Source organism: Mytilus trossulus, chromosome 2, assembly GCF_036588685.1.
Source record: "Mytilus trossulus isolate FHL-02 chromosome 2, PNRI_Mtr1.1.1.hap1, whole genome shotgun sequence".
Classification (NCBI taxonomy): domain Eukaryota; kingdom Metazoa; phylum Mollusca; class Bivalvia; order Mytilida; family Mytilidae; genus Mytilus; species Mytilus trossulus.
This window is the reverse complement of record NC_086374.1, coordinates 28,694,173-28,766,261: the sequence shown is the minus strand read 5'-3', so window position 1 is coordinate 28,766,261 and position 72,089 is coordinate 28,694,173. Positions and strand designations below refer to the sequence as shown.

Sequence of the window (72,089 nt, the reverse complement as noted above, 5' to 3'; positions counted from 1 at the left end):
GTGGAATCAATCTGAACGAGAACAGTATGATTCATCTTTGTCACAAGTTAGTTTCATTGTTATCAATAAAGAAAGTCTTACATGCGTGCATTGCGAGCATATCAGATATATATAATTCGGTGAGTTCATTATAAAATTGCTAAAAATTAATGTTATATAGTATGTGAACAATAGTTAGATACTCAGCTATTTTATAACGACATTGTTTATTAAACCCCATCGGTACTGGCATTTTTATATTTGAAAATGGTGGATTGAACCTGTTTGTATAGCGCTAAACCTCTCACGTGTATGACAGTCTCATCAAATTCTGTCATATTTACAACGTTACGTTAACAAAACTGACATAATGGGTAAAATTGTAAAAATATGGGTACAGCAGTCAAATATTAATACTAATAAATACTAATATTTATATAACAAAAACATCGCTATGATATTTTAAAAGTATCGCATTGATATTTTACTCTTCAACTTTGTATTTATTTGGCTTTTTAACTATTTTGATCTGAGCGTCACTGATGAGTCTTATGTAGACGAAACGCGCGTCTGGCGTATAAAATTATAATCCTGGTACTTTTGATAACTATTAAAAGTATCGCATGGCGTATTTATGTATATAAGGAAAACACAGCACTTCAAATTTTACACGGACATAAACTTTAGCTCCTAGCTAACTTCTTACTGTATATTTTGACTTAATTGTTGTTTATATTTGAACAATAATTCTAAAAGTTAGTATTTTCTTAATTTTTCGTTGCCAAAAACAACATTTTCCGCATGAAATGTCTGCATGTTTACAAATGATATTAGACAATATCGCTCATTGATATACGAAAAGTTTTTATCGTATCGCACCTTCCATAGACTGTGTATGATAGATACATGATAATATATGATAATCAACCAAAACATCAATACTATTTATTGTATACATATGTTAAAACCATCTATATTACTATTGCTAAAAGTGTTTGAGTATCGAGATTACCCACATTAATATTCCATAAATAAAATGTTTTAATTCATGTTTTAATAGTTTAAAAACAGTAAATCATTGCACATTTAAAACTCATTCATACAGTAACACCAGGTTTTAATCCGTCCACAAGTGATTTCAGGATGTCTGATGTTTTAAGTCAAATTATCTAAAATTTAAATTTGAAGAAGTTCACTTGTATCTGATCTTTATACGTGTACATAAGTAAACGAAATAAATGTTTTGTAAATTTCGTGCTTTCAAACAGCTTTTCTGGATACAACTTTCACATGGGAAAATAACAGGACAACGTTAATTCGTGGGACCAGACTAGAACTCAAAATCAATACATGTTGATGGCATTGATAACACAAGTGACAGATTTTCGAATTAGCTAGCTGTCTCATAGTAGATTGATTGTATTATTCTATCATCAAATATTGAAGTTTCATCCGTTTAGAATAGCGTTGCATATCTATCATGATGATGTTATATAAAAACATCTGTTTTAGATTTACAAATTTCTTTTCTTTAGGTGTGGTGGATGGAACGGCCGAACACGGGAAGGGATTATTTCGATATCTATTAATCACATATGTTCATACCTTTGCCCTTTCTCGTGTTTATAAACGTGAGATGCCAATAAGTACATGCGTGTTATTTATCGGTCAGTTGTCATTTATTTACTTATTCTTTTACCTTTTTTGCATACATTCTAAGACTCTTCCATCAGGCAATAGTATTAAAACATTTGATTTTCTACACTGTACACAAGTATTCCTTAATTCAAACTATAGACAAATTGAAAGATATTGATTATGCTTTGTTTAATCAAAAGAATGACCAACGTACATATAGGTATCTTGTCTTAAGGAGAGATAAATCCTACTTTGTAAACATTCAATTTGATTTAAACAAACGTTATTGAAGATAAAACTGACATTATCAAGATGCTTGATTACTTGTTTGACAACAAATTTGTTACGTTTCGAGAAAGTGTTTTTCAGAAAACTATCTGCATTCACATGAGAACCGACTATGTCCCTCTTCTTTCTGACTTGTTCCTTTTTTCTTATGAGGTTGAAACTACACAGACACTTTGTGAGAAGAGAAAACAAGTTACCAGTTATCCTCAACTTTACTTTTAGTTTTAAAGATAATGTTTTCTCACCAAATAATTTAAAAAATTGGTGACCATGTTAAACTCGTCTATCCCATTGAACGCGAGATACAAGGATACAACAGACCCTATTAAGTTTGCCTCATTTTTTGACTTTCATCTAGAAATTGACGATGAGGGTCGGTTAATAACAAAACAGTACGACAAAAGAAATGATTTCATCGTCCAAATGCAAGTTTTACATATCTTTGTAGCTAAACTAAAGCACCGCATGCATACAGAGTATATATCTCCCAATTACAACGCTATTAGCGGGTGTGTATTTTCTATCAAGATTTCCTTTATGGAGGATTGCTGCTCACAAGGACGTTTATAAATCAAGTATTTCAATTGATGCAACTGAAATCATCCCTGCGTAAATTTTACGCACGCCATCATGGTTGTTTGGCTGTTTTGGAATAGCCATTCAGCATATGATAACAGATATGTTCCTTATGTCGTAGAAACTTCAGTCCTATTTATTTTTCATGAATCCGACCTACCAAATACGACTTAGTATCGGGTTCGTAATAACATGAGCCACAGGACGGGTGCCACATGAAGAGCAGGTTCTGTATTATCTTCCGGAGCCCCTGATATCATCCCTAAATGTTTTAGGGATTCGTGTTGTGTTTTGTGTACTATTATATGTCGGTTTGCCTTTTTTTATGATTTATAAGTTGAAATGTCAGGTTTATTTTGTCCATAATTCCATAACCAATGAAATCAAATCAGCATTATATCAAAATCATGGTAAAAGTACTATGTTTTGAGTTTCACTGCTAATAGTACTGCTCTTCATTTTTTTCTCTCAAAACGGTCCAATAAAGAATTAAAGCTTTTTTTAATGTGTTGAAGGGATGAAACAAAAGAAGAGACAAGGATATGTTAAACAATAAATACATGAGTATGCCATACGTATATAGCTGTCAAATTTAGGGACATTTGGAAAAGAGAAGACACTAGTTTCAAACATGAGTTTGTCAGGAGTAAAGAAACGTGATAGGTTTCCAGTAAAGGTATGTTCATTATGTCGTAACTGCAATACCCTTTCCCTTTTCACGAATGTGACCTACCGAATTAAACCTATTTACCGGATTTTTAATAACATAAGCAACATGACGAGTGCCACATGTGCAGCTGCATACCTTCCGAAGCACCTGAAATCACCTCAAGTTTTTGGTGGGGTTTGTGTTGCTTAGTCTTTAGTTTTCTATGTTGTGTTTTACAACGACTTAAGCAATTATAGGTCACCTGATTGCTTTAACATTTACCAAAACCCATACTGTTATTGTGAGGTATAAAAGGCCCGACATGACAATATGTGACACAATTCGAACAAACATCCAACAGCGAGATTCATGATGAAACAATGAACAAAATAAAACAGTTTAACATACAGTTACCATCAACAACTTCCAAATTACAGGCCCCTGATATTGTAGATTATTTAAACTTATCCAAGTGATTCTGTTCCTGGATCGTATTCTGTGTGTTTTAACGTATTGTGTATCACATGCCATGCTTATATCTCGGTATCATGTTTATTCCATTGTATATACATGTATGTTCCAGACCATATGAGTATTTGGACCGTACGCGTACGGTCTGGACCGTATACGTATACTCGTACGGTCCGACCATACGCGTACGGTCGGACCGTATGGGTATACGCGTACGGTCCAGCTGTTTGTGATAACAGTTATCAAAATCTTTATTTTTAGTTATACAAATTATTATTATTTCAAAATAGATGGATAAATTGAATAAGCGAACAATTGAAATTACATATTTGTTTAATTGTATATCCGTGAATTTTATGTTGTTATTCTGGCCGAAGCTGTATTTTTTACATTTCTTTTGTAGAGTTCATAAATATTCTACAACAATTGTCCTCCCACATTATGTTTACTTCCAATAACTTCAATTTCAATGAGCATACTGAGCTGCAATTATTGAAATACTGGCCTGCAAAATACAGGAGATTAACAAATTAAATAAGCGTGATCTTTTTAAATAGTTAAAATATTTAGTTTTTATGTCAAATGCTGTTGAACTTTTTATATTAATTGGAGATATAAGTTATGTTGATCTGTTAAATACATATGTATCTAACTTGATAAACTTTACCAACTTCTTAATATCAGTCAGACCGTCCGCGTACGGTCCAAATACTCATACGGTTTGGAACATCTACATTGTTTGGTTTAAAAACATGTTGAAGCGTTGTCAAGAATATATGTATCTAAAAACAATACTCTTCATGGTACCAGATAAATTGTACGTTAGACGCACGTCTTCTAAAGGATCAAGTGCCAATCAAAAAAATAATGATAAATAAAGTACAAAGTTGATCGAAGAGCATTTAAGAAAAAAATTGTCCTAAATGTTTTGCAAATTATAGCTATTATAATATATTCCTTGGGTAGAAATCCTCAATATTTAGAACAATTCAAATTTTGAAAAAAACTAATTTATTATAACGACCATAAAAATGATAATTCATGTCAACACAGAAGTGCTGACTTCTAAGATTGTGATACTCTCTGGATGACAAACTCCACCAGTAGTTGCATGTAATCCAGTGGTAGTAAATACATTTATCATAGATACAAGGATTTAAATTTGGTACACTAAACGCGAATATTGTCCTCAAGAGACCCAGCAGTGACGGTCGAATAACAAAATGTTAAAAAGGACAAATAAAGCAATTAAAATTCCTTAAAAATTTGTTAAATGTAGCTTACATATGGTAATTGGGTATAAATCCTCAGTATTTCGAACAATTAATTTATGATTATGACCATATCACTGATGATGCATGTTAACACAGTCGTGTTGACTACTTGGTTAATGGTACTATCGGGGTGAAAACCATATGAGTCGCATCGATCTAGTGATTGTAAAAAAACTCATCATATATACCAGGATTGAAATGGTGTACGAGTTCTGTCTACAAAAGTGTTATCAGTGACATTCCAATCAAAGAAGTAAAAAAATCAAAAATAGTCCGAATGTAAAGATCATTCAGAACATAAAATTTCTGAATGTTTTGACAAAAACAGATAAGGATATCTATTCAGGGTGAAGAACATCCTTAGTATTAAAACAAAATCCAAATACACATACAAATAAAAATGAAGGAGAGAGATTTCAGCGATTTGATCACATGTCATTGTATTATAAATGAAGGCTTTCCAATTCCATTAAATGCCAATTAAATCATATAATGTGAATACCACATATTCTGTGTGATTATCTTTATTATCATGTAAATTTTATGTTTATATAACATATCAGATAATGTGATACGGTCCCTTCAAGACGGTGATAAAGATTTCAATTAAAAAAAGTGAAATTCTGTTGCATTAAAAACATTTCTTCTTTTTTATTATTAACCATGTATTTTTCTTCTATTACAAGAGAGGGACGAAAGATACAAAAAGAGTAGTGGCATTATTGTTACCCTGTTCTGTATTAACCTCTTACATTTACTATTATTTTGGTTCAGAGGTGACAAGTTTCAAGGAATGAAACATGTTCCATCTATAAGTTAAAATCAACTATTGTATGTGCACCAAAGGAATGTTGCAGTAATCACGTTGTTAGTATTATATGTAGCAGGGTCATATTTGGGTTTTTTATACTGCCTTGTATGTTAAATCCTATTCAACTGATGCTTATAGTTGGTTCTTATGTTGTACTGTTACATCACTATCAAATTATAGGGATTGGATGGGGCTTGGCAACAGCAAACATATTCAACACCGTCTTATCATGTATGTTCCTATTCCAAATTATATTAGAAGCCTGTAATTCAGTGGTTCTCGTTTTCTGCTGTAAATCAGATTTGTTTTCATATTTATGTTCATGTAGACAGCTTAATGTCAGGTCATTAAAAATCGCATATTTTGGAGTTTATATTGATTTACTTATCGGGTCTTTGCATCGGAACTAAACACATTTATCTAAAAACCAGGCTCAGCTAGAAATATGTTAGGTTTATTTTGGATACGCTGAGCACTAATGATATTTACATAATACATAAATATTATCTTAACATAAACTTATACTTATATATAAATGACAGCTTCCTTTCAAATAATAAACGTAAGACTTAACAGTAATTTTCACGAAAGACGTCATTACTCTTATCTTATTCAAGAAATTAATCCGATTTCGTGTCAAAATTTTAAGTAAAAGTATAAGAAAGATATGAGAAAACAAGCGCGCTGAGAATTTTACCTTTGCATGTCTGTTTGTATGCAATATAGTCTTACTAGACAGTTTGCGTTCGTTGTTCCCTTCACACGGGAATTACATATTTTACAAACGTTTCTAATTATTTGCGTGTATGCACTACACGGTAGGAAGTGCAGCATCATTTTTTAGGTAATGTTTTCATTAAAAATTTATAACCTACCTTCAACAGTACATTCACAGTTTGGCATTTTATGATGTTAAATCGAAGTCATTACATAATGTAATATATTTTCGTTCTATTTATGCATTGAAGTAGAGAAAAAAAGTAGGTATTTTTTAAGGGTACTTTTTTTTCTCAAAATCATCCTGCAAATAGAAAGAGAGCAATCGTTGGATATGCTAATAGAAAAAAAAACAATTTTAAAACTGAGACCAAATTAAGCACTGTTTAATGACTAGAGATCACCATGCAAACTTCAACAAAATACCCCATACTAGTAGTAAGCTTTTAAAGGCCCCGAAATGACGAATGTAGATCATTTGAAATGAAAAAGAGGTAGTGGCCTACAACACCATCAACGGAAAAAATAACACATGCGATAAATAGTCTTATTCGGTAGGTCACATTTAAGGAAGGGAATGGAATTGTAGTTACTAGGTAAGGAACATATCCGATATCATTTTTGAAACGGTTATTTCATAACGGTCAACCAACTCATGATGGCGTCCGTAATATTTACGAAGAGATGATTTCAACTACACCATTTGGAACTCTTGATTTAATAGTTTCCTTGTGAGCAACACCCTCTATCAAGAAAATCATGATAGGAAATGCAACCACTGAAATATCACATCAATTGGGAGATATATACACCGTATGAAGGTGCTGATTGAATGTTGCTACTTAGAAATGGAAAGTTCACAATTGTAAAGATTAAATCATCTCTTTTGTCGTAAAGTTTTGTTTTCAATCGACCCTAATTGTCAAATTCTAGATGTAAGTCAAGATATGAGGCAGACTTAACTGTATCTGTGGTATCCTTTATCTCTGGTTTAATGGGATAGAAATACTATAAATGTGCATGACAGGCATACTGTTTCAACAAACGCAAGAGTGTAAAGCACAGAGAAATAAAAGCAACTTTAGAATACCGCTGTTCAAACTCAAAAATCCATGGACAAAAAACAAAATCGGGGTAACAAACTAAAACCAGAAACGTATAAACAATAAATAATAGTACAATAATATCATGTAAATTGAAGAATTACATCTAACAGCTTCCATTATCGACAGCTCTAATTCAACAAACATATGACATGGGACGAAAATATAATGTCTGGCTCTTCATTTTGAGAACTTTCAATGCTTTGATTGCATCACATTGAGAAGTAGCACTATCAGTACTTTGATCAAATATTTGATCCGATTTTGGTAAATAAGTCGACTGAGTGATTTGTTGATTAACTTTATCAACCTGGTTCAACTGATCAGAAATCGATATTAGAGTATGCTTTGATTCACAATCAGTCAGTTTATTCAAAGGTTCTGATCTTTTCAATACGCTATTCTCTTTCGTTGGTAACGTTGTATCGTGTGTCGTGGTTTACGTGTCTTTGCTACATGTATAAACTGCTGATCAATGTCTTCAGTTTCGGCATCATATGCATTTTGTGCTTGTAACATTATATTTTTGGGTGGACCAATATTATCGACGGTGTTCATCCGAACTGGCGCCGGCAGACAGATATTGTTCAATTGTAAATTTTTACTGTCACTGGTATCAGAGTCATGCAATTAAGTGGTCAATTGTATACCTTCTGGAACAATAATTTGGCCTGTATTTTCCGATTCATATGGGAAGTACGTATCTTTCTCGTCTGGACTTTCAAAAGCATTACTAGTCTGTTGCGTGCATCGTGACAAAGCATCCGGAACTTGCATGTCCCTCGCAGGTTTGTATTGAATTTCAAAATTATATTGCTGCAAAATAGAAAATCATCCTGAACATTAATCTTCCTGTTTTTCAATATAAATATATTACTCTTCGATCACTTCTAAGATTTGTTAATTGGCTCCGGTGAGAAAATCTTTCCATTCAAGCGTCTTTTTATTTTGCTGCCGTACCCACTCCTCATACACATGATCACTCTTGAAATCTTGTAAGAAAGCCATCATGTTGTTACGGATACCCTTTGTATTGTATTAAAGTAAAAAAAATCGATGATAGCCTTCTATCTTTTGAAAGAATCTGTGATTTCGATTTAATTTTTTGTCCTTTAACTTTCACGGTCATTTTACTTTCCTTACTACATAATTGGGTGTTTACAATTTTCATAATAGTTATCAAAGGTACAAGGATTATAATTAAGTACGCCAGAAGCGCGTTTCGTCTACATAAGACTCATCAGTGACGCTCATATCAAAATATTTATAAAGCAAAACAAGTACAAAGTTGGAGAGCAACTTTGTTTTCATAAAACATTCCATGTTATTTTGAGGTTTAACATATATCAACCATTATATTTAAGGCGATGATAGATGGTTGTGCACTTTGCTATTACAGAAAGGATGGAAAATTGAGTATTGTGCAGAATCGGATTCATAGACATTTGCACCTTGAAGGGTTTTACGAATTTTTCAATAAGCATCGTAAATGAACTTCTTCTACAATGGCTAATATTCTAGATCTAATCTTAGATTATGCTACAAAAACCAGCCAAAATATATCGTGCTTGTACAAAGTGTTTCATGTCTTCCTGTTTGTATCTACATTACTTACACCGGGTTCTATATTCATGCTGATATTAGGTGCTATTATTTTGGGATTTGAAGCAGTGAGCCAAAGCTCCGTGTTGAAGGCCGTACATTGACCTATAATGGTTTACTTTTTTTAAAATTGTTATTCGGATGGAGAGTTGTCTCATTGGCACTCACACCACATCTTCCTATATCTATGGCTGGCACTCATTATAAACCTCATTTCTGTTGGCATATTTATATTCTTGTGTGTATATGCCTCATCACAGAAACAGGTACACTATTTCATTATACTGAACAAGCAATTCGTTGAATTTTGTTATATAAATTGTGTATTATTATATTATATGTTAATGTTAAAATGTTGAAAAATATTTACGACGTTGATAAAATTAAAGTTAACGACAAACAAACTAGCTTCAACGTGAGAGCAAGCATTACAGTGAATTCGAATGCAGATAGGAAATTTTTTCAGTTTAAACTGTTAATATACCTTTAATTCTGCTGATTTATCAACAATTGGCATGGAATTCAAAACCACCCATATAATTAACAAACACTTTTGTCGGAGTATACATATTTTTCATCGGAAATGTCTACAAAAAATCACTTACATCAATAAAGGAAAAATATAAATTGATAGAAGTATGATCATATAACTTTAAAGACATCATTTTACATCATACTGTCGGGAGATATCTATTTTCTTAACTATTTATTACCTTGTATTATTGGTACAAGTACAATCAACGTACTAGCTTTGACTAACAGTGACATGGGTTTATTTTAAACTACTAGTAAAATGGAACAAGTTTAAAGGTGAGCTTCTGTTACGTGTATGTTGTTTGTACACGTATCCAATATTTAACTTATTATTCGATAAGGTAATGGTGAAAATCCTACGGGAATCATAATAAAGTTACAAAACACATGTTGCAATACTGCAATGAAATTATTGATTTTCAAAATGAAAATTGCATTAGGTTTGAGATATAAGAAAATAAATCTGCTATCATTTTAAATATGGTTTCTAAAACAGTTCATAAAAACCGCTCTTATGGGCAGAGAAAAAATGCAATCAAAGAGTAATAACAATAAAAAAAATTCACATCTAATGTATATTTAAAAGTATACCTCATCTATTAAATAAGCTCTGTTCTTTATCTGTTAATATATTATATCAAATTTTGAGGAATGCAACGCAATTCCATTTTGGAGTCCTGAGTATAGTCCAAATTATAAATGCTTGTTGTTATTCTAAATTGTTTACTAAAATTGATCGCCATGAAGATAATAAAAACATGTTTTCAAAAATAAATATGTCAATAACGGTTCTGATTTTGTAAATATTGCCGTTTTTTCAATTATCATTCTGTAAAAAAACAAATTCCTGGCTATCTTGATAGTACTGACCTCACTCTTATTTGTTATGTTTACAAAATAAATACCTGGAAATATGTGTTTAAATACAGTGGAAAGTGTAAAGATGTTAAGATCAGTGACACTACATCTACCTCATGAGATTGCAGTAATTCTGGCTACATTTATGGTCCAGGTTCCAATGTTATAACTGGAGACATTAACGTCGATTGTGATCGAGAGTTGAAATATCTCTGGAAAGGACCTTAATTTTGTCGCCGTCAATGATTTATTGTGATGATAGTCGTAACATCATCCACGACTCACTCCGTACTTACTGATCTACATTGATAAAACGGGAAAAGCTGACAAGAAATAATTAGATTGTTTCTTTACTTATGAACATAGTGGATATACCTATTCAACATTTTAAAGATAATTTTACTCCTAACAACAACCATAATAACCCAGTTTCACGTATCAAAAATAAGATATGAGAACTCGTCAAAGTGGTCTACAGGAGGAAATCACGAATTCACCAACATTCCAACTAACTTCATTTCGGAAAATGACATATATACCAAACATAAACTTAAAACATAAACTTTTATCTACCTCTTCACCTTTAATTGAACCTGCTTTGATACTTTTTTTGCCATTGAATTTTTAATAGATTACATTATTGTATGCTATGGAGATTCCATATATATATATCTTCAGATTATAAATAGGAATTCCCATGGGGACTAAATGTGCACCAGTTATTTCGGAGCTGTTTCTATGTTGTTATTAGTACAATTTATAACTAAAATCAGCAACGACCCATCGAAATAACATCTGTTTCAAAAGTTTGATAGCACTTTAAGATAATTATTTAGACGATATATTAGCTCTCGTTAATGGCGACTTCAGTATGAACACTTAATAGATTTATTCTGGTTCTTGATATCAAAATCTTAACGGAAAGTTTAATACCAAAAATGTAAGAGATTATTTTTAGTTCATATTGTTTATTACTTAAAATTATCATCGATACAAGGACATCATTCGTAAATGCAACATGCAAGCATCGTATACGTACAGGTATTTTACATTCAATATTTTATGGTAATATTCTTTGCAAAGGACAAAAAAAATGTCGGCATTCACATTAAAAGCTTACCAAACATTTAAACAGGCTTGTTCGAAAAGGATAAAGTTACGATACTGTTGTCTGGTCATTAAGAATTGCATATGTTAGTATTACTACTCGTGTGGTCTTTGCGTCGAAAATAAACACATTTTTTCTAAAACCAGTTGTTTGGTTGATACGGGTTATGTTTTTTGATATATTTTATAATGGTATTATACTAATCCCCTTACTGGAGGGATTGTATTTTATTTTGATATGATGAGACATAATCTTTCAATCAGTTTAAATGAGTTCTGGAGCTGGCATGTCAGTAAACTGCTAGTAGACTTGTTAATTTAAGTATCATTGCCAGTTTGCTTATTTTCTTTTGTTACCTATTCTGACATCGGACTTCGACTTCATTTAAACTGAGTTTTACTGTGCGTTTTGCTAATTGTTTCACAACATTGAAAGACACACTATAACATATCATTTAAAATGGCTTAAAATTTTCTAGTCATACTAAGCGCTTAACAAAGGTGTTATGTAGACAATATATATATCCATAATGCGGGGTTCACAAATTACCGATTATTGCTCCCGTTTGAGATCAGACAGCGATACGACATGAAAAAGTAAAAAGTCGGATTACATCCTCAATTATCTGGAATGTCCTATCATTGTCTGAACGCAGTCGTTTAAGTTTGTAACAAATTCCTACGGGTTGGGAAGGGTCCGAATAGTTCGGCGAAGCACCTTGACAGTTAGGTTCGTCCCGTAACATTCGGGAAATCAAATTACAATCGTGCCTTTGTCGTGACAGATTCTGCTGTATCGAATAAAATTTCTTACAATGTGCTGTGTATTTTTGACATTGTCCTGTAGAACGGGAATAATCTAGAGAAACTTTTCATTGCTGTTTTCTGCCGATTGAGTCCAGATTGCATCCAGATCTTGTCCATTACGAATCGTTTTTGTCGAAACCGTTCCGGAACAGTCCCGTTATTAATACGAAATTCGTCAATGATACAGACGTCAGAGTCCCGACAATTACATAATACAATACGACTGAGACCAGACAAAGCCGTTTGCAAGTGCGATAAAGCGGACAGTGATAGGATTACTTTCCGACAGTACCTGATCATCCCGAGTATGTCGACTGTTTTCGAACAGATAACTTCCGTCAGCGTCGGTTCACTGTCTGCTCACTGTCTGATCTCGGTCGGATTACATTCGGTAGAATCGAGACGCATTCGTGACTGACTCGGTCGAATTTTACCAGGAGAAATATACACATCGGATTAAAAGCAAATTTTAATTAAAGTTTGAATTCCCATCCACGATTCACAGGATCTTGATCAGACTATTATTTTAATCTGGAATGGACCTGTGAATTTGTGACCCTAGCTTACATTAACTTACAAAAAAGCCTCACAAAAAGTATAAACAGTTCATATTAATTAAAGAACATTAGTGAGCGCGCTCACATACCCCACGTCCCAACATTGTCATTGGAGAAATTAAATAAGTGTAAGAAAACAAATTGTATAAGAAAAAATATTAAATAATAATTTCCGGCCAATATGCACATCTACATAGTATGTCCTTATTATCTACAAAATTTCATGAAATTCTGTTGTGTGGTTTCAGAGGAATTGAGATGACAAACTGTTGCAGAAGTACATTGAAGCAAATAAGTTCAAAGGGGCGTAACTCCTAAACCAAAAATTGAATCGTAATTTCCTGTCGATATGCACATCTACGTAGTATGTCCTTATTATCTATAAAGTTCCATGAAACTCTGTCGTGTGGTTTCAGAGGATTTGAGATGAAAAACTGTTACAATAGTTCCTTAAAGCAAATAAGTTCAAAGAGGTTCAACCTCTAGATAAAAAATTGAATCGTTATTTCCTGTCGATATACACATCTACATAGCATGTCCTTATTATCTTGAAAGGTTTCATGAAATTCTGATGTGTAGTTTCAGAGTTGCGATGACAAACTGTTGCAGTAGTACATTAAAGTAAATAAGTTCAAAGGGGCGTAACTCCTAGAAAACAAATTGAATCGTTATTTCCTGTCGATATGCACATCTAGATAGTATGCCCTTATTATCTAAAAAGGTTTTATGAAATTCTGTTGGATAGTTTCAGAGTTGCGATGACAAACTGTTGCAGTAGTACATTAAAGTAAATAAGTTCAAAGGGGCGTAAGTCCTAGAAAAAAATTTAATCCTTATTTCCTGTCGATATGCACATCTTGATAGTATGTCCTTATTATCTAAAAAGGTTTCATGAAATTCGGTTGTGTGGTTTCAGAAGAGTTGCGATGACAAACTGTTGCAGTAGTACATTGAAGCAAAAAAGTTCAAAGCGGCGTAACTCCGAGAAAAAAATTGAATCCTTATTTCCTGTCGATATGCACATCAACATAATATGTCCTTTTTGAAATTCTGTTGTGTGGTTTGGGAGTAGTTGCGATGACAAGAAACAGGACTAACGGACGGACGGACGGACGGACGGTCGAGTCAAAAACATTAATCCCCCGCAACTTGTTGCGTTTGTATAATAAGAATACATACAATGAGAGGCCTTATATGTAAAATAATATCCGATATTATTCCCTATTACCGATTGTGTGTTAGTTTTTTTTATGTTTAAAACGATAAATTAATTTAAATTAATCCACGATTGTATACATTTTGTTAATAACATTTCACACTTATTTCTTTAGCTTCAATATGCCGCCGTTCTGTCTGATTATATTTGATAGGGATGGTTGTTGTCATGATTGTTGTGATACGAGATGCTTTAAATTAGAGATTTTGTTCGCTTACTTCCATTTTACTGTTGTTTGTAGCCGGAGTCTTTGTTATATCAGCATTAGTTCATCCAAAGGCAAGTGTTGCTCAGTCAAAGTATAAAGCGACGTTCACACAGTGGCGATAATAGCTCCCGTTGGAGATCAGACAGCGATAGGACACGAAAAGTGAAAATTCGGATTACTATCTTCATTGATCGGAATGCCCTACCAATTTTTAAACGCAGCCGTAGTTACAGATCCCTGCGGATCTTGAATTGTACGGAGAAGTCATGAAAGCTACCCGACAGTAAGGTTTGTCCAATAACTTTCGGAGAGAATGAGCAGATTTTGTCTAGAAGGATTACAATCGGTACAATTTTCTGGGGTTTTTTTGTTTGTATTGTTCAAAAAGGGCGCTCATATTCTCACGTTATATATCCGTCAAAAGCAAAAGAGAAAACAATATTTGAAAGATAATAGATAACATTTAACTTGTGGACAAACCATTTGTTTATGATAGTTTAATAAAAATAAATGACTGCTTTAATAATATTGACGTAAAATAAATTAAATTCCAGGAGTTTTTATGCATAATGCCAGGACTTCTGTACTTCGTAGCCATACCATCGATGTCTATGCTAATGTTCTTATTTTCCATTGGCAATTTGCATAATGTTTCTAGGGGAACAAGGGAAACTAAGCAAAAAACCGAATCCGACTCCAAAAAGAAGACTCATACACCAGAAAAAAAAAAGAAACTGGATATTTTTGTTCACTTGGTTATTTTGTTAAGTGAGTTTTTTTATTCGTACTTTTGGTCCTTTTTAGCTCACCTGGCCCGAAGGGCCAACTGAGCTTTTCTCATCACTCGTCGTCGTTAACATTTTACATTTTGAACTTCTTCTAGAGAACCACTGAATGGAATGAAACCAAACATGGTAGAATGATCCTTATGAGGTGCTGACCAAGTGTTGTTACTATGTAGCCGATCCATCATCCAAGATGGCTGCCAGCATGGTACTTAGTTTAACATTGGACCCTACAGGAAATGCAAACTAATGACTTCTTGTAGAGAACCAATGAATGGAATGAAACCAAACATGGCATGAATGTTCCTTATGACGTGCTGGCCAAGTGTTGTTACTTTGTAGCTGATCCATCATCCACGATGGCCGCCATCAGAGGACTTAGTTTAACATAGGACCCAATGGGAAATGCATACAAATAACTTCTCTTAGAGAACTGTGGAATAGAATAAAACCAAACATGGCATGAATGTTCCTTATGAGGTGCTGATCAAGTGTTGTAGCTGATCCCTTATCCAATATGGCCGCTATCGAGGGACTTAGTTTAACATAGGACCCTATGGGAAATGCAGACAAATGACTCCTTTTAGAGAACCTTTGAATGGAATGAAACCAAACATGGCATGAATGTAACTTTTGAAATGCTGACCAAATGTTGTTACTTTGTAGCCGATCCATCATCCAATATGGCCGCAAGCGGAGGACTTGGTTTAACAGAGGTCCTAATGGGAAATGCATACAAATTACTTCTTTTAAAGAACCACTAATGGAATGAAACTTAACATGGCAAGCACATTCCTTATGAGGTGCTGACCAAGTGTTGTTACTTTGTAGCCAATCCATCATCCAAGATGGACGCCAGCTGGGGACATAGTTTAACATAGGACCCTATAGGAAATGCATACAAATGTCTTCTTTTAGAGAAACACTGAATGGAATGAAACCAAACATGGCATTAATATTACTAATGAGGTGCTGACCAAGTATTGTTACTTTGTAGCTGATCCATCATCCAATATGGCCCCTATGGGGGGACTTGGTTTAACATAGGACCCTATGGGAAATACATACAAATGTCTTCTTTAAGAGAACCACTGAATGGAATGAAACCAAACATAACATGAATGTTCCTTATGGGGTGCTAACAAAGTGTTGTTATTTTGTAGCCGATCCATTATCCAAGATGGCCGCCAGCAGGGGACTCATTTTAACATTGGACCCTATGGGAAATACATACAAATGACTTCTCTTAGTGAACCACTGAATGGAATGAAACAAAACATAGCATGAATGCTCCTAATGAGATGCTGACCAAGTGTTGTTACTTTGTCGCCGATCAAACATCCAAGATGGCCGCCAGTGGGGGACTTACTTTAACAAAGGACCCTATGGGAAATACATTCAAATTTCTTCTTAAAGAGAACCACTGAATGGAATGAAATCAAACATAACATGGAGCATGAAGTGCTGACCAAGTTGTGTTACTTTGTAGTCATATTTGATCTTTTTTTATATAGTATCAGGTGAGAGCCTCTAGTTTGTTTTAAAAGCTCTTCAATGTTTGAAAAAACTCATCATAGATACCAGGACTAAATTTAGAATATACCCCAGACGCGCGTTTCGTCTACAAAAGTCTCATCAGTGACGCTCGAATCAAAAAAGTTAAAAAGGCCAAATAAAGTACGAAGTTAAAGCGCAGTGAGGAACAAAATTCCTAAAAGTTTTTCAAAATACAGCTAAGTTAATCTATACCTGAGGTAGAAAAGCCTTAGTATGTGTTTTTTTAATTTTCAAATATATTTGCCTTCGACATCTATGAAAAAAAGTAAACTCACAAAAATACTGAACTCAGAGACAAATCAAATCGGAAAGTCCCTAATCACATGTCAAAATCCGGTGACAAAACACATAAAAAACGAATAGACAAGAACTGTCATATTCCTGACTTGGTACAGGCATGTTCAATGGTGGATAAAAACCTGGTTTCGTAGCTAACTGAACCATTTACTTTGTACGGCATTCTCATCAAATTCCGTTATATTTACAATGATGCGTGTACTAAACAAACATATAATAAATTAAATAGTCAAAATACGGGTACTGCAGTCATCATCGTGTTACAGTTCTAAAAGAAAATACATTGCTTCGCGTGAAAATTTTATGCGTCACATAATTTTGTCAGTACAGTCAAATTGGATTGTTGTTTCATGGTCTTGGAGATAAATTTTTTTCAAGTTACATAACAATCCATGAAGGTTTAAAAAAAGTTTTATCTCAGATAGTCTGTAAATGTTAATTGTAAATACGAAATCTGTCTATCGATATACTTTAGTGAAAATGAAAACAAAAAAATATTTTCAAAAGTTAGCTTAATACAATTCTATAAAAGGTGATAAAGAAATTGACGTGTAAAACAATCTAGTTCAGACTGTATTGAGCTAAGATCATCAGGTACATTCGGAAAAATTAAAATAAATATTTCCAAACGTCCCGAACTGTACCTTTTTACAAATATTCTCAAAAAATATTAAAAATCATTTTTGTCGAGCCTGTGACATTTATGTCGCTAAAGCCAGACATAGCGATCCTTGATTCGTCGTCTGCGACATCACGTAAAGGTTCATATTTTGAGGTTGTATGCTAATGTAGAAATATTTTCCGCTGTGATTGCTGCATGTTTATGGTTTTTTTCTGGGGAATGTACGATACTTGCCCACATAAGTACAAAAGGAGAAAATAGGACGAAGCCAGATAAGGATAAATTTTAAAACTAGTCTTCAACGTGCAAAGCACTAAATGAATAACAGCATGAGGAGGGGACAAGCATTTCACAATTTTTATACTTTAGGCGTTTATGTATAGAACATTATTATGGTAGATATAATATTATGGTTTTTTTTTATAAAAAGGTTTGAAATAAAGTTACCAGGTTTTCAAAGCGAGAGTATCTTATTAATTTCATATTTTCTGGACATAAAAAGATAGATAATGAACAACATTTTTGTTCAGAAATAAATTATTTATATAACTAATACTTATAGTACAATGCAAGATGAAGGTAAACATGAAGTTTTAGTCGTCAGATAAACAAACAAACTGTGGACATTTGGGTCAATGTTCACAATTGTTTCTCCATAGGCGATAAAAGTAACGTTTTCTGCTGTTGTTAAGTCACCGTTAACTTAGATATGTGTGATGGCTCGTTTCGATGCTGATACATTTTCGCATATGTTATTAAATTCTAGGGGTACGAATTGAGATAACTTTATCCGTAAATTAGCAAACCCCGAAAATCTTTTCGTAATGCGGCTCCTCGTAATAAAATTCCCTTTGAAACACCATAAGTTCTTTGAACACATTTAATAGCTCCAAAGTTTTACACATTTATTCTATGTTCACCTTCTTTCTAAATCAACACAACTAAGTAACCTCAGTCACTTGTTTATCATAGAAATGTGTCAAATATCACTATACAGAGATGTTTTATTTTCATACACCTTTTGAGTTCCTCGTTTTGAAGCGCATTAGAAATCTTGACCCATTTGTATAATAATTCCATAAAACTCTGCTTTACTAAACACTGGTCGAGTTATGTGCCCTTAGAAAGCTAGTCGGTGATTATATCGGTGAGTGAAAAACTGCAAAAAACTGTGATTTAAAAGCATTTCATCAATTTATTCTTTCATGAATTAGTACAAGTGTCTCTCCGGATTATTAATATCAGCTGAAATATGTAAAATGTGACTCCGAAAAGACTTTTGATGATTGCATATGTTTTCAATACTTAACAATGATAGTGAAGGTTGAAATGTACTCACATTATATACTGTAGTTTTATATGTACAAAGGTGTAAATAATGAGTACTTCGTCAAATACGACAGATATAACGGTCAATCATGAAGATATTCAAGGCAATGATGACTTATTTGCAGATGAAATCGAAAATCAAAATGATATAATTAACATTAATTTAACACAATCAATAACCGATAGTCAATTCAATGATGACGACATGCATAGAATTATCCAGACAAAGTTTGGTCAATTAGATAGATATAATTTTAAAAGCGAATTATTACAAAATACTGACACAGATGATTTAAAACCTATCAGAAGCTCCCTTTTTGAATTAACAAAGAAAAAGGAACATGTACTATTAGAATCTAGTCTCATCGAACGCACTCACCGTGAAAACGGACCGTCAATCGAAGAAAAGCTTTCTGATGACATTTACACCTTATTTAACTTTCTTGAGGGCAATCTCACAAGTAATGAACTAAAACCTTTAATTTCTCGAGGCAGACGGAATACGAATGCACATTTCGATACTGGCGATAACAGTGTACATGAGGTTCTCAACAAAATGACAAACCGTGAAACAAGCACCCAAGGCAATTCATATATACTTGCAACACTTCTCGAAATCAAACAAAGTTTCAATGAAAAACTTAAAACATTAAACGATAAAATCGACACAATAAATGAGAAATTCGAGTGTGAGATCAAGCGGCTTGCTAATGTGGTTCATGAAAAAGATAGACAAATGTATTTATTAAAAACAGAATTGTATGATGAAAAAGAAAAAGTAACTCGCCTAAGGTCAGAAATCAAACTACAATCTCAAGATTTAAAAGACCAAGAAGATAAGATACGCACGAGTGACGAACAAAGACAAAATGTTTTCAATAAAATAGTTAACCGACTAGAATCAATAGATGGTAAATGTAAAACACTTGGAAAAAATTCAATATCTTATAGTGAGGCTTTAAATCGAAGTGCTGATGAAAAAATACATTCACAGACGAAAACCGCTAACTCTGAACTTGATAATCATCAAAGTTTACATTACGAAAACAACAGTATAAATAGCGCAAACAGGGATCATGTATATAATCAGGAAAACACAATGACAAAAAACACTTACGTGCATGCATACGCACGACCAAATACAGTGGAAAGACCAGTTTCTACAGAACAGATTCAACAAATACAAACTCGAGTCACAAACGGAGATACAAGTGTATTTCGTGGTGTTGTAAGGAAACGTTCCAGAAGAATCGTACTTTACAATGTAACTGCTGATAAACCTTTCGAACTAGTTGATACTGCGATTAGAAACTTTGCGTCAAGTAAAGGGGTTAATATAACTTTTGTAAAACTGCTAATAAAACGACAATACAAAGACATTGCAACATATACTCTTCGTGCTAACATCAACGAGAGGGACTTTGCTGCAGTAGAAAACGATGACTTCTTTTGGCCAGAAGGCGTTTACTGGCGAGACTATATCCCACAAAACAAACATCAATAACATTCATGTTCAATCTGTTATATATTGTATATTTTATTTTTCTCATGTTGTTACGAATAACAACATGGAATATGAGAGGCGCTATGTATGGCACCTCATATTTCGAAAACTTGCTTAAAGACTCTGATATATGTATTGTAACAGAGCACTGGTTAAATAGAACTAATATTACATTTTTATATGAGTTAGCAAATGATTTTCGAGTATTTTCATGCTTTAGCTCTAGTTCAGTAAATTCACACAGAGGCTCTGGTGGAGTAGCTATTCTTGTAAGGAAAACATTTGGTTTTAAGACTTCTAATTTAATTTTTGATAATGACAGAATTTGTGCTGTCAAATTATCCAAGCATGGTTATGAAAGTTTATATATCATAGGTACTTTACTACCATCAACAAATCATTCAGCTGAAGAGTATTTACAATATTTTCAAACTGTGTGTAGTATTTATGATAGAATGTCAGTTGATTGTGTAACTGTAATATGTGGTGATTTTAATACTGATATTGCAGTAACAAGTTTAAGTAGTAAATCAAAAAATGTCATAGACTTCATTACAAAAAATAATTTATCTCCTGTTCCATTGATGTCCGGTCGTAAAGGCCCTGATTTTACATTTAGGTCTAAAGATATGACACGTAAAACTATGATTGATTATATTTTCATTCAAGAATTCTTTTGTAATGGCTTTACAAATTTAGAAGTCAGAAATGACTGTCCATTTAATGTTTCAGATCATTATCCTATTTTGATTTTCCTAGATATGAATTTGCTATGTAATACATCAAATAAATTTCATCTTTATCGTAAAGTTCTAATGTGGTCGAGATGTGATGAATGGGAGAAGAAATATTATCAAACAGAACTAGACAAATTACTAAATTTTGAAGTTTTACCTTTGAACTCGTGTGAAATAAACGAAAATTACATAGAACATATAAACTCAAATATTGTAAATGTTGTGCATATCGCTGCAAATTCTTGTATTCCCACTGGAAAATTTAGACACTATCTAAAACCGTACTGGAAAAGTAACAGCTTAGATTATTACCATAATAAGCAACGACAAGCTCGTAAAACGTGGCTGTCAATGGGACAAACACGAAACAACGACAATATTTTTTATAAACAGTATAAAGATCAGAAAAGAGAATTTCGAAAGCATAAACGTAATGCAGAGCGATTGTGGGAATCTGGAAAATTTGCTGATGTGCAAAAAGCAGCCGAAATGGACATAGGACAATTTTATCGTGTAGTGCGAAAGCATAGACAACAAAAATCGCCAGCAACTTGTTTGAACTATGATGGAAATACAGCTACTAATAACGGGGATATTTGCAAGTTGTGGAGTACTTATTTTAGCGATTTGTATACTCCTAATGAACACGAAAATGACAATTTTGATCAATCTTTTTATATGGATGTCACAGAAAAAATTCGTGAATATAGCAGTCAAATTAGCAAACCGTTTAATGCTTTTTTCGATGTGCCCTACACTGAAGATGAAATATATGAGCAAATTAAAACTTTAAAATGTGGTAAGGCTCCAGGACCGGACTATGTATGCAACGAACATATAATATACGGTGGTAATACCTTGTTGAAATGGATTTGTTATATTTTTAATATTATACTTAAATGCGAATACATTCCATTACTATATCGACATGGCATAATTATTCCGTTATATAAAGGAAATAACAAAGACAAGAGTAATCCGAATAGTTACAGAGCTATTGTCCTAACATCCATATTTGGAAAATTACATGACAAAACAGTCCTTCATCGAATAAATAAAATGCTTACTGCACTTGATAAGACTTTTCCTGATCCTTTACAATTTGGATTTGTTCCTGAACATGGTTCTATCCCCGCTTTATACACACTCAAAGAATGTATTAACGTGTTTATGAAAAGTAAATCTAAACTTTATGTTGGTTTTCTAGATAACGAGAAAGCGTTTGATAAGATCTGGCACGACGGACTTTTTCTGAAATTGAAAGAAATCGGTGTAACTGGTAAATTATGGAACATTCTTTTTATGTCTTACAAATCTGCTAGTGCACATGTGCAATATAATGGACTCACTGGTGACAATTTCTCCATTTCGCAAGGTGTAGGGCAAGGGAGAGTACTCTCATCTTGGCTATTCTCCTTATATATAAATGACTTAATATTACAGCTGATTTCGACAAACTGTGGAATACGAATTGGTTATTTGAACATTCCTGCCATTCTTCTTGCGGACGACACAACCCTTCTTAGTGCTTCGCCAAAAGGTCTACAAGGTCTTCTTGACTGTGTACAAACTTATGCTTGTAAATGGAGACTTAAATATAACGGAACAAAAAGTTGTGTCTTGGCTTTTAATAATAATACAGATATTGACATTAAGCTTGGAAATACAAAAATAGCGTGTAAAACTGATACAATTTATGCTGGTACATTGATAACTAACAATAACAAAACGTTTGAAAGGACAAAAAATGCGACTAAGAAGTTAAAGAAAAATCTACACTCATTGTATAGTGCTGGAGTTAACCCGAAAGGCCTTACACCGATTACAAACACGTTAATATGGAAGCGTTTTGTTCTGCCTACAGCATTGTACTCTTGCGAAGTATGGGGACAACTCTCAAATTCTGAAATAGAACTTTTAGAAAGAACACAACGATATGCTGCGCGATATATACAGTGTATGGACAAATATTCACCAACGGACTCAACTTTTAGCAACCTTGGTTTATGGTCATTGGAAGCTGTAATTGACAAATTCAAACTTTTATTCTTTGGGCGATTATGTAGGAGTAAATCTACCACAACTCATAAAAAATTATTCAACATGTGCATTAGTCAATTTATTCTGGATGAAAATGCCGAACACTCTATAACCTATAATCTTATTACAACTCTTGTTAAATACGATCTATTTTCTTTCCTTGAAACCTATGTAAATGAGGATTACATACCAGAAAAAGTGATGTGGTCGAAAATTGTCCGTCAGTCTATTGAAATTTATGAAGAGAACATATGGAAAAGTAATTTAGAAAATAGAAACGAACTCAAACGGTATTCCAAAATTCATCCTACCCTCTGTGAACATAGATTAATTCGGTTGACAGTTTTATATCCCGATGCAAAACTCGAACTGCTAGTACTTGTGGCTTTAGGATCGGCAGCCATTAAGAAAGCTACATGTACTCAATGTAACAAACAATCTTTCGATATCGTTAAACATTTAATAATGGAGTGTCATGTTCTATTTGCAGAGAGAAATGTTATGTTTTATAAAATTGTAGATGAACTTCCCATTCAAAAATCTGTGGACATTTTCAATTTAGACGACGATGACCTTCTTGAAGTACTACTAGGATCTGTTAATGATATAGTATACGATCTCGATCCTATAGATTGGTCTAGAATGATGTATTACATAGCAAAACATGTTTACCCCATGTTTAAGAAATTCAGACATGTATTATTTGAAAACAGATTTAATTTTGAATTTTGAATAGACTTTGATTGAAAAACATTGTGTTTTTGTTGTGTATACAAGAATATGTCATTATATGAATTGTGTGTTTATCTAAATATGGATGTTGTGTTTTTTTTTTCATTGGGTATTTATCTCGAAATGTATGATATTTTGTTTATTGTGTAAATAATTATTAATTTGTGTTTGTATGCAAAATCTTCATATACATGGAGGAAATAAAGATTCATTCATTCATTCATTCATTCATTCATTCATTCCTTATGAGGTGCTGACCAAGTGTTGTTTCTTTGTAGCCAATCCATCATCCAAGATGGACGCAAGCTGGGGACATAGTTTAACATAGGACCCTATAGGAAATGCATACAAATGTCTTCTTTTAGAGAAACACTGAATGGAATGAAACCAAACATGGCATTAATATTACTAATGAGGTGCTGACAAAGTATTGTTACTTTGTAGCTGATCCATCATCCAATATGGCCCCTATGGGGGGACTTGGTTTAACATAGGACCCTATGGGAAATACATACAAATGTCTTCTTTAAAAGAACCACTGAATGGAATGAAACCAAACATAACATGAATGTTCCTTATGGGGTGCTAACAAAGTGTTGTTATTTTGTAGCCGATCCATTATCCAAGATGGCCGCCAGCAGGGGACTCATTTTAACATTGGACCCTATGGGAAATACATACAAATGACTTCTCTTAGTGAACCACTGAATGGAATGAAACAAAACATAGCATGAATGCTCCTAATGAGATGCTGACCAAGTGTTGTTACTTTGTCGCCGATCAAACATCCAAGATGGCCGCCAGTGGGGGACTTACTTTAACAAAGGACCCTATGGGAAATACATTCAAATTTCTTCTTAAAGATAACCACTGAATGGAATGAAATCAAACATAACATGGAACATGAAGTGCTGACCAAGTTGTGTTACTTTGTAGTCAAATTTGATCTTTTTTTATATAGTATCAGGTGAGAGCCTCTAGTTTGTTTTAAAAGCTCTTCAATGTTTGAAAAAACTCATCATAGATACCAGGACTAAATTTAGTATATACCCCAGACGCGCGTTTCGTCTACAAAAGTCTCATCAGTGACGCTCGAATCAAAAAAAGTTAAAAAGGCCAAATAAAGTACGAAGTTAAAGCGCAGTGAGGAACAAAATTCCTAAAAGTTTTTCAAAATACAGCTAAGTTAATCTATACCTGAGGTAGAAAAGCCTTAGTATGTGTTTTTTTTAATTTTCAAATATATTTGCCTTCGACATCTATGAAAAAAAGTAAACTCACAAAAATACTGAACTCAGAGACAAATCAAATCGGAAAGTCCCTAATCACATGTCAAAATCCGGTGACAAAACACATAAAAAACGAATAGACAAGAACTGTCATATTCCTGACTTGGTACAGGCATGTTCAATGGTGGATAAAACCTGGTTTCGTAGCTAACTGAACCATTTACTTTGTACGGCATTCTCATCAAATTCCGTTATATTTACAATGATGCGTGTACTAAACAAACATATAATAAATTAAATAGTCAAAATACGGGTACTGCAGTCATCATCGTGTTACATTTCTAAAAGAAAATACATTGCTTCGCGTGCCTGAGGTCAGAAAATTTTATGCGTCACATAATTTTGTCAGTACAGTCAAATTGGATTGTTGTTTCATGGTCTTGGAGATAATTTTTTTTCAAGTTTCATAACAATCCATGAAGGTTTAAAAAAAAGTTTTATCTCAGATAGTCTGTAAATGTTAATTGTAAATACGAAATCTGTCTATCGATATACTTTAGTGGAAATGAAAACAAAAAAATATTTTCAAAAATTAGCTTAATACAATTCTATAAAAGGTGATAAAGAAATTGACGTGTAAAACAATCTAGTTCAGACTGTATTGAGCTAAGATCATCAGGTACATTCGGAAAAATTAAGATAAATATTTCCAAACGTCCCAAATATTCTCAAAAAATATTAAAAATCATTTTTGTCGAGCCTGTGACATTTATGTTGCTAAAGCCAGACATAGCGATCCTTGATTCGTCGTCTGCGACATCACGTAAAGGTTCATATTTTGAGGTTGTATGCTAATGTAGAAATATTTTCCGCTGTGATTACTGCATGTTTATGTTTTTTTTCTGGGGAATGTACGATACTTGCCCACATAAGTACAAAAGGAGAAAATAGGACGAAGCCAGATAAGGATAAATTTTAAAACTAGTCTTCAACGTGCCAAGCACTAAATGAATAACAGCATGAGGAGGGGACAAGCATTTCACAATTTTTATACTTTAGGCGTTTATGTATAGAACATTATTTTGGTAGGTATAATATTATGGTTTTTTTTTTATAAAAAGGTTTGAAATAAAGTTACCAGGTTTTCAAAGCGAGAGTATCTTATTAATTTCATATTTTCTGGACATAAAAAGATAGATAATGAACAACATTTTTGTTCAGAAATAAATTATTTATATAACTAATACTTATAGTACAATGCAAGATGAAGGTAAACATGAAGTTTTAGTCGTCAGATAAACAAACAAACTGTGGACATTTGGGTCAATGTTCACAATTGTTTCTCCATAGGCGATAAAAGTAACGTTTTCTGCTGTTGTTAAGTCACCGTTAACTTAGATATGTGTGATGGCTCGTTTCGATGCTGATACATTTTCGCATATGTTATTAAATTCTAGGGGTACGAATTGAGATAACTTTATCCGTAAATTAGCAAACCCCGAAAATCTTTTCGTAATGCGGCTCCTCGTAATAAAATTCCCTTTCAAACACCATAAGTTCTTTGAACACATTTAATAGCTCCAAAGTTTTACACATTTATTCTATGTTCACCTTCTTTCTAAATCAACACAACTAAGTAACCTCAGTCACTTGTTTATCATAGAAATGTGTCAAATATCACTATACAGAGATGTTTTATTTTCATACACCTTTTGAGTTCCTCGTTTTGAAGCGCATTAGAAATCTTGACCCATTTGTATAATAATTCCATAAAACTCTGCTTTACTAAACAAAGACGAATATGTCAATGTGGAAGCGTAGATCAGGTTTTATATCTGAATATTAAAAAAACATGAAACTACATGAATATGATCACATCTTTTTATATAATGTGGTGTGCATTACCTTAGCTGTATTTGGCAAAACTTTTAAGAATGTTGGTCCTCAATGCTCTTCAACTTCGTACTTTATTTGGCCTTTTAACATTTTTGGATTCGAGCGTCACTGATGAGTCTTTTGTAGACGAAATGCGCGTCTGGCGTATATACTAAATTTAGTCCTGGTATCTATGATGAGTTTATTTACATAGAAGCCCGGAAAGATAATAATATCTCATTTAAAAAGACAACACTAAATTCAAGTACTACATCCCTGATACCTTTTATAACTATTTGAAACACTGGGGTTTTTTTTAATTTTTTCTTGATATGATAGTGTTATTGTGTTTATTTCGTAATACTTTTAGACAAAGATCGTATGGAAGAAGTAGCTGACGACTCAAATAAGTGTACTGAAACACGTGATGAAATTAAACATTTAGAGGAAGAAGAGGAGGAGGATAAAGAAAAAGATGACAATTAATGTCATTATTATGCCGATCATATGGTTTAAATGATCAGTAAAAAAGAACGAACATTTTGGAACTCAACAATTGAGCGATTTTTAATGCCATTAGAAACAAAAAAAAGAAGAAGAGATCAAATAGAATTGCGTAACAAAGTGTCATTATTCGTTTACTTGTTAAGGGCATACGATACAGTTACAGGGGAGGTAATGACGTTGCTAACGTAAAATGTTATTTTCGCGACGTCAAACTGTGACATGTCGGTAAAAGATGCGTTTTTCGACTGATTTTCGTCATACAAACTGATTTAATTTGAAAACGAGTTCATGGACCCCTATTTTTCAAAACAGCATTTTTTTTCATTTTGCAGGGAGATTATGTGACCCAAATTTTATAAAACTGTAAATAGAGGATTTTTTTAATTTTGATAAACATGCCACAAAAAATGTTCCTCAATTCATGAACATTTGATAAATATAAGTTATTTCTGAATAAAAAAATGCTTAATTATTTAGGATAAACTACAGAAATTACCCATTATTTAACAAAAAACAATTTGTGTTTATCTTTTATAAAAAAAGTTATGTCTTTCTTTCGAAAAAGAAATTACGGCCACAAATCTGAATTTTTAGCATACATTTTATACAAAATTTCGACCTCATTTTACTCAAGAAGTAGCACATGACGGTGTATTTTTTATTACATATTTGATTTAATCAGGTAAAACATAGCCTATATGCAAATTTTCACGAACTTGTAAATACATGATCAAAACTGTATCGTATGCCCTTAAATGCAATCTGGGTAACAGTTATATTTGGATTAACCCAAGTTAACACTTTCAAGGACTCATTGTCGTCTATATCAATACAATGTGATAATAATTCAGTATCGATAGTGCCAATAGCTTTACTTTTTGTTGTTGTCTTTGTTTTGCTTCTTTTGTTTCAATTTCTCGGTATGCTGAACCATAGATTTTCTACTTTTCTACATATATCCGCAAGCACCGACATCAGAGAAAGTTACGACATTAAAATGGCCAAAACGGGGGAAGAGGGTTGTTGAACTTTTGACGTCTCCAGAAGCTTCATCACCACCACATCATGAACCCTCTTGTGATAAAGCAAACATTATTCCAAATGGTAAAAGACAAGTTCTAACAGAAAATATCGAACCAGTAAAAGGCCTTAATGCTGTTGTTGGAGAAAATCTTAAAGGTGCATTATTTCATAAGCACCAAAAACTAGTTAAACAAGTCTTTGATATATGAACAAAAAATGCGAAGTATGTTCATGATGATAAACCTGGTATGTAGAAGCTCGTCCAAGAAGCTACAAAACAGAAATTAATTGGTCATAAGAGTAATAAGCACAGAGAAGAGGATGCGATGACAGAAATATCCGCTTACAAACGCCTAAATGGAAACAAGTTGAAGCCTATAGACAGTCCAGAACAAAAGAGAAAACTTTCATCATCAATTTCAAGTCAAAAAAGGGTAACAATAGAAAGGAAAATGACGGTTATTCTTTAAGTGAAAGTTACAGTGGTCCTGATACAAATTACTCGAATGTTTAACAATAATAAGTAATGCTTAGATTTTTATACAACTATATATAAGGCCAATAGGCCACTTTTATTATATCGTTTATACTCTTTGTAATCATATTTTTTTATAGACTGGTAGTTGGATAGCAAATTAATGCATGTTTTTGTCATTCTACTGGTTCTTTTGGGTTTATAACTTAGAACTTGACTTGGAGTTCTCTATCTTTGTAATATTTTAGTATAACCAGTTGTCAACACACTCATTGTACTTATTAGCGTTATAAAACTCAAAACAAAATGTAGAAACATTATTTTACCTTACAGTAACAAAGATGAAGAATTAAGATCGCATCATCACCTTTTTTTTTACTGGTAATAAATATTTATTTTAGGAATGACTGTAATATTTTTTCTCTCTATGAAGAAATAACATAAAAAAATTGTGCACACTGAATAACGCGCGTAGCGGGTTATTTAACAGTGTGCACCACATTTTTTATGTTATTTAGAACAGACAGAAAAAAATTACAGTCGTTTCTAATAATTTAATTCTAAATTCCATTTTAAACCATAGAAAAGCACGAAAAAAAGTTGATGAAGTCACGGTCACATGACCGAATTATGTATATGGGCTGATAACAAAATAACGTCAGCCAATCAGGAGACGCGTTACTTCCAAAATTAAATTATATACTTTTATAGTAGTTAGCTGTAGGCAGTTCATCAAGTCTAAGTTCTGCCAAATATGCATACAAGGATAAATAATGGCCACAGTAGTACACTAATGTTCAAAGGTCATAATTCGATTGAGAGGGAAAAAAACGGGTTACAAACTAAACCAAAAAGAAACAGGTCAACGAAAAAACAGATTTACAAAAAAGGAACTCTAAAGCGAACAAAAAATAATATTTGATAACAACTGTCATATAGGACTTGGTACAGAAATTTAACGAACAAATAATGGGTTTATCCTGGTGTAATTGTCTGTTACATTTTAATGTTGTGTCTGTTGTGTCGTTCTCCTCTTATATTTAATGCATTTCCCTCAGTTTTAGTTTTTAACCCGAATTTGTGTTTTTCTATCGATTAAAGACTCAAACAGCGGTATACTACTGTTGCCGTTAGTAATGACTTGCCGTACTGGCTGCTTTATGAAAGTGTTTAAAATATCGATGGGATGAAAATACTACGCGACAGAAATACAGCCCAAAAACAGGAAACGCACAGACAAATAATGTAATAGTCGACACCAAACACAAGCTACACAAAAACAACATATTTCATTAACAACAAATACCACAGGATATAGAAACCTGTAATTCGCTTAAGTTACTGACATGCTCGAACTTTAAACAATTATTTTCAGAATGCTCGTCCAAAGAATTGTCATGACAATGATGTTATGAAAAGAAAATTTCATATTTATTTTGACTATAAAAAAAGTTAAAATCGCAAAAATACTGAAGTCCGAGTGAAATTCAAAACGGAAAGTCCATAATCAAATGATAAACGATAAAAAATAACATATTATCCAACTGAAACCATAACAGAAACGACAAAAATGAATTCATGAATGTTGGATGACCAAAATACCGCGACACGCCGTATAGTAATGCAGATTCCAACTAGGTATAACAGTCATATTCGAGAATAGTTCACGTTTGGTACATACGGATTGCATTATTCAGTAAAAATCTTAACTTATACTTTAACATATCACATTATGTCTGTATTCTAATTCTAATATATTATCTGATCTTTTAAATCCAGTCTAAAGTGATTCACGACTCGGTAACAAAAAAATGATTTTAACACGCTTTATTTTCGTATTAATTTTTTTACCAAATCAAGTTTTCTATGTATGGTTATGGCTTATACTGCTACAATATATAAGTGGTCGATTAAAATAGAATATGCTGATTTAGTAAGCGTTCATTTCTGATATCATTGTCCTCCGAACGACACATTCCAGGGAGCATAGGAATATGACCATCCGATCTTTTTATGTCCAATTTATGGTCACTATGTTTTCTGAACTGTGTCTCTGTTTGTCCGTCCGTTTATCCATTCGTTCGTCCGTTTGTCCCGCTTCAAGTAAACGTTTTTAGTTAACGTAGCTTTTGGTGAAGATGAAGTCAAATCAACATGTAACTTAATACACATGCTTCCTAGGCTATGATTTTTTCAATTGTAATGCAAAATAAGAGTTTTTACCTCAAATTTCACGGTCCACTAAACAGAGAAAATTATAGTGCGATTTGGGCATCAGTGTACGATGGACACTTTCTTTTTAACACTCTCACGTGTACGGTCTTGTTAATGCTCTCACTTTATTAGCAAGATTTTTATCCAACTTATATCATAGGTTTCTATCAGCATTGCCCAAAATTCAGTGTCGATCAAGAATTTTTTTTTAATTATAAATCTACCACTCGGAAATAATAATTTTATCTGAAATTACAATGTTCTTATGGGTAATACTCCTGCACGAATTTCATGAAATTTATCGCTTTGGTTTATATCAACTATGTATTGAACAAGTTCTAAAATCAGTGCTTATCAACAATTTTTTTAAAGGTTATGTCCGTAGATATATCGTAAGTTGCAACTGCTCTCTAGCCTTCATTTCTATCAGACATTTAAGAAAATTGTAAAGAAAAAAAGAAGTCATTTTTAGTTATTACCCTTTTAAAGATATAATGTGTCCATTGTGGGAAACAGTGGAACTCTTTCCTTACATTTTTTATATTCTGACAATGTAACAAAATTTAAAAACGTGAGAGATTTACATGACTTTCAAAAATAGAATTATCAGATGCTTCAAGATCAAGATGTAAAAGTCGGGATATGGAAACAATCCTTGAAATTACAGATAGGACGACTATTCTCTAATATAAAACTTTAACACTGAAGAAACATGTGGCTGTTGAATGTGGATACAGACACATCGTAGCAATCAAATGGGTGATGGCTATACATAGTCATATCAGTCTTTTATTTTGCCAGCAGTTCTTTTAGGGCAGCTTTTATTCCAAGGGGGACAATACAGTCATTGTTAATGAGGGAACTGACTTACAAATATTCTCTTTAATTTATCTTGAAAGGGTTCACCATAATTCAGAAATAAGCTACATCAATCGTGTTACTTATGTAATAAGGTATCTACCATATGTTTAAATAAACTGTCCTATAAAGGGTAAGTAGAAATGGAGCAATTAACAATCAAGCAAAAAATAATTAAATAATACAACAATTTCCAATTCAACCAAGTACTTTACCAGTAAATATTCTTTCAACTATTGTTTTAATGTGTCATGTTTGAAAATTTTAGAATATGCCTGATACTTGGACAGACTGGCAATTAACATATCTGGATTAAAATAATGAACCCTGATTTTTTTGGCAATCTATATATTTGAACAAAATAAAGAGCTTTGGCTTCAAAGGACAATTTTCGATAAAAACGATATTTTCTGTCCCAAATATGCACACATATATAATTACTACATTTATAATTCATTTATGCGTTTTTTGAAACATGAAACATATGCATTACAAAAAGAATTGAATAACTTTAAGAAGTGTGTCATGTTATGTTTACTATACCTATATTACAAAATAAAATGTTATGTTTACTATACCTATATTACAAAATAAAATGTTATTTTATACGAACAAATAAATATATATGATAAAATGTATTATATTTGCAATTGAAAAGCTTAACCATGCTACACATCTTGAAAAGTGGGGCCTACTCATTAAAAAAAAGAAGATATTTATTCAATCTCTATTGTATCTACTGAATAGAAAGGAATAGCGATTGACAGAGGTAAATAATACCTTTTTGACTTGATTTAAACAGGAAAGAATCTAAAGTTTCTAGCTTGATGGATGTTAATACTTGATTCGTTGCAAATTAAACGCTTTCTGTTGTTGTTGTTGTTGTAACTATATCTTTACAGTTATCTTTTTAAAATTTTTGGGTTTTTGTTCGTGGCAATCAAGCTAATTGTGGTTTCTTTGATGTATTTATCCATTAGATTTAGCAAATGCAGAAACACCAGTCATCATAAGTTTGGCATAATCATTGCTATTATAAAATAACCAAATATATTCAACTTAGGTTTAATGACTAAAAGACTTCACTTTTTAAATGGTCTACAATTGTCTAAAGCATCCATGATACCAAAAGCTAAATCTCCCCTATCGATGTCATGAAAAGCATTAATGAAGTCTGTTACATCCGACACGTCCCCTTTTATTGATTGTTTCCAAATCAAAATTAATCTGAAGTTTTTACTTTCAACACTGCCAATCATTATTAGCACTTTGGACACGGTTCCAGCAGGAACCCCAAGCCGTATTGACAAGTCAAATCCCTCATCTTCTGACAAACAAGCGGCAAGTTTATGTAGACTTTCGGCGCTTAATAACTTCTCAATGGCTTCTGTAATAAATATAAAACCATGATATAAAAAAAATCAGAAACAATTTGGGTTCTAAATACTTCAAGCAAAGATGATTTCAGATACATTAGTATTGTTTTATGTCCCGTCATTCTTAATTCAAAGACATAAAGGAATAAAAGATAAACAACAAAAATTCTTATCTTAAAATATGATAAATCCTGTTTTCTAATGTTAAAATGATTTTTTTCTTATAGTTTTGTTTATCGTTATATATTCACAACTTGAATCTTGTTGTATCTTCATTTGAATCTTTAATGGTGGTAGAGAGCATGTTCTTTTTCTCAATATTAAGCTGGCTATCAGTAACTTCAAGAATTCTTAAATGGAGTAAGAACTGCTTATACGTTTGGTGCACCTAACACCATACCAGATACTTTGAGGAGATCGTGTTGTACAGTCCTCAATGTTATGTAAAGTATTTAGTAAAATTGAGAACCAACAACCCGCCCATAGAAAAAAACAACAGCAGAAGGTCACCAACAGGTCTTCAATGTAACGAGAAATTCCCGCACCCGGAGGCGTCCTTCAGCTGGCCCCTAAACAAATATATACTAGTTCAGTGATAATAAACGACATACTAATTTCCAAATTGTACACAAGAAACTGAAATTAAAATAATACAAGATTAACAAAGGCCAGGGGTTCCTGACTCGGAACAGGTGCAAAAATGCTAGACTGTTTTATGTCCATTCCTGATTTATTCTTTTTTTTCTGTGATATTGTCTTTAACTTACAATTTGGTTTTAGAAACATAACTTATATAGAGTACAATTATCATCGTTACACCTGAGTTCACCCTCGTTTTTTTTTGTCTTTGCGTTTCGATCTTTTTTATGCATGTTTTTACTTGTCTTGCATCTATTCTGTCTTTTTTACATGAATTTAGCGAGCATTCTATTTATGAATTTTGGTTTTCTTTCAAAAAGCGAAATTATTTAAATTGTCATTTAATTCTGTCTTGTTTAGCTGCAACCTTGTGTGTTGTTGGTTTCTTTTAATTTAATTCATACCCATTGTATATTCTGGCGCTTCGGTTTTGGGTACGACTGAAAATATACAATGCAAATTATGTAAATTAATAAAAATAATAAACCTACATATATTTTAAGTGGCAAAATTCTGTTTTTTAGACACGCGTTTTATCTACAAAATACCAATGGTGACGCTCGAATAAAAAAAATAATTCCGATAGGTTTTACCAAAACTTACATATTTATTTTTTTCAAATATAAAACGAGGTTAAACCCACCATTTTTTCTTAAAATGTCGTATACCAAGTCAGGAATATGGCAGTTGTCATAAAATAGAACGTTTCTATGTATGTTTGTGGTTTTGGTTTTTTTAAGCAGTTTAATGTTTCTGTTATTCAGTTGTCCTTGGTTTCGGTTTGTGACCCTTTTTTTTTTACTTCAATCGATGCATGACTATGGAACACCGGTATACTACTGTTGCTTTTATTTAAGTGTTCACAATGATTTAATAAGTATATGTTAAAACGTACAAAATCGTAGAACACCTTTTAAAATCATATAATAAATACTTTTTTTTAATTTAATTTGCGTAACATGCCCACAAAAGGGGTAACGCTTGAATATATATGGGAACCTTTGTGAGATAGATTGTTATCAACTGGAAAATTTTGGAATGTTGATACTCATAAATGTTATTTTGCAATTTCATATTGAAATCATCTTTTTTATGTTGTAATGTCCTTACCCGTCCATCATTGTTAATTTTGTGTTTGCCAACGTTATCATTCTATAGTATTCAGACATTGTTGCATAAACCTCATACACTATATTGTTTGTTCTTTCGAAACAGCCAGATTTCCCTGGCTTGTTGTTGGGTTCGAATTTCTCAATTTGTAAACTTTTTTAGTAATATTTTGTTGATTTTTTCCCCTTTATTTTCCCGCTTTGTTGTATTGTCTGTTTCATTAGATTTGATATATTGCTATCTTTTTTCTATATTTTCATTGCACTTGTTTATACTTTATAGATTATTTTAAATAATCATACCCTCAAAATCTGGAATGGGTGCTGCAGTATCGATAAGAACTTCATGGATAGTCTTTGTTCCGATATAAAACCGAATAACCGCTACCTTTTCCTTATCATCACAAAGTAATGGTTTTATTCTACATTTTATTTTGAATTTCACGCGGCATGAGTGTCCGACACTAAATTGCAATGTAGGGAGTTCCTTGTAATATCTTTGTTTGAAATTACCGTCAAGGTCAATATTAACGACTGAAGACCGGGAAACGAAATCGATAGTACGGGAAATTCCACCATCGTCAGACATTTCTAACCGTTTATCGTCTGCTACTCCACCTAGACCAAGGTATTTACTGACCGTATTATCAACATCTGGATGTTCTACTATGCATACCCAAATGTTAAAATCCTCTTTTTTATTTTCGTGAAAGGTAAGAATTTTGCAAACACAAGTTCGTGATGAAGCAACAGAAAATCCACGTTCTAAAATCGGTTCATACGACTTATACTTATTTATTTCTTTCGTGACCACATACCAGAACCTGAAATCAGAAAAAAAACAAGTTGATTTTCAGTGAATTTGCCATACAATGATATAGTTTTAACCTGAAAGATGTGTACTTTGGATATACGATTCAATATATAAATTGATATGTAAACAGGGTAAACTTAAGACAATTGGAGTCCCGCGTACTGCGTGCTCGATTATGCAAAGTGTAGTGTTATTTATATTTGTCTAGTATAAATAGTATGTACTGACTTCGGTATTGACAGTACTAGTGTATAGTCCAAGGTATCATTAATGAATTGATAGCTAATGCGTGCTGTTGAGAATAGATGCAATGTACTTACGTCGAGTGTGTATGGTCCAGCATCACTATAAATTTCTTATCTGTACTTGTTCTACAGCCGATGATATTTATTCTTCCTTGCTTCTCACGAATCAAGTATACCTCACTGTCTATCCCATATGAAATGTCATTCATAATTGTTACCAATAACGGCGATATTCGTTTAGAATACAATAACTTATTTCGTCGAATCCATAGACCATCTGATATATAGGTAATCGGGTATATAAGTCTTGGACACACGTCGTCATATTTAGAAAATCGTTCCCTGTCAATAAGTCGTACCTATAATACATATAGCGCAATGAATATAACAAACCACAACATTGTTTTCTTGCTACATTGAAATAAGGCGTCCTGTATATAATACCTAAAACACATAGTGCCATGTATTTGTGCATCAAAATTCATTAACAGATAATAATGAATGTGAAACCTCTGACAGATGACCATTCGGTTCAATGCAGACAGAAAGAAAAAAAAATAAACTGAGATTTGTATAAAGATTTAAGCATAACAATTTCAATCTCTCTTACCTGAAATGTGACGTCTTCCGGTTCATCCAAGACTCCTCCTTTTACAGCTACTTGTATGTCAGGAATTAAAGCATTTTTAAATTTGTATCCATGCTTGTCAACTTTGTAGGTGAATTGTATAAAATCGCACGTTGCAAAGAAATTTCCACGAATTTCAGTTTTGAACACTAGATAACCTTCCTGAAGACAGAATTTTAAAATAAAAAATACATTTTTCGCGAGATAAAATCTGTGAAGTCCAAAATAAAATGTCCTAATATGCAAGTTTAAAGTATAGAATAAAACAGATTTAAAAAAAGGTCATTCTTATATGTTCTGAATGTTCTGAAAAACAAACCGATATTGGTTGAAAAGCAATCAAAATTTTGGAGGCGAATGTCGGAAAAATAAAATCAGATACAATTAAAAAGGTGTATGTCAATATACAAAGCTGGCTCAAGTATATATTACCAGATGCCGGTATATGAATAGTAAGTGAAAGAGCATCATTTGTATATATATCGAAATGACAAGTTCAAGTGCATTTTTTCTGACACTAAAAACAAAACATTGAATTTCAAACTTACAAATATTGAGTTTCCTGGTGTTTCCTCAAATCTCGCATCAATTCTTCGCCATACCAGTCCAACCCTCATCCGTATAAAGAATTTCAATTTTTCTGAATCGAATCTGATTTTGACCGGAATTCTCACTGTTATGATATTCATCAACTGTACACTTGGGATGTCAGATTGTAATACATATATAGATGAAATGATATCTTCATCAGGTTTAAAGTATATTTCGTTGATCATTTTATGACACTCCTGTTCCCCAAGTCTATCAAAGCCATCCAAAAAGTCTATAGCGGCGACATCAGCTTTTTCCAGTCCAGCTTTTAGTTCTAATTTCGGTTTACTGTGTCAATAAAAAAAAAAGACTGTTTATGTTATGTTTGTTCATTGTACAATTAATGTTGTATCAACAAAAGAATAATTTAAAGGAAGTATAATTTTTACCAAATTATGATCTTTCATAAATGGGATTTGTGTAGTATTTATGTCAAATAATTATAGTACTTAATGATTACTTTTTATTTATAGGTAACAAATTAATGTAGATCCAAAGGTTTAAGATACCATTTCCCCCCAAAATAAAATTGACGTACTTTTTTGAAAATTTTTGATATCGATTTAAAAACCATGTATTACATGTACCTTTGAATCTCCTCTGTCGATACTTCAGACCTAAAAAATACTAAATTATTGTTGTATGTCATAGGTAAATATTAACAATATTTGAGAACTTATGTAAGTATTCGCGTACGTTTAAGCTATGAATTAGCTATCAATATTTAGTTATTTTAGGTATATCTGTAAAAGTTCTACCGAGGACTTAAACCTAAACCTTTATTCTGGATTGCAAAAACGCAAAAAGTGAAAATTATTTGGAACTTTTTCTAACATTTTATGTAATGAGTAAATACAATATTACCTCTCTTTGTCCATTGTTAAATCGAACGAATCACGTCGTTCTACGGGATATACTGTTTGTACTTCCCTGTAAAATAAACTCATTCTGGTGACAATCATTTATAAGCATTAATTACATCTGTGATATTTATATATTATTTCAAGTGTGGGAGAAACAGGTTGTTTGCAACTAAAGAAGGTGTTTCATTTACAAGTTATGAAAATTGATCTTGGGATGGTGATGACTGTTATAGTTTGTATGCTCTGAACGTATTCTATGTTCGGTTTTCCAAACTTGGTTTCGAGTCTTTATGGTAAAGGTTATTTCATGTCACATGTCACGCTGACGCTATACGTTTATCAATTGTTTTTGATCTCCAAATACAATTAACAGAATTGTAGTTATCATTCTTAGATGCGAGTAGATATATTCGATTAGATTTTGAAACATATCCGGGAAACACAAGTAAGATAAACTTTACATCTATTTAGGAGACCTGAAAATATTCAACAAAGGAAATGAAATGTTGTTTTGTTTAACACATTAGGTTGGGAATGTATGCGCTGGTATAACGATCATACTGGCAAAATACGTTTAAATTTCAAGGATAAAGACATAGTGAAAATTAAAGAGCAAAAACGAAAAGAGAAAAGGGAAACAACATGTCAAGAATGTATATCCTGAAATTGGAGGCATTTTAAATCTAACCTTGGTCCCTTACTATGACTATGCCAAAGATTTGCCTGAGGACTAGATAGTCCCAAGACCCCTCAACAATTCCAATGCCTCCTGAACTTCGGAAACAACTCATCTTATGTACTTATCAATGTAACTATGAGATAACATACATCCGATATGCTCTTTTCCGGAGAACTGTATTACATGTTGAAGATATTATTAAAAAGGATGGATTCTGTGCAATTTAACTCTGAGTTCATTGTTGAAGACCGAACGTTGACCTATTATTGTTAACTTCTCAGTATTTTTTCTGTGGTGGACATTTTTATATTTCGAGCCTACAAATGCACTGTAACAAATGCTGTTGTCATATATAATAGCCTTTCTGGTGAATTATTAATCAAACTAATGGCATTTAAACATACCTCTCCGTCTTTGTAGAACTCTGAGTGCCTTTCTCCATTTTTTTAAACTGTATTCTCTTCCTTTTAAGGCCACTACAAATGCCAGACGAATGGTTAACTATAATATCATGAAATTATCTATTATCTAATAATGCACATTATACAACACAAATGTATTTTTCAGTCTATGTTTCGATTTTTGCAAAATTATACGAGAGTGCAATAATTGAAATTTGAATTTTAGCAAATCATCAAACAGTAAATCACATTTTTAATCAATTACAACTAAATGAATAACAATAAAAGAAAGGCTTCTGATTTTGACACACCTTACCGAGACATTGAGAATCTAGCAGCAGAAAGAGTTGAAGACTACGCATCGTGTAAGTTTGCAATATCCAGTCTCTGACTTGTCTTTAACGACTGGCATTTTTATTGTACCAGTTGTACTGTAGTGATAGCCTATAATCTCAACTATAAACAGCACAGCACTTCCACAAACAGTTACAAGTACGGTATAACATCTAGGAGGTTAGACCTAATGCATTTTATCCAAATTAACGGAAGATAGATATATTGTGATCGAATGTTTTTATGTCGTTGACAGAAGTGGTCTTTGAAATTTCGCTCTAAAAACGCGACTGAATCGATTGCGATGAGTTTCACACAGTGAACTGCTCAATAATTAATTGGATGCAACCAAATATAATTGAAAGTGATCTAGATAGAAACATTAAATAAAAAAATGGCACAAATATACCTGGTCTAAGATCAATTCAGACCAAAACGGCACATTCAATCAAGATCGATCGCATATCGACGATATGCTTTTTTACGTAAATGGTAATTTAGATTTTAAAAGTGTCGTTCCTCTGGGGGTTTTTTAACACGACCTCTGTTAATACATGGAAGTAAATACTTCCATACTTCCATGGCTGATTTTAATATGAAGGTTTTTATTTTTATACATTTGACACAACATTAAGAGAAATTGTGCAAGTAATTACTAACAAAATATAAATGAACATCGCTTTGAAACACAGAAAATGATTTGAATCTGTTTTGATTTGTGTGTCCCTTATAAAGCTGATACAACACGAGTCTGACGTTCTAATAAATAAAGAATATAACGTAGAATTTTACCATCTACAATGTATAAATTACCTTTGAGATCTCATTTGGTTGAAATGAGCATATCTTTCATCATTTCTGATGTTCAAATTCCACATTTTGACTCTTTCATTACCATAGTCTCTTAATGCGCCATCGACTGTTGCTCTGACCTCTGGTATTTTACTGAAGATAAATATTCGTTATTAAATACATACTGTTTCTGTTTTTAATATGCCAGCTATGCTGGCACTTATGGTAGAAGCATCGTTTTGGGACAAAGAACGATAACTCTTGCTAGACGACCCATCTGAAAAGTTTCGTCACTCTCGTTAAATCTCGTACGATTATTTTTTTTTAATGGCTGCCAAAATTCTCGTTTCAACGCGATCTTGAAAAAACGGGACAGATCGGAATAATTTCGATGTTAGATACGTCATGAATTTTTATTTGTTTGCAAAAACAAGAATTCAGAAATTTTGGTAACTTTTGTAGTTTATTTAAATTTTATCGTACCAGGGAAATTACCGAAGTTAGGACAACAACATCTGACGCCATGTTTCGTCTGCTACAACATTCCATTATCAGTGAGGTCAAAACAAATCACCTAAATTATAACAGGTACTGCATTTAAAAGTCACAATATCATAGTAAACGATAACATATTTAGTGTAAAAGTTCCGTCCAGTCATGGGAACACAGTAAAAAACTCTGCAAGTAATACATTTCGGATTTTTTTTTATAATGGCCATGCGGCATGCGGGGTAGACTCCAGTGCACCGGTTGTGGTTGACCATGACTACTTATGTTCACCTGCCACATAATGCCCCATACCAAAGAACAGTGATAATGACGTTGGTTATACTGTTGATCACGGTAAGTCATGAAACCCACAGACTAATTCAAAACTAACTGTTTTCTCTTTCTAAGTTCAATCATAAAAGGAGACTTGGAGACTTGAGTCTGAGTAGTACATTTAAGTACAAACTATATATTGTATGCTCTCATATTGTCCAAAATTGGATATATGGGAAGATGGGAGTTAATTTCATAATATAACCCATGATAATACCATGACTTTGATAGGTATATACATGTACAGGGCATACATTACTTTGGAGATTATCATATTTGTGGGCTACATCCTTAAACATTCAAGCTGCAACAGTCACCTGTATATTTTATGCATCAGTTTAAACCTGATCAAAAAACATTTTCACTCTACCAAGTACTTTAGCACTATATCACTATCAGGTTCACATTTGAACCTATTTAGCAATACACACTTATGGTTATATAACATTACAGTACCAAAACTGTACTCTGTCTCAGTAACTAAAATTGCACCTTTTCAACAAAAAAACCTGGAAATCTTACAAGTTTTCTTTCACCATGTGAAGTTATCTTATTATCATCTTCTTAAAATGAGTAAATTAAATTTGTTACCAGCATCCTTTTCTTCAAAACATAAAGTTTAAGCATGGTATAATGTCAAAGGAGTAGGGGCTTTAAAGGCCTAAAATGGCCCCAGATTTACTAGATAATAAAAATTCTAACAGAGCAGATTTTTCTCCATAAATTATTAGAATATGAGTCAATGATTTTTAAAAAACAAATGTTTTTATCTAACAAAAAAAGGTTCAATGACGTCACAATGGTAGGTGCAAATGACGTCATTATTGGGAAAATAAGCAAAAATACTGAAATTTGGATGTTTTTTCTAAATTTTGACCACCGCACCATGCTTGCACCAATAAGAAATTTTAACATTTTGACAAGTTCATACATATCAAACTTCGGATAAAAAATCTTTTTGGTGCAAGGTTGGTGCGATAGTTTATTTTATATTTTTCATAGCCAAGCGGAGCAATAAAAAGCTGAAATTTGCCGTCCAAATTGGACCTTTTCATCTGACAAAGTTTAGTTTATACATTCTTATGCCTATAGAAACTTTTTTGTTTGTTTATGAATGTAACATGTATTCCTAATATTATTTCTGTAAGTATATCTAGTTAAATTTCTTTAAAAATCCGAAAGCAATGAACTTCATATATGTAAAGGAGTCAATAATAACTTTGAGGACATTTTTTTTTCAATTATGAAAATTTTAGATAGACCTTCAATATAACAAAATCTGTACATTTCTTATGTTTTTGCTAATTATCAATTCAAAATCTGGTGTTTGAATAGGAGCAATCTCCTGTCTCTTGTATTAGAGTCGGATTCATGATTGATGTAAGGAAAGGGGGAGGGTGGAATTTAAAAGATTATTTTGCTTAAATTTCCATAATTGGCCGTTTGTCTGTGCGTATGTTCGTCTGTTCGTCCGATTGTCCTTGTGTCTCGGTTCAGGTTTAAGTTTTCGGTCAAGGTAGTTGAATTTGACATCAGACTCAGTCTTCCTTTGAAGTAATTTTACTGTGTGTATTGTTGTGTGTTTGATTTTTTTTGCTTTGGCTACAGGAAAGGGATACGGGAGTTTTGCGCCTGTCCCAATTCAGGATTCCCTGGCTTTTGTTAGTCTTGCGATTTGGCATCCATGTCTACTAAAGACACATTCTTGTTTTCAACTATTTTGACGTATATATAATGCATATTGTCATGATGATCAAAGACCAAGGCATACGACACTAAGATTAGTGAATGTAAAAAATAAACTAGTCACATTGACAAGAACTGCAATAAAACAAATAATATAATTATATATAATGAATATAATTTTTTTTTAAGAATACAGATTTATTTGAGATAGTAGCATGTACCAGTTTTGTAATGCTATAGAATGATATGGTTATGAATCTGGACGTCAGAAATAGATAATAAAAATAAGATGAATTTCGAAAAGTCAACCCTAAGGATCCTCTTCATATGTCTAGGGGTTGGAGGTGGAGTGGGGTGTACTTCAATACTTAATTGATAGGAGGTGCCGCAGTTTTGTTACCTCACCCTGTTTTACAAATATAATATATCTTTTCATATATTGCTTGGGAAAAAAGTTACCTTTTCCCATATTGATTTGATTTCATGTGGTTTTATGTAAAAGAGTAATTATACTTAAGTGTCAAAAGAAAAAAACTGGTTGATAAAGACACAGCGGGATAACCAAACAAGATGACAGTCAAACCCCGCCACATTATTTATGCATGTGCCTGTCCCAAGTCAGGAGCCTGTAATTCAGTGGTTGTCGTTTGTTATGTGTTACATATTTGTTTTTCGTTCATTTTTTTTTATCTAAATAAGGCCGTTAGTTTTCTCGTTTGAATTGTGTTACATTGTCTTATCAGGGCCTATTAAAGCTGACTATGCGGTATGGGCTTTACTCATTGTTGAAGGCCGTACGGTGACCTATAGTTGTTAATGTTTATGTCATTTTGGGTTTTTTTTTTGGATAGTTGTCTCATTGTCAATCATACCACATCTTCTTTTTTATAAAGAAGTTATGAGAACTTTATTGTCCTTATCATATATATCTCTTATAGTTTTCTTAACTTTTCACTTATTTTAAGCTTAAAAAGGTGAACTATTCCAGAGGCACGTTCTATCACCTTGTAAATAGAAGTCCCCCTCCAACCTCAACCCCTTCCTAAAACATAACTACTGTAATACACTGATATTTGAAAAAAAACCTTTAATGCATGTGTCTATATCTATTTATTTAAGATAATTAATATTAAGATTTCTTAGTGCTAAATATGTATTCTTGCCTTTCTATTATTCTTCTTGTCGCTGATAAGTGACATCCCACTCAGCACTAGATGCACAATCTGTGTACATCAGCAATACCCGGTGTTTTGTTTTGTTTGTTGATGTTTCAATATTGCTGTCTTCCTTAATATTTTCCTTGGAGTTTGTTTCTTTTTACAATTTGCATCTTAAATTACCTTTCTGTTACAACATATTTAAAATTTAATCTTGTAAAATAGAAAACAAATTGTGGTTATCATGGGCACAGATGTGTTGCTAGGGAGAAACAACAGTGAATTTAGCAAAAATGTGCATTTAATTATTTAATATTTAAATAGTGTACAAGTGTAAAGTTCACTACATGCTAAACAGGTTTAATTTCAAATATAGATATATTAAAGCTGTATAATAATCATATTTGATGAGTTTATCTCTGCCATTATATTGGTTGCTAGGCAACATAATAAATGAGCTAGACCCAAAATTCAACTATTTTCAGAAGGTCTATGGTATAGACTTACAACATGACAAATTAAATGAAATTCGGGGGTGGGGCCAAAAATGGCCCTTATAGCCCCTAGTCCTTTATTGAAATATTTGAAGAAATAAATTAATTAAATAAAACAAAATATTTGTTTAATTCCAGTTTTAAGGATTTGAAATAAAATGTAATGATGTATGAAATTTGGGTACTGACCTCATTACAGAATCATGGAATGTTTGGAGGTCAGTTGAAACCCATTTTTCTATGACTCTGGATGAACTCAAAATTAAATTGGTGACCGTGTAACTATATTGTAAACAAGGATATTCTAAAAAATAAGCACAAAATAAACTTTTGTCTGGTTCATAGAAAAAGTTGGTGAAAAAAACTCACAATATAGATGCAATTTGTGTACTTTCATGTTAGCAACTTCACAACAGAACTGCAAATTTATTTTCATGACCAAAACAAACAAAAAAGTACAAACTTAAAGGCAATAAAATGCTTTGCCATGCACAGCCTGATACGACCGCAGATGTATATTGAGCATATAAGGGAGTCGACATCAAAAGATCAATGAAGGATAAAAAACTGAATTCAAATAGTTTGGGGGTGGGGGGTTAAACTTGCTGCAAGTTTTGTTTAACCTACATTGATTTTACATATATCCATATGGGTCAATCAATTTTTACCAAATTAAGTTAAGAGGGGGGATGGGGGGTCAGTAAAATAAACTATCTGAATTAAGTTTTTTATCCTATATTAAACTTTTGATGTTGTCCCTAAATAACACAATTTTTTTTGTCAGTTGAAATCAAACATATTTTAATTTTGGATCCTTTAAACTTCAATATGGACTTATTTGAAAACAGGTAGCAGGTAGACCCAAATATTTCTATTCAGCAGAAATCTCTAACTACATATCTCCTTAATTTCATATGATAATAAGTCCTACAAAAATATTGAAAATGTGTACATTTAATTTTTTTTTGTTGCTTCTCTCATGTGAAAGCAGTACCTTTTTGGTCACTATTTATGTGTTGCGTCTAAATAAGAATTGTAACACTTCATAGTGACCGAACAGGTTAAACAAATACTTCTGAAGAAACCGAAAAAGAAGACAACTTGAAACTGCACCAGCCATGCCAGTATACATGTATGTATGAAAATAACTCAGATCAGAATAGCATGGACAATACAGGGGCGGATCCAGCAATTTTTAAAAAGGGGGGTTCCCAACACAGGACAAAGGGGGGAGGGGGGCCCATTCAAATGCATTGATTGGCCAAAAAAGGGGGGTTCTGACCCCTGGAACCCCCCCCTTTCAATTTCAATACAATATGTCAGTTCTATGTCCTTGTGCATATATCTTAAGGAAAGTTATCAATAAATCTGCAGATAGTGCAATTTTATCAAGAGTTTTGTACATTTTCTGTTATGATTTTCATACAATCAGTGAAACATTTAAACAGCCTAAACTAAATTTTTATTGCTGAAAGTGTCAAACAATGACAAGTGTTTTATTTACCACTCATGTGTTTTTGTGAGAGAAAAAAATCTTGTGCAATATTTGGAATTAAAGGGAAAGAAGATCCTTTTTGCCTCGCACTGGCGCATGTCAATTGTGAATATATACTTACCAAATATATTTTCTTTATCTTGATACTCACAGAGACATTATCAAGAAGTACATATCATAGGAAAAATACAAAAATTACAGATAAAATATTAAAAACACCCTATTTTAAGTGCATCTCCTGCCAAATCAGTATTTGTTGTATCTATATATATACTAGATAAGTATAATCAATGTAAATAAGGTAATTTTTGGAAGAAAATCCCAAAATAAAAAAATAAAATACCCCCAATAATAATGTACCATAACCCCAAAATCAATTCTAATCTTCCTTTTGTGTATTGAACCTCCTAGTGAAATTTCATGGAGATCCATTATCTTATACTCAAGTTATTGTCTAAACCAAATGTGTCTTCTTGAAAACAACTATGACATGATTAAGCATTACTGGAAAGCAAATTTTTGACATGCTTGTATTTCCCATTTCCATTCTCAATTTTATTTTGCTGTCATATAATGTACATGTATAAACAAAAAAAAATATATGCAAGAAAGGACATAAAACCATATTGGGCCGTAGTTTTTTTATTTTTAGTTTTACGAACCCTCCTACCCTAATTTTTGCCAAATAGGAAAAAAAATAAAATTAAAAATATTGATTTTTTTTTTTTTTTCTCCTCCGACCCAGTGTTTTTCATGCAAAAAAAGTTCATAACTGCATGAAAGAATCTAAATTTATGCTCTTGGTGATTTAGTAAGCTGTTGCACATTGATTTTCAATTCAAACTTTGTCAAGAAAAGAAAAAATAGTTGTTACACTAGTAGAAAATACAAATGGTGTTTATTCGAGTCAGATTTTTATTACCGAAACCCTTCAGCGATATCAATTAAAATTATTTAGTCAAAATTTAACACTAGTATTAAGGTTTATCATAACAGTCAAATTGGCAAATATGACCTTAATAATAATTATCACCTAAAAAAATACTGTGTACAAACTGACATATGTGCGGTTTGGGAAGTTTTTATGTTTTTAGATATATAAAAGTTAAATTTATTTTGCATACCTGATAGATAAAATTATTTTTGGTAAAGATCTGGATTCAAAATATTTTTTTTGTCCTATGCTTGAACAGATTTTTTATTCATCAATTTTGGAATCAGAATATTTTTTCAGGAAAAATAGCATAACCCCTCATGCCTTTTCAAGTTCTATGTTTGTTCCCTAAACATTTTCCATCTGAACTTTCTTTTAGACATAAACAATACGTTAATGTAGCCTTCGACATTCGTTCTGAACATGCATCAAATATTTGCCACTGGACGTTAAACAACAAACAACCATCAATACATAGGACATTGTCTTAGTATAAAGCTGGCATTTAAGGTAGCGCCTTCCTCATATTATATTATACTGACTCATATGTATATTTGTATTATTGTCTATGTATGTATATAATTACTTGCACTATGGAAGTATTATATTGCAAATTTAATACTTCCATGCTTGCATATTGAGTATATTGATATATGTATTGAGTGTAGTACTATCCTGTCAACTCTGAGTGGTTCTATGCTGGCACCTAGACTTCCTCCACCAATAAAATCTTACTGTAACGACATCAATTTTGGAAGTGGCGTTAAAACACCACCAATCAATCAATTTGATTTACTAGGAATTAAATGTCTATGGATCAAGACTGAAATAAACACACAGTGTGGGAGGTTTTATGCTTAACAATATTCTTAAATAAGTTGAACATGAAATGAAATTCAATGTTAACCTGTGTTAAATGCCTATTGATGCTACTTATCCGTTAAGATGAACTATCTGCACTACTTATTGCACGTACATTAGTATTCAGCAGTTAACTCATATTATATAATACATATAAAGAACATGCTATTCAAAATAATTTGTTTTTAAAATCTATGAATATAACATGAATGGTACTTAACGTCTACACTATCTACCGTTCATTTTCTATTGATAAGTGGTTCTATCAATGATTCCTGTAAAAAAATATGATATAGGCCTTTTCTTTATCGACAAAATCTATGTATATTATTCTTATCATAATTTAATACTCTAATTTTATGCATTATATTATATATCCTGCGATATTTCAAATAAAAAAACGACAGATCGAAAGAGACGATGTCACAACATATTCAACACTCGAATGAAAATCTGATTTTAAAAGTACTCTATCAATTTATTTTTATGTTAATATTGCGAGTTTGACATACCCCTTGAATTTGCCATAATGGGCTAGGGACTTTGGAACATCAAATCCTCCGTATGCTTGATTAGTCTTTAATTCTGTCTGATGTAGCTGACCTCTATTAAATAAAATACAATTAAACATCGTCAAGATATGATAGTTGTTAGTTCACAAATATATTGCTGGTAAAAAATCCCAAACTCAAATGTCAGAATCCATTTTTTTAGGGTAGGATGGTAGAAGAAGTGGAGACCTCTTTTTATTCGTTTAGTTTAGAGTGTATCTATATTGTTTGCTCAAAGAGACAAGAATGTTCAGACACACAAGATTTTGTAACGCATAGAGTGTTCTCTTTTGCATAATATATAGTAATATTTTAATGGTAGCAATTGTTTGTTGTCCATGTGTTGCCGATGAGCCGACACATTATGATACATACTGTAACTGCTTTTTGGCGCAAGGCAATGCTTCCTTCAATTAGAGAAAGATGTGAAGTTGAAGTATTATCAAAATACTAGTCCTTGCTATCAATCATTTTTTCTTTTGAATAATATTGTTAAATCACTAAAGCAGGAGTTCATTATATATGATGTCCATTCATTCGTGTGTTTGGTCGCTCACTCGTTTGTTCATTCACTCATCGTCTGCACTAGGGACATCTTAACGCTTTTAGCGGGTCATCAATGACGGGATTTTTCCAAGCTCAGAGAATCTTAATTTATGATAATTACGTTTTCCAATTGATTATTTAGATCTCTCGAAGCAAACCATTGACATACCATATGAATATAAATGAGGATGTGAGAGTTTCTGAGGTTTAAGATTACCAGAACATACGTGCAGTTTAAGATTACCTGAATATACGTGCAGTTTAAGATTACCTGAACATAATTACGTGCAGTCTTAGATTACCTGAACATACGTGCAGGGTCTCTTGATAGTTTTAATGATGGGCCTTTTGTCGATGTGTCATCGGAAAATACTGAAAACATTCCAATATCTTCCAGCATACTGATTGGATAGTCACGTAACGTCACCTTATTGGTCTCGTCATTGCTGTCCTGCTTTGACTTCTCTACTACCTTGTCTTTTTCATCTTCTCGTCCTTATCGTACAGCAAATGAAGTCTCTTTAGGCTATAATGAATTATAAATGTGACAATTTGATTATTTGAAGACAATGTTGAAGAAACATTGCATCTTATGTTGCTGTTCTATCATTTTGAAATTACTAGTTTTTGTGCATACAACATGCATTGCCAATAATCTAATTTGATGTGGGTTTTTTTAAATTTCCACAGATGACATCACTACAGTACCTGTGTATTCGCCCTTTAATAGCTCTGTATTTAGATCGCCATATTAAGTCTTCGTGTCTGTACTTGTATGTCCTGTTATAAAGAGATACAGAGATGCAATCATTATACAGAACCAAATTTACCGTAACTATCATAAAATGTCGAGATGTTTTAAAACAAGTACAGTATTTGTGTCGGGTGTGAAAATTGATACACGCTCCTATTCTTGAACAGGTACAACTTCAAATTTGTGGAGAATTATATGCTGTTTGACAGATCTTGGTTGCTTCTGTTAAATCAGAACATTTACACACTTGTGTTGATTTTTAGCTTGGAAATTGTATACATTTGCCCTCTAGATGTCTTTTCATTTTAACGTTAGGTTGTTGTCTCATTGACTTATATCCTTCATCTCTTGTTTCATATAAATTAATAGTTTATTGGATCATACAAGTTTAGAAACGACCACCGTCCCTGATATTGGCAAAGAATTCATTAATTTATGAATAGACAAAAATAAAGCCTGCAAGCGAACAGTTAAACTTCGTGACATACGCATGTGCCTGTGTGACCCAGGAACCAGTCTGTGGTTGTCCAATATTATTATTTTTCGTTATACGTCTATGATTTTGAGATAGTGTTAGTTCTTTGACATTTTCTGTATAGTCTTAAATGTCTATTTAGATCATATTGTATTATAGACATCGGTCTATTATTGAAGATTGTAAGTTGACCTCTAAATGTCTTGTAGTTATTTGTGTACAGTATTTGTAGTTATTTGTGTACAGTATTTGTAGTTATTTGTGCACAGTATTTGTAGTTATTTGTGTACAGTTATTTGTGTACATTATTTGTAGTAACTGTTATTTTTTAACTACATTATTTGTAGTTATTTGTGCACAGTATTTGTAGTTATTTGTGTACAGTATTTGTAGTTATTTGTGTACAGTATTTGTAGTTAATGTTACTGTCTCGTCAACGTATTGAACCACAACCCAAACTTTATCACATTGAATTCATTTGTGTGCCATTGTATTACTGTGAAGATCTATACCTCTAGGCGTCTATTAGTTTTACTTTTGTTGAATTTTAATGTCATTTATATGTAGACAAGCATGCCTTTAGCTTATATTATTGATACTATTTTATCTCAATTCTTGTTTTTATGATTTTGAAAAACAATTAAAGGACCCAATAAATTGATATATATATAAACACCTATTGTGATCTGATTTGTAAGTGATTGGTTTCAGCATTTCATTGTATTTCTTGTCATCGTCGTCTTGTCCTCCTGCCATGTTCTCTACTGCAAATGAACTACATGCATTGAGAATTAGAACATTTGAACAACAAAATTTTACCATTAGAATGTAAAGAAAATTTAAACTTACGTACGTAAACAAAATCATTTCTGTATTTATATTTGGATACAATTTTATGTGCTTGTAACTTTTCACAATGTGCACCGAGCTCTACGTAAATTGTTAATGTAACTTAAACATTATTGTACAATTATTTATTTTGCAGATCATAAAATTGAAAATGGAAATGGGAATGTGTCAAAGAGACAACAACCCGACCATAGAAAAAACAACAATAGAAGGTCACCAACAGGTCTTCAATGTAGCGAGAAATTCCAGCTGGCCCCGAAACAAATATATATACTTGTTCAGTGATATTGAACGCAATACTAATTTCCAAATTGAACACAAGAAACTAAAATTTAAAAGAATATACAAGACTTGAAAAGGCCAGAGGCTCCTGACTTGGGACAGGCGCAAAAATGCGGCGGGGTTAAACAAGTTTATGAGATCTCAACCATCCCCCTATACCTCTAGTCAATGTTGAAAAGTAAATGCATAACAATACGCACATTTAAAATTCAATTCAAGAGAAGTCCGAGTCTGATGTCAGAATATGTAACCAAAGAAAATAAACAAAATGACAATAATACATAAATAACAACAGATTACTAGCAGTTAACTGACATGCCAGATCCAGACTTCAATTAAACTGATTGAAAGATTATGATTTCATCATATGAATATCAGGCACAATCCTTCCCGTTAGTGGTTTAGTATCATACCATCATAACATATATGAGAAGAACATTACCCGTGTCATGCCAAAAACTGGTTTTTGAATAAATGTGTTTAGTTCCGATGCAAAACCCTATAAGTGAATCAATATCAACGCCAAAATAAGCAATCTTTAGTGACCTTTGAACTTGCATAGCCTTGCAAGCCACATATGTAAAACAATGTGCAAACATTCCTTTCTGTAACACATATCGTCCCATGCTATAGTTTATACCGACTTTAACCTCACATGCATTGTAACATGGTTTTTTAACTTTTGTTATCATGGTGCCTCTAAACTATTCTTCTTATATTTAATAAAACTGAAAAAGAAATGTAATACTAACCCGCGTTTTAAAGGAAAAGAGGCAATGTAGTCCAGAGAATTGTTTGTCCTCCAATAGTATGTCACTAAATTTAACAAGCACATTTAAAAATCTAACATGAACCTAGCTCTCCAATATATAGGTACTATTTCAATTTTGATATAACTGTACATTGCTGATACTTTATGTTTTACTTTGAAATCCGCAATTATACAATGGGTCTAAATGTACACGTTTAAATACATAAAGTTTGGGTGTGCAGTGTCATTATCGCTAATCAAGACATCATTGAAATTCGAAACTGTGTATAAAATATAACAATTAACCATTTAATTATATCAATTAACAATCAGTCCCGTTATATTAATTCAAATTGTCTTCCATTTAAATGCAGTTTATATGTACACAAGTTATTGTCTAACCAAATGAAGAAATTTTGTAAAAAATAAGATATGACACGGTGTAGTTATAACGGTTTTTTGTATCGCCTGCGATACGCGAGACATATAGGGAATACTATAGCTATACAGCGGCTGCGATGTTAAAACTATTTGGTTTATATTCCAGAAGATAGATCACATGGGTACGTTAGTTCTTGTTGCAGATTACGAAGTTTATATCTGTCATAAGTCCATTGTGCTTGTTCTCACTTTCATGGTTCAGCAACTGCTTTGAAAGATTTTGTAATGTGATTTTTTCACTTATTATGAGTAATATGATAACTATATTTGGTATGTGGGTTCGATAATAGTTACACTAACCAATTTATTTAACCAGAGTAACACGGTGGATGTCAGTAGTGAAGCAGGAAATGCTTACCCTTCTAAATTACTCAAGTGTTCGTGTTGATCTACCTTCAAGACACTTGTGTCTATTGGTCAAGACCGTATGTTGACCTATAGTTGTCTTTTAATGCTGACGGTGTGAAGTTACTGTCTTATAGGCGAGTTACATGCTTTCTTTTGGAATAGAATCCAAACACCTCTCATTTCGTTACTGGAATATAACAGCAGATGTGTTAGTAGGTCAAAGTTACATAATTACAACAAGATAATTATATCAGTAATTGTAGGTTAATGGATCAAGTGAATGATATTTATAATTGTATCATAAATAAAGAGTTTAAATGGTAACAGGTGAAAGTTGATGGTGCCAACATTCATTTACCTCATCAAATACGCCCAATGACATTAATATACAGGTTAATGGTATATTATCTTGCTATAAGAAATTAAAGAAATCGTCTAAGCACGTATTCGTCAGCTTTCTGATGTTTCTGAAGAACATTATTTCTAACTTTCAATAATGGTTTCTAACATTGCTATGACTTCTATATCCTTTTTCCATTGAATGTGACTGTACTGATTGATATTTTAGTCATTTTGTCATGGTTGGACTTTTATTTTAAAGCATATAATATTGTATGCTTTTGCCTAGTGTTGAAGGTCATGAGTTCACTTTCATGGCTAAAATCTTTGTTTTGGTTTGATAGTTGTCTCTTTTCTCTTGTCTCGGCACACAAAATCTCCTTACCAAGATCAACTAAAACTGATTTCAATGATAATTTGAAGAAAATATAATTACACACAAAGCACAGGGTAATATTACGGTACAATATTTCAAACAAAATTACAATAACATCCATACAACAGCACTGATATAGTAAACACTGAAATTAGAAATAAAATAAAAATAGAATTTCATTTCAGATCCTCTAGAATAAATCGTTCTCAGTACTTCATCCCTAATTTTTTTTAACAAAGAGCAGATTTCAAATATATGATTGAATACTTTGCTGGGACGACCCAATACTTATACAGTGATCATTATTGTGAATTGTCATAACTATTACTGATTATATGATCCTTGATAACCATGTATATTATTCAACACTTTACAGAACATGTTCATAAGTTACACAGGTTTACCTTACCATAATCTTTGACATAACTTAGCTAAGACAAGCTCCATACATTTATCAGTACCCTGGTAGGCTAATTTTGTTTAGAAAGGTTGTGTGCGTTGTTGTGAGCGATTTGTTCAGAAAGGTTTTGTGTCTTGCTGTGGACGGTTTGTTGAAAACTGCTTTGTACGTTGCTGTGAACGTTTGTTCAGAAAGGTTTTGTGTGGTGTTGAGGACGTTTTAATCTGAAAGGTTTTGTTCGTTGTTGAGGACGTTTTGTTCAAAAAGGTTTTGTGCGTTGTTGTTAACTGTTCAAATGTTTGGCGTGTTTTTGTGGACGGTTTGTCCAGAAACGTTTGGCGCTTTGTTGTGAACGGTTTTTTTAGTAACGTTATTTGCGTTGCTGTAGACTATAAGTTATCTACGTTCATATCCGTAGATATGGATATTTTAACACCCTGAAGTACCCCAGTACACCATGAGGCGTAGCCGAAGGGTGTACAGGGTACTGAAGGGTGTTAAAATATCCATATCTACGGATATGAACGTAGATAACGAATTTATCCCCGGTCTTAGTCCGAATCGGGCGAGTTTTAAGGAAATTCGAGTACAAAGTGTAACGCGAAAACAACGTTTTTTTCATTATCTAAAAAAGTTTTATTGAAATTTCGAAATTTTACATATTTTTTACGGGGTGTAGGGTACTACCTTTGGTAGAACCCTACAGGTAGTCAAATAATATGAGGCAGGCATTACCTGTAAATGGGGACGAAGTCTGCATGAATTATTTTTTTTGTAACTAAAAATATTTGTTAAAAAAACTTGAGAAACGGAAATAACCGTAATGTTTCCGATGTTGGTTCTGTTGTTAGGGATTTTAGTTATGACGTTATTTAAGTTATGACGTCATATGCAATGTAAACAAAAAAACGCTATCATCAGGTAACGCTTTTTCATATCAAGGAATTATTTATAAATGCGTTCCTTCCTATTTATACTAGACTGATAAATATATATTTCACTCAAAGATTCATTCAAACAAGACCGGAAAAAGGAAGTACATTGTAGATTTCTGCGCAGGTCCGGGATTTCAAAACATGACATAAAAAAAATTGAACGATTTTGAGTTCATTAGTACAATGAAAAGTTCGGGAAAATTTTCCCAAATTTTTTTTTTATTGAATTTTCTACTGTTATTGGGGACTTCGTCCCCATATAAGACGTTTTTAATACGGAGACAGAGAAAATGGATTAAGTCAAATTTGGCGCTCAATGTTGTGAGCGTTACGCCATAGATGGTGTGACGTCAACGTGGGTAATTTCCATAGCTAGGTCAGTAGACCCAATTCCTTTAAAATGTGGCGGTCAAGTGATGCATTTAATGAAACGAGTAAAAAAAGATCGGCACAATAGGACAAAATCGTTAATGAATTAAATATTTAATTACAAACATCATGGATAATCTACAGAATTCAATATTTCACAAGTAGCCATCATGGAACTAAGGAAAACTTGCGTGAAGTTCCCCGGGATAATGGTTAGCAACGTCCGGGGATATGGATTAGCAACACCCAGGGGCTATGGGTTTTGTAACGACGTGCGTTAACCAATCAAAATCCTAGATATATACTAAGCCGGGGATAAGGTTTGTTAAGCATTGTTTTGTGCGCTGCTGTGGATGGTTTGTTTTGAATGGTTTTGTGTGTTGCTGCGAACATTTGTTAAGAAAGATTTTTTTCATTGTTGTAAAAGGTTTGTTCGGAAATATTTTGCGCGTTGTTGTTTAAGATTTGTTCAGACAGAATTTATGCGTTGCTGTAGACGGTTTGTTCAGAAAGGTTTCGTGCGTTGCTGTGGACGGTTATTTTTAGAAATTATTTTCACGTTGTCGTGGAAAGTTTGTTCAGAATGGTATTGTGCGATGTTGTGGACTATTTTTTCTTTCAGAAAAGGATTTCAAACACGATTGGTGTTGTTTATTTTATCGTAATAATTCACAAAGAACTTGAAGATATATTGAAATTTATTTGTTTTGATAATAATCGACTTATCTTGTCAGAATATTATAACTATCTTAACTTCATCATTCTTTAGACAGACATCTTATCTGCTTCATCCACATTCCTTAGAATAAACAGTTTTTAGATATTTATCTTTTTTCTGACAGTCACATTTTGCATATTGCTTAATTGATTTCTTTTATTTATGATATTTACAGTTCAAACATGTAATCTTTGCTGATGATTGTAAGTTGTATTTGACATCAATCAAAGATAATTTGTTTTACGGTAACGATTTGATAGTCTAAAATCATTTACCTTGTAACAAACTGAGTCTAGAACGGTTGTTGACTTATAGTTTAGTTTTAGTTACAACATATTTGATTGTTCAAAAAAGGATAAAAGGAATAGACATATAGATCCACGTAATGCATGTTCGATTGATTAATGGTTGCTTAACGTCCGGTGTCAATTATTTTATAACAAAAAGATGTGGAATGATTGCTTATGATAAAATTGAGATTGGAAAAGGAGACTGTTTCAAAGCGACAACAACCCGACCATAGAACAGACAACAGCAGAAGGTCACCAATAGGTTTTCAATGCAGCGAGAAATTCACGCAGCCGGAGGCCTCCTACAGCTGACCCCTTTACAAATATAAATTACTAGTTCAGTGATAATGAACCCAATACTAAACTCCAAATTATACACAAGAGACTAAAATAAAAAATAGTACAAGACTAACAAAGGCGAGAGGCTCCCGGCTTGAGACAGGCGCAAAAGTGAGGCGGGGTTAAACATATTTATGAGACCTCAACCCTCCCCTATACCTCTAGCCAATGTAGAAAAGCAAACGCATAACAATACGCACATTAAAATTCATTTCAAGAGAAGTCCGAGTCTGATGTAAGAAGATGTAAGAGAATAAAATAAACAAAATGACAATAAGACATAAATAACAACAGACTACGAGCAGTTAACTGACATGCCAGCTCCAGAATTCAATCAAACGGATTGAAAGATTATATCTTCATCATATGAATATCAGGCACGATCCCTCTCGTTAGTGGTTAAGTGTCATACAATCATAACATACATGAGAAGAACATAACCCTTGTCATTCCAACAACTGCTTTTTTTTTTTAAATAAATGTGTTTAGTTCCAAAGTAAAGACCCTTTAAGTGAATCAATATTAAAGCCAAAATATGCAATCTTTGATGACCTGACAACGTTAACTGTATCGTAACTTTTTCCCTTTTTAATAGTTCTATTTAAAGGCTTTGTTAGCTTCTGATGTGAATACTGACACTTCTCCACAAGAGACCGAATGACACAGAATTTAACAGCTATAGCTCACCGTTCGTATAGTCAGCTTTGATAGGCCCCGAAATGTATGTTTAGGAGAAGAACAATTTAACAATTTTTTTTAATAGGTAAAGACTGTAATGGATGCCGTTCAGGATGAAGGTATGAGAAATCTGTTATGCCTCTTGAAATATAGGTACCAGAATTATAATAATTTAGTAAGCCAGACGCGCGTTTCGTCTACATAAGTCTCATCAGTAATGGTCATATCAAAATATTTATAGATCCAAACAATTACAAAGTTGAAGAGCATTGAGGATCTAAAATACAAAAAGTTGTGCCAAATACGGCTAAGGTAATATATGCCTGGGATAAGAAAATCCTTAGTTTTTTCGAAAAATTCAAAGTTTCGTAAACATGAAATTCATAAAAATGACCACATTATTGATATTCATGTCAACACCGAAGTGTTGACTACTGGGCTGGTAATAATGCAGGTATTTTGGACAGGGGCAGGTATTTGAACTTTGCAACAGGCCACCCTCAATGATTAATGCAAGGGTTCTAACGTGTAGAGAGCGTGTAACATTCTTTACACGAGACAACGGATTTAACGTCATGATTCTGACCGGACGTTGCTGAGTTCTTGTACATCCCGCACAGCGAGTTCTTGTACATCCCGCACAGCCAAACGGAATTTATGTCCAGTCGATATAAGACCAAAATAACTATATTTTTATCCTCAGTCACCTCTCTTGTATTTCAACTGGCAACCGTCTATATCTATAGTTAAGAGTTGATGTGGTTTGTTACAATATATCTATATGGTTAACAGTTGATTAATACGAAATGGTACGACATTATAAGTTATATGGTTCGCTACTGACCCCCTACGGATCAATAGAGGGTGAATAAATTCATAGGGGGGTGAGGCCGGATATCGGATGTATACTGATTGATAAATTAGTCTAAAATGCAGGGTTTTTTTTATGAGTTGTTATTGGTTATGAACTAGCTGTCAGTAGCTGCGAGTACTCTCAGATCTGTACTTAGTGTCTTTTTGTTGTTGGGATTTAAAATTTCACGGTCACGTCTACTCACTGTTTTGTTAGATGTATTAAAATTCTATCCATCTGATAATTTTTCAACTGATTTTATAGTTCGTTTTTATGTTGTTCTGTTACACTACTGGCCAAGGTTAGGGGAAAGGTTAACCTCGACACGTCCTGTATGTATGTGCCTTTCCCAAGCCAGGATCATGTAATTCAGTGGTTGTCTTTTGTTGCTGTGTAAGTAAGTAAAAGTAAGTAAATTATTTATTATAGTGACATGTGTAAATATGTACAGATTATAAATATACAATATATGATAAATATCAGTACACCCGTCCCAATGGACCTATAAGTCACCTCAAATGAAATTAAGTAATTTTTAAAACAATATATCACGTTCTTCAAAATAACAAATTATTCATGAAATTATCTTTTTGTTGACGAAAGTTAACCTTTAATTAATTTGAAAATAAAAATATATAAATATTAAGCTATTTGTAAACAAAATTTCGTCTTTTAGAATATGCCTGTACAATGTATTTGGCTAGTTTTCGAGTATGGCTAATATTTAAAAAAATAAGTTTTTCATTAATGTTCATAGAAATAAAGGAAGTAGTTAACAAAAGTTCACCAAAAACATGTTCTCGTATATCAGAATAGAATGTACAGTCTAGTAAAAAATGAGTTTCAGTTTCTGACACGTCTGCAGTGCAAAATTTGCAAAGTCTTTCTTCTGGTCTTTCACCTATATATCGTCCTGTTTCTATCCTCAGAGGTAATATTCCACACCTGAATTGTGCTAAATGTGAGCGTTCGACTTTGGTTAAATTTAGTTTTACATACTGTTCCTGATTAAAGGCAGATTTAAAAGTTACATAGGTACGAAGTTTTGGTACTTGTTGTATATTGTCATTCCATATGTTTGAATGAAGTCGCTGAATGTTCATTTCTACAGTTTTCAAATTAACAGCTGTTTTTGAATCAAAATAATGTTCTAGATGAAGTTTACAGAAAATGTCCTTCAATTCGCTACACCAATTGTCGGTGCATCGGTTATAGTCTGCATTAAAAGCGATCTTCGTTATGCGATCATCTTCAAACTTGACTAGTCTGTTCCAATACCTCACCATGTTTGTCCATCTTCGAAACTGGCTAGGGACCCATCCAACATCACCATGTAAGGCGAGAGTAGGCGCAAAACGGTGAACGCCAAGAAAATATCGTATTGTACGGTTTTGAATATTAGACGTTGCGCACGATATTGGTGTCACTTTGGAAATATGGGTTAGATGGCGGGTTATTCAAATTCAAGCTCTTATCCTATACAGTAAATAACCATGTTATGCATAACATTCGAAAGGAAATAACCCATAGAAATCAAAAACATAGATGAATTTGTGCTTTGTCTATTTCTTTATGAAAACAAATGCTCATTTCGATGCCTATAACGTCATTTTAAGGGTGTCCTGCTGTTACAATTTTGTGTTATGTGCGTCTTTGAAATCGCAGTGCGGTCTCATTAGTAAGTAGAATGGTATAAAATTTTACGACTACATTGTATACATTTGACGTTTAATGAAGTAATAGACGTTTTTAACTATAAGAGTAGGAAGATTGTCAGAAAAGTTTCAATAAAAAAGAGAAAAAAATGTCCCAATTTGCTGCTCAACCCGTAAAAAAACTTTCTTTCTTCAATTTCATAATATATAACATACGAAAATGGATTTTAATTATATCAGAAAAATTATACATGTTCAGAGGAAGCTATATGAAGTCATCATTATGTAACTGCGGTCTTATTTTAAAAAGATCGTCAATTTTCCCGTGTCCAATGAAATGTCCCGATGGACAAAATAACACAAAAAATAATACAGAGGCTTTTTATCAAACGAAATTCTACTATATCTCAAATTTTTATCACCTGGTAACTGATATGAATGGAAAATACATTTAATTTCCTTTAAAATGATATAATATGTACTTTAGTTTGAGTTGCAGGTGGAAAATCCGAAACGATCTAAGATGTCCAATGAAATGTCCCCGTAACCGTAATTTGACGTTCGTGTTATAATAACGTTAAACTGTATACGAATTTTTCTTGCATATTTGGCATAACATAATTGCATGAAATGGTCTGATCTATATAAATTAAAGTTCTCGTTTAATATGCATTAAAATGTAGATCTGCATTGTTTCAAGGATATAAGATGTCGAAATATTTAACTTGGATAGTCCATAAAGTCAAGGCCCCGGAGCTATAACAAAGAGAACACTTACTAATGACCCCACCCCCAGTTTATAAAAGCAAGATACATTGAAAAAGGAAATGCAAACAAAAGTGAAATCTTCTTAATTATCCTCCTCAGCCAAAAAAAATAGGCAGTTAGTTTTCTCGTCTTAATTGTTTTACGTTGTCATTTCGGGGCCTTTTAAAGCAGACTATGCGGTATATGGGATTTGCTTTTGTTAGCCGTACAGTGACATATAGTTGTTAATTTCTGTGTCAATTTGGTCTCTTGTAGAGAGTTGTTTCATTGGCATTTATACCACATCTTTTTTTTCTTTTTTTCTTTTTATATATTTCAATCATTTAACAAGACATCAAATTGTTATTTTGTGTACTAGTAGTTGTTGCATATAAATTTCTTCGCAAAAATTAAAAAAATTTCATGTTCCCAATTAGAATTTTCTTCAAATTCAATGGCATTTTGTATTTGCACCGGCTTGAAAAAAATAAAACCATATAAAGAAGCAACTTCGAAAATCTCTGTACTTTAAGCGGTATTTCACATGAGTAAAATATAAGGTCAACGTTTGGAACTTTCCGTGGAACAACGTGAAAATCGTCGTTTTATTAGGAACGTCGTGTAACGCTAGTGGCACCAATACTGTGCGTAACGTCTGACATCTATTGTTTGAAATTTTCGGTATCCCCAGACACTTGAGGCGTAATCTAAGATTGGAACTACACACGAGTAATACAGTTTTTCGTAGGCATTGAATCCGAAGTCTTTATTGTTGTGAATTTTAGATATGATTGTTCCTAGTGCTCTTCCACCGCCTTTCGACAAATTTTCGACATTGGTTTTGAAATTTCCGTTATGACTGAATGTAATCCCTAAATATTTGTAATATTCAACCTTCTCCAATTTGTTTTTACCAATTGTAAATTCGAAATTAGTTTCTTTGGTTTTTGGTTTTCTGAAATGAATACACTTGGATTTATCTGTATTGATTAACACCCTCCAACGTTTACACCATTGGTGAAGTGTATTCAGCATACACTGAAGATCCTCAGCCGACTTTGCAACTAACGCTATATCATCCGCATACAATAATAATGATAACTTCGTTTCAAGTAAGTCAACCCCAAGATTTAGGTCATTAATTTCTTGTACAAGATCGTTTATAAATATGGAGAACAATGTCGGTGATAAATTATCTCCCTGTTTCACACCAGTTTTACAGCAGAACCACGATGTTAGTTTACCGTTTATACGAACACAGGACTCAGAACTTTGGTATATACTTTTGACAGAGTTGTATAACTTCCCATCAATTTTGTTCAGCAAAAGTTTGTATAACATCATATCCCTGTCAATAAAATCAAAACATTTCTTCAGATCGATGAATGCAAAAAATACTGATTTATTGTTTCTTATAACACTATTCAAAGTAAATATATGGTCTTCACACGATCTGTTTTTTCTAAACCCATTTTGTTCGTCGGCAAGAATATCATTGTTATCAAGATGACTGACGAGCCGTTGGTTAATAAAAGAACTATACAATTTGCTAGTGCACGACAATAGACTTATACCTCTGTAGTTTATTGGTACTCGGAGATCTGATGACGGGTCCTTCAAGATTGGACATATGATGGCTTTTCTCCATATGGTTGGAATTATACTGGTGTCAAATATTAGTTGGAAGAGCTGTCGTAATGTTTGAATGATTATTGTGTACTTTAAAACGCCGTATGGAATTTGGTCGGGTCCACTTGCTGACTTTGATTTTGCATGCATTACAATTTTAGTTATTTCGTCAATCGTAATATTAGAGTTTAAATCTTCATTCGGCATAAATAACGGATCTTCCATTTCAGATTCCAATAACTGTTTGTGAACTTTTGACTGATTATAATGGTCGTTTTCAAATTCTATGTTGTTTTTCCCGTTGTAAAGATTTTCAAAATCAATACGCCATTTGTTAAGTACGTCCTCCTTGTTTGTTAAGATTTCCCCAGATTCATCAACGCCTTCCATCGGAATATCCTTTACTTTTCGAGGACCAAGCTTTCTGATCTTTTCCCAGAATTCATTAGGATTCGTTGTTACCATTGTTTCAATATCGACTGCCATAGCTTTCTTGTATGTCCGTTCAGTTCGTCTAAGATTTTTATCAAAAACATCTCTCGCTTGACTGTACTCGCGTCTGATAGCTGATTTAACACTTCGATTTCCGTTACACTGTATAAATTCATTTTCTTTATGTCGCATATCATTCCACAAATTCGTTAGGTTATCATTCCAATATGGTTTCCGGTTTTTAAGTCTTTTGTTAGCTCTATCATATCCAGTTTTAGGTATTTTTTCGTTCATTTCGGTTAAAATTACAGTGCACAAATTGTCATAAATTATGTCTACATTATCTTGTGTTTCCCTACATCGCTCAATTGTTTCAATCACCTCAAATAGTGCGGACCTTCTAATATCACTTGACATGAAATCTAACGGAATGCGATCAAGCCTGAAACGCTGTTGACAGTTAGTTTGGTCTTTAATCCTATACGATAGTCCATGATGCGTAACATTAAATTCACACATAATAACCGAATGGTCAGGTAATTTTGATTTGTCACCAATTAGATCTAGCAACATATTGTCGTTAATAATTGACTGAATAGTTAACACCTTGAAGTAATTCAAATAATCGTAAATATCCTGCGGGACGCATATATAATCTACTACGGCTTTCCCTTTTTTCGATATTGAGGTAAAATTGTCGTTAGGGAATCTTCCGTTGAGTACACAAAATTTGGCTTCATTCAGAAAATCTAATAGTTCGTGTCCGTGCTGGTTAATACTTTTGTCTATCGGGTGTCTTTTTGGTAGATTATCGATATCATACAATGTTTCCGAAAGAGTTCCAATTCGTGAATTAAAGTCTCCTATCAAATATATTCCATCATTCTCGTTATTCATGTACACTATATTTGCGATAATAGATGTGCATAAAAACTTTGAGCATCACGGCCTCTACTTGAGTTCTCGGGAGGCAAATAACACGCAAATACAAGAAATTCAAATTCTGTTGAACGGCCGGTGAACTTAATTCCAAGAATTCCATCAAATGACTTATCAACCACGGAGACATTAAAAAGTTCAAGTAGCCAGTTTTTTACAAGTACCCCGACTCCACCAGATGCTTTAGGTGCCTTTTTGTGTATTTTCGATCTATTAAAGCCAAACCATGTATACCCAGGGACACAAATTTTATCTTCGTTAGTAAGATGAGTTTCACATAGGGACATTATATCACAATTAATTGCTTTAATAATTTCAATTCTCAATGTACTGTTTTCATTAGTCCATCCACAAACATTTAAATGACAGAGTTTAATGGAGTCAATAGGCCGGGTGGGCTGTTACCGGTGATCATTTTCTTGGGTTTCAGGTTGTGTAGTTGGTTGAAGATTTCTCGATTTAATGCGTCCGTTTGCATCAACACGTAGACTTTTTGAGCATTTAAGATTTAAGAGCATTAGGTAGATTACGCAACACTGCATGGGCATTCATTTCGATCAAGCTTTCTATTCGAGATTTACTGCTTTTTATGTAGACTTTATTGTATATGGCATTGTCTTTTAGTTTCATTTTGTTTCTCAGAACTGTGTTTGATAGTTTTTATTCGTTCGGGTTTTTTTTATGTACATTAAATATACCATTCGCTTTTACTGTCTGAATTGTTTTACATTTGAGATTTAGGGGCCTCATTTTAGCTGACTATGCGGCATTGGCTTTTCTCATTGTTGAAGCCATTTGGTTTCTTGTGGTAATCATATCACGTCTTCTTTTTAATATAAGTATGATGTATCTTTTTTCAAATAAATCAATATGCGCTTAACGTAGATCATCACTATATATTTTCTGTCTGTACCAAGTGAGGACTATGTCGAATGTGTCCTTACTAAGTCAGGACTATTTTTTTACCAAGTCAAGATTTTCATGTGCAAAGTCAGGACTATAACGTATGTACTAAGGCGGGACTATGTCTATGCCAATACAAGACTATGTATCATATTTAGCAAGTCAGGACTGTGCCTCTGCCAAGTACGAAGTATGTCTGCACCAAGTAAAGACGGTGTCCGTACCAAGTCAGTTACTAGTATGTATCTTTACCTAATCAGAATTATGTCTGTTAAAAGTCAGAATTATGTCTGTTGTTTAACTGTTTATACCTGGGCAGTTGTTTAGAAAGTTAATATTCTCCAAATTAGTCAATAAATAGACGGACATTTATAGATTTAGAAATGTTTGACGTTAAGTTTATTTGTTATTATTCAGAACAAACCATCCTTACTTATATTGTTATTATTCAGAACAAACCATCCTTACTTATATTGCACATATGAAAACAATTAGAGAGAGGTGGGTGTATGTTTGAATGCTTGGTTCGACTGAGAATCTATTCATTTGAGTTTGATGTTTTGTAATTTTACAGACTGATGATTGACTGACTAGTCTACATGTGAAAAAGAGACAGAAGATATCAAAGGCACAAGAAAAAATAACGATTCGAAGAGAACACCTAATAAATAATGGAAATAAAAAATCCAAATAAAAAGTTTGACACTTTTTTTTATTTGTGAAGGATATCTATGAATAGATTCCATTTAGTACATGTCATAGAGATGCTGTAAATACAAGATAACCTTCATTCATATCAGTTAAAACATCACATTCGATGATTACCGCACATTTAATTGGTAAAAACCTTATGGTTACTCATTTATAAGAATAAAGAAGCAAACTTCTTTATAAATCATAATAACGAAACGAGAAAAGATAAAATCAAAGTTCAAAACGATAAAACCACATTAGCCTCAGAAAACAAGAAACAAGAGTGGCATTAAACATATTCAAAACTATAACTAATCAAACGAACCCTAATGATTGGCTAATTATCATGTTACCGTGTACATTGTGACTGCCGGGAAACGCGACCCCTAGTGACAACCGTTTATCATCCCACCACAGTGTACATAAAGACTGCCGGCAAATACGACCCTTAATTACAAGCGTTGATCATCCTGCTACAGTGTAAAAAGTGACGGATAGGACAAACGATCCCTAATCAAAGGCGCTAATCATCCCGCTACAGTGTACATGGTGACTGCCGGGAAATACGACCCTCTAATGACAAGCGTTGATCATACCGCTACATTGTACATATAGACTGACAGGAAGTACGCACCCTAATGACAGGCGCTGATCATCCGGTAACAGTGTACATTTTGACTGCTGGTAAATACGACCCATAATGAAAAGCGTATATCATTCAGTTTCAGTGTACATGTTGATTAGGGGGTGGGGGTACGCCCTCTTAGGAGAGGCGCTGATCATCCTGCTACAGTGTACTTGTTGACTGCCGGGTATAACCCTATATAACAAGTGTTGATCATTCCGTTACATCATACATAGTGACTGCCGGGAAATACGACCGCTAATGACAGGCGCTTATTATCCTGTTACAATGTAATTAGTAACTGCCGGATAATACAACCCCTAATGACAAGCGTTGATCATCCTGATTCAGTGTACATAGTGACTACCGGGAAAGACCACCCCTAATGACAAGCATTGATCATTTCGTTACATTGTACATAGTGACTGCCGGGAAATACGACCCTCTAATGACAAGCGCTTATCGACCCGTTACATTGTACATAGTGACTGCCGAGAAAATACGATTAGGTCAAATCACAAGCGCTTATCATCCCGTTTCATTGAACATATTGACTGCCGGTAAAGACCACCATCATTTCCTTACATTGTACATAGTGACTGCCAGAAAATATGACCCTTTAATGACAAGCGCTTATCATCCCGTTACATTGTACATAGTGGCTGCCTGTTAATACGACCAATAATGACAGGCGTTGATCATTCCGTAACATTGTGCATAGTGACTGCAGGGCAATAAGACAACCCCCCCCCCCCCCCCCCTCCAATGACAGGCGCTTTTCATCCCGTTACAGTGTACATATTGACTGCCGGTAAAATGATCCATAATAACAAGCGCTTATCATTCAGAGCTCTGACTGTATATGGTAACTGTCGACAAATACAACCCCTAATGACAAGCGCTGATCATCCGGTTATAGTGTATATGGTTTCTGTGGGGGAAAACAAACCCCTAATGAATGACGCTTTTTATCGTGATATATGGTGAATGGCGATAAATACGACATTTTATGACTGGCGCTGATCATCCTGCTGCAGTGTACATGGTGAAGTTCATAAATACTACTCCTTATGACTGGCGATGCTCATTCTTTTATAACTGTATATGGAGACTGTCGGTAAATGCCTATATCACTTTTTGACACTGTTAGGTTCTGTGACCTTCTTTCTCTTTGTTCAGTTAATGTTGAAAAAAATCAGTTCGTATCTATTATGGACTCATATCTACAGAAAAGTGAGAAGAGCCCAATAACTGATAGAAAACAAAATATATTCAGCACTGCAACATAGTTACCTGTCAATGTGTTAAAAACATTAAAGCACCGTATCAATTGGGAAAAGAAGCATGTGTAAATACATGTTTGAATGAAATGTCAGACAAAAAATACCTAAATATGTCGCTCTAACATGAATGAATGGTTGGCATGTCATTGACAGAAAATGGAATGCAGTTTTCTATCAACAGTGATTGTATGTATCATTCTTCCCTTTGATGTATGTCAAATTATGCAAGCAGTTATAAACAATCTAACAGTTGGTATTCATTCTTTTATCTTTGAAGTCAGAAAATAAGAAACATTACCTGTTTTTGTTCGTACAAGTGTTTTGAAATCTATTGGTACAACAACCTACAAAATGTAGGATTCTGAGGTACAATACACCAAAAGGGTGTGTGCTCTGTAATATAATGGTTTGTTAGCCTACAAACATTATGAGTCCGTGTCATTACGTTAAAGCTAAAATAATGTCTCCAACATATGTTCTAAGCAGGCTAGTTGTTTCTGTGTAAAGAAATGATTGATAGGGAATTTGTTGCATTCTAATTAGATTATAGGAAAGCCCACTATAGTCCATTAAAAGATTGATTGTTTTAGAATATAGAAAATAGGGATCGTATACTATTAGCTAGGATTGGTTTTCCAAATTCTCTAAAGTCTCTGTTTGATGCGTAGAATAAACTTTATAATAAGGCTGTCAATGGTTTAGTTTATATCAGCATTTATATAATATTCCTCTACATTAATTTGTGTTATACTGATTAGTAAACTGACACAAGAAACTCATTGACTATACTACTAAGGGGTATGTATAATATTGACAGACTAACCATGATGTTCTAACGTTGTTGGCTATCTTCTTGACAAATTGGGTAATACTAACCATAAATCGGTATATTAAAATTAATTCAAATTTAACTGTTTAGAGTGGAGAATTATCAGAGGTATAATGGTGGAATCTGTTTCTATAATGATTTGCATCCTTTCTTTTCAAACATTTTGTAGAAAGTTGTGTTTTTCATATGTGAAGTCAGCAGGCATTGTTGCCAGCAGGAAATTCAAAAATTTGAAGATAATACAAACAAATAGAGAAACGGGTATTTCGATAACTCTGAACATGACTAAGAAAAATCTATCTTCCATCAATTGTGTTGCCGGTCTACCTTAATTCTACAGCCTTTGCTGATTTTCTTTGTGTCTTTACTCAACTTTTCGAACGATTCTGCTCGAATATGATGTCCTTTATGTCCTTTTATTGGCCTACTCAAGTATGATGTCAACATGTCTGTGCTATCGATATAATCAATTCTAATACCATTATGTCTCTTTTATCGATACTTTTTTTTAACTCTGATGCCACCTTGTCTGTTTTATCGATCTACTCAAGTTTGATGTGTCTGTTTCGTATATTCCTTGAAGTTTAAATCCATTCAGTTTATTATAAATCAGATTAAAAATGTTGAATAGAATGTAAGTACTGCAAGCCAACCTTGACATTTTTATTAAGTGGTAACATTTTTAAGGAATGTTTGATTTGTTGATCATCGACCTTTTAAGCTAACCTTGATTTATTTTGGTACAGAGGTTGACGTGTTAAAATAACATATTTTGGTTAAACAAAAGAGTTTTCAAAACTCAGTACTTAATTTTTATATTATTTTTATGACGAATAATTTTACTAAAACGCAGTAGATTCTTATCTTCTGAATATCTTATCTATATACATAAGGACTTTGTCGATAAAAGGATGGACAAAATAGATCTTAAAGTTGTCATTCAATTTGATTTTTTTGACAAGCACAAATGCAATTCAGTGAAAGGTAGGATTTAGTACTGGTGTGATAAAAAGTTGTGATTGCAAAACAAACTTGTGAAGAGAAGACTTGCCACTTGGTAGAAAACAAGTCATGACTTTTTTTTACACCGCATGATCTTTATGTATAGTTACATGTGTTTGAGTCATGACATGTAAGATTAAAAAATTTACAATATTCAGAGAAAATATCAACGCAATTGCGTATTATTGTTATACACATATATACATTGACGGTGCTACAATCTATCGATACTTATAGTCTGGCATTGCTAAAGTTTATGATTTTCTCTGACTGTTAATGACATCTTTATACTATATCCATTGGATGTTGAATGATTACTGATTAATAGTTTAATGATTTGTTATTGGCTGTAATTGTCTTTGACCTAGCGTTCGGTAACTACGAGTATTACTTCTTTTTATTCCTTGTGCTTGTGTTTGTTGCTTTTTATCGATCTGGTGAGTCAAACCCTTTCCTACTGATTAGTTTAATTTGTTCGTATGTTGTACTACTCCACCAGTGTCCCGTGTTAAGGTGAGGGTTTGGCATCAACAAATATGTTTAACCCCGCCATATTCTGTGTGTGGTTTTATCAAAACAGAGGCCTCTAATTCAGTGTTGGTCGTTTGTTGTTGTTTATCATATTTGTTTTTCATTATTGTTTTGCATATACATAAGGTCGTTATTTTTCTCGTTTAAATTGTCATTTCGGTAAATTATATAGCTTACTATGTAGCTTGGATTTTGGTCATTGTTCAAGGCCGAACGGTGACATATATTTATGCATGTAATTGTGAACAATCATACCACGCCTTACGCCTTCTTATATTTATATTGTCAGTTTCAGAAATCAATTATAAAATAAAATATGAAAACTTGTGATAGGTAGGACTAAATTTATGACGAACGTGATGATTTCAACTTCCATTATATTAATTTCTCATTTCTCAGCAGTTACATAGATTATTCTCTGCACTGTCGTATGGTGTTTCCATATCTAAATTGATACGTTTTTTTCGTGCATATACTCACTATACTGACTTCATATACAGAAGTGTGCTCCTTGCGCAGAAACTGCTCTAACATAGTTAAGGGGAGGAAAGATTAGAAATGACACTCCAAATTATATGGACACCATCACGAATCGGTTGTGTCTGTGTCGTGCCGTATAAACTAGCTAATGACATTTTTACCACGTCTAAAACTCTGGTTTAAAATCTTTGTCGTCTGTCTGCTAAGTACAATCGCGAATATGACGACTGTACCTAGTGTAAATTTGCACTGTTGTACGGAGTGTCTTGTACATCTGACAATCGTGTATTTATTTTTTCTGTTTCTGTTTCTGTTTCTGTTTCGGTTCTGGTTTATGTTAGATTATGTGTAATGTCTTATCGTTTGTAGTCCAAATAATTATAAAATTGTATTTCAAAACCATAATGCATTAAGTCATGAAAATTGTTTGGACTGGTATTGTGAAAATAATGTTTGCCTTTCTCTGTGATGAGTGTTCTTGTGTGTGTTTGTGCTGTATTTCTGTCACGTAGTGCTGTCATTACAGCGATACTTTTTAACATTGTCATATAACCGTGAGGTTTGGCTAGCCATAAACCAGGTTCAACTCACCCTTTTTTTCTTCAAATGTTCTGTACCAAGTCAGGAATATGGCAGCTGTTATTAAACATTTCGTTTCTATGTATGTTTGCGTTTGTTCTTGTTGCATTTCAATGTTCCTGTTGTTTTGGTTTTTTCATCTGACAGTTTATGTGTTTCCCACGGTTTAAGTTTGTGTTCCGGATTTGTTTTCTCTTAATTGATTTATGATTTTTTTAACAACGGAATACTACTGTTGCCTTTATTTATTCAACTTTCGGACAATTGATCGGACCACTTTAACAAAACATAACAATATTAATTAAAATGTTATCAGATTTATTTTAATTTGCATTCTTTGGAATGGTTTTTGCTTTGTTGCCAAAAACAAGTGTAATTCTGTGGAATTATCTATCTATAAAACTTAAACCTTCTGTGTTTCATAAACAATAAAAGAATAAAAGATTTTAGCACTCTCAACGTCTCATTTCCCACTTATACAGCCACATTCAGTTACAATCATATTAGGGAGAGATGTAAAAATTATATTGCCATTATTATCATAATATACTATCCTTAAATGTGTACTTTTTGTTTCGGAACATGTATGGTTAGTTGTGCATGTGCCTTCACACACGCCCGTTTCAAACGATTTCGGTGCAATAATCCAGTCGGACCACCCGATAGTTTTGAAATCAACTAATAAATTGTCCATGCAACATGCAGAGTTATTTGCACATATTGATGTCTCTCTCTTTGATCGAATATAAGTTTTCACTTTAGTATGTAAAATAAGAAAAGGTCTTGTACGATTTAATCTCCGCTTTCGCCGAGGTCGTTTGATTTTCAGGTCTCTCATTTTATCCCTCGTCTTTTTAGATTTCCTGCGATTTTTCCTTTTCTTTTTATTCCTGCCACCATTGATTAGAATAAGTTGAGCTCTATGATCACAACCAACACAATTTAAATGTAAGTATAAATTTTGATCGTCTCTTTTCATTGCGTTTTCTATAACCTTTGATGGTACGGCCACTTTCAGCCATTTTGTTCTCTTTATTCTGGTTGTCACGGAAGCTACGACTGTACTAGGTTTTCCCTTCGTGTCTAAAGTTGATAGCTTTAAAAATATAGTTCTGACTTTCAATCTTTTACGTCTTCCATTGCTTCCTTTCTTCTTCCGTTTATATTTGATTTTAACCAGAAGGTCAGCACTAGTCACCTCTAGCTGACGACCTTGATTGTCCTGTACAACCTTGAACAGTACAACATTAGCGTCACTCAGGTTTTCTGTAGAAATAATCAAACATTAAAAGTATTTTTGAAAATATACAATAGTTAAAGGATAATTTTGTTATCATTAGATGGAATTTTTAGTCCGTTTCTGTAAACTT

General features: G+C 33.0%; 2 protein-coding genes across 3 annotated transcripts in view; both read right to left on the bottom strand.

The window, feature by feature from the left end:
• Nucleotides 1-33,261: 33,261 nt before the first annotated feature.
• On the bottom strand, nt 33,262-49,595 carry LOC134705701 (uncharacterized). Its single transcript, XM_063564422.1, has 12 exons — nt 49,498-49,595; nt 48,611-48,703; nt 40,671-40,802; nt 39,528-39,599; nt 38,446-38,511; nt 38,169-38,198; nt 37,539-37,869; nt 36,973-37,152; nt 36,438-36,721; nt 35,607-36,127; nt 34,599-34,634; nt 33,262-33,566 (listed from the first exon to the last, which is right to left on the bottom strand). The coding sequence occupies exons 1-12, from the start codon at nt 49,593-49,595 to the stop codon at nt 33,262-33,264; spliced, it is 2,148 nt and encodes a 715-aa protein (XP_063420492.1).
• Nucleotides 49,596-71,026: 21,431 nt separating this feature from the next.
• The window catches only part of LOC134706931 (inhibin beta B chain-like), a 16,325-nt gene continuing 15,262 nt past the window's right edge, over nt 71,027-72,089 (bottom strand). For both annotated transcript variants that reach the window (XM_063566302.1, XM_063566303.1), the window contains exon 3: nt 71,027-71,985. In XM_063566302.1, the coding sequence (XP_063422372.1) occupies nt 71,183-71,985 (803 nt within the window). In that variant the 3' untranslated portion in view covers nt 71,027-71,182. The remainder of the gene's footprint in view (nt 71,986-72,089) is intronic.

Excerpts from the sequence above, each read along its gene's own strand:
- LOC134705701 (XM_063564422.1), bottom strand. The coding sequence starts at position 49,595 with ATGCTGGAAGATATTGGAATGTTTTCAGTATTTTCCGATGACACATCG. Across the intron at positions 38,199-38,445 it reads TTAACAATGGACAAAGAGAG|GTCTGAAGTATCGACAGAGG; the intron begins GTAATATTGTAT and ends AGTATTTTTTAG. Across the intron at positions 37,153-37,538 it reads CACCAGGAAACTCAATATTT|GAAGGTTATCTAGTGTTCAA; the intron begins GTAAGTTTGAAA and ends TTCTGTCTTCAG.